At 34.5% G+C, this 51,506-nt stretch overlaps 1 protein-coding gene across 5 annotated transcripts; it reads left to right on the top strand.

The window, feature by feature from the left end:
* Nucleotides 1–22,536: 22,536 nt before the first annotated feature.
* Nucleotides 22,537–50,630, top strand: LOC128243933 (outer dynein arm-docking complex subunit 2-like). 5 transcript variants are annotated; one of them, XM_052961946.1, is made up of 23 exons: nt 22,547–22,595; nt 23,451–23,522; nt 24,955–25,209; nt 25,471–25,646; nt 26,584–26,659; nt 27,414–27,572; nt 28,157–28,263; nt 29,557–29,699; nt 30,156–30,284; nt 30,562–30,773; nt 31,875–32,085; nt 32,496–32,642; nt 34,056–34,265; nt 34,641–34,871; nt 35,122–35,232; nt 35,631–35,846; nt 36,382–36,563; nt 38,086–38,200; nt 38,364–38,552; nt 45,851–45,871; nt 47,246–47,266; nt 48,821–49,042; nt 50,060–50,630. In XM_052961946.1, exons 3-23 carry the CDS (start codon nt 24,983–24,985, stop codon nt 50,171–50,173), a joined length of 3,219 nt encoding a protein of 1,072 aa, XP_052817906.1. In that variant the 5' UTR covers nt 22,547–22,595; nt 23,451–23,522; nt 24,955–24,982; the 3' UTR covers nt 50,174–50,630. The 5 variants fall into 5 exon arrangements, with proteins under 5 accessions (XP_052817907.1, XP_052817906.1, XP_052817910.1 ...); XM_052961947.1 differs by lacking the exon at nt 23,451–23,522 and having other exon boundaries at nt 22,537–22,595; XM_052961950.1 differs by lacking the exon at nt 45,851–45,871.
* The last annotated feature ends 876 nt before the right edge of the window (nt 50,631–51,506 follow it).

Here is a 51,506-nt window from a genome sequence, read left to right as displayed (position 1 = left end):
CCAAACCTTATACCGAATCAACCACTGACAACAATTTGCATGGTTTATGGGCGCTTATATAGCCAAACCTTCTTACACCGAATCACCCACTGTCAACAATTTGAATGGTTTATGGGCGCTTATATGGCCAAACCTTATATCGAATCACCCACTGTCAACAATGTGCATGGTTTATGGGCGCTTATATGGCCAAACCTTATACCGAATCACCCACTGTCAACAATGTGCATGGTTTATGGGCGCTTATATGGCCAAACCTTATACCGAATCACCCACTGTCAACAATGTGCATGGTTTATGGGCGCTTATATGGCCAAACCTTATACCGAATCACCCACTGTCAACAATGTGCATGGTTTATGGGCGCTTACATGGCCAAACCTTATACCGAATCACCCACTGTCAACAATTTGCATGGTTAATGGGCGCTTATATGGCCAAACCTTATACCGAATCACCCACTGTCAACAATGTGCATGGTTTATGGGCGCTTATATGGCCAAACCTTATACCGAATCACGCACTGACAACAATGTGCATGGTTTATGGGCGATTATATGGCCAAACCTTATACCGAATCACCCACTGTCAACAATGTGCATGGTTTATGGGCGCTTATATGGCCAAACATTATACCGAATCACCCACTGTCAACAATGTGCATGGTTTATGGGCGCTTATATGGCCAAACCTTATACCGAATCAACCACTGACAACAATTTGCATGGTTTATGGGCGCTTATATGGCCAAACCTTATACCGAATCACGCACTGACAACAATGTGCATGGTTTATGGGCGATTATATGGCCAAACCTTATACCGAATCACGCACTGTCAACAATGTGCATGGTTTATGGGCGCTTATATGGCCAAACCTTATACCGAATCACCCACTGTCAACAATGTGCATGGTTTATGGGCGCTTATATGGCCAAACCTTATACCGAATCACCCACTGTCAACAATGTGCATGGTTTATGGGCGATTATATGGCAAAACCTTCTTACACCGAATCACGCACTGACAAGTTTGCATGTTTTATGAGCGCTTATATGGCTCAACCTTCTTTTACCGAATCACCCACTGAGAACAATTTGCATCTATTTTGGGCGCTTATATCGCCAAATCAAATACTGAATCACCCACTTAAAACAATTTTCATCTATTTTTGGGCGCTTACATGGCCAAACCTTCTAATACCGAATCACCTACTGACATCAATTTTCATCTTATGGGCGCTTATATTGCCAAACCTTCTAATACCAAATCACCTACGGACAACAATTTGCATGGTTTATGGGCGCTTATATGGCCAAACCTTCCTATGCCGAATCACCTACTGACAACAATATGCTTAATTTATGGGCGCTTATAACCTTTCTTATACCGAATCAACCACTGACAATTTTTATCTTTTATGGGCGCTTATATGGCCAAACCTTCTAATACCGATTGACCTACTGACAACAAATTGCATGTGTTATGGGCGCTTATATGGCTAAACCTTCTAATACCGATTGACATACTGACAACAAATTGCATGTTTTATGGGCGCTTACATGGCCAAACCTTCTAATACCGATTCAACTCCTGACAATTTGCATGTTTTATGGGCGCTTATATGGCCAAATCCTATACAAAATCACCTGTTGACAACAAATTGAATGTTTTATGGGAGCTTATATGGCTACACCCTTCTAATACTGAATCACCTACTATCAACAAATGACATGTTTTATTGGCGCTTATATGGCCAAATTCTCCTATACCGAACCAACTGCAGATACCTATTTAAATGTCTTTTGGGCACTTACATGGCCAAACCTTTTTATACCGAATCACCCACCGACATTTTGCAGGTGTTATGGGCGCTTACATGGCCAAACCTTCCTATACCGAACCATATGCAGACAACAATTTGCATGTTTTACGGGCGCTTATAAACTTGTTCTAACACCTACTGACAACCAATTGCATGTCTTTTGGGTGCTTCTATGGCCAAACCTCCTTAAACCGAATCACCAAAAATTCCCATATTTTATGGTCGCTTATATGTCCACCAGCATTTTGCAGCCTAGAGATGAAATATTGACCCCATCCCCGTTTAAATGTCATTTAGTGCAAAACAAAGTTACCAAAGTGTTCTCACTATAAATCCTCTAAGTGCATGATCCAATAAATCGGTTTTGTTTCAAACATCATGTTTTACCCTTTTCCTAAACCCGAGTCATTTCTAAGAAGTAAAACACTATTATTCCCTTTCCGAACAATTTTCTACATTGTATTGGGTTGACCAACCAGAATTGGTATTTTAAAATACTTGATCATGTTGTTAAATCATTCCTATGTCGAACTACTAACACAAAGTTCGATTTGTTCAGGTTTTATAGTGACGAATATGGTCACCGTGATCTTGTTGTCCGAAGATAGTGTTATTGTATTCCGTTTGAATATCATTTAGGGTCACCGTGATCTTGTCCGAAGATAGTGTTATTGTATTCCGTTTGAATATCATTTAGGGTCACCGTGATCTTGTTGTCCGAAGATAGTGTTATTGTATTCCGTTTGAATATCATTTAGGGTCACCGTGATCTTGTTGTCCGAAGATAGTGTCATTGTATTCCGTTTGAATATCATTTAGGGTCACCGTGATCTTGTTGTCCGAAGATAGTGTTATTGTATTCCGTTTGAATACCATTTAGGGCAAAACAAAACAAATGGTGCAGATGAACCTATTCCAAATTTACAATGTTATACAAATGTTTGCTAACGTTTAAGGTCATTTCGGGAATTTATACAACAAAATGGGACAAAAGATTTCTTTTCAAGACACAGAACTGTAATAACATATGTGTTTGTTCTCGAATGAATACGTTTCACCTTCTTCATATAGTCTTATTAGAAACTAATTAAAAGCATATAGAACTGTACTAACAAATGTGTTTGTTCTTGAATGAATACGGTTCACCTTCTTCATATAGTCAGTCTTATTAGAAACTAATTAAAAGCATACAGAACTGTAGTACTAACATATGTGTTTGTTCTTTAATGAATACGATTCACCTTCTTCATATAGTCTTATTAGAAACTAATTAAAAGAATACCGATCACATTCGATGTGTTTTTCACCATGTTATGCCAATCAAGGCAAAAATGGAATGGAAATATAAACAAATCATCGCGCATTATTTAGAACGGATCCTTCAATGTAATAATAAATATTATTGTCTCATTATCAGACACACACAGACTCATTCTGCATTCAATTGTGTGAAGAAGCCTCCGCTTAATAATACGGTACACTTCTAAGTAGAGATGGAGTGGACATCTCGTGACAGGATGCAGTTCTATGTGCAGATGGGGTGGACATCTGGTTTCAGGGTGAAGTTCTTTGTAAAGATGAAGTGGACATCTAGTGTCAGGGGGTAGTTCTATATAGAGATGGAGTGGATATTTAGTATCAGGGCGCAGTTCTATGTACAGATGGAGTGGACATTTACTGTCAGGGTGTGGTTCTATGTACAGATGGAGTGGACATCTAGTGCCAGGGTGCAGTTCTATGTACAGATGGAGTGGACATCTAGTGTCAGGGTGCAGTGCTATGTATAGATGAAGTGGACATCTAGTGCCAGGGTGCAGTTCTATGTACAGTTGGAGTGGACATCTAGTGTCAGGGTGCAGTTCTATGTACAGGTGATGTGGATATCTACTGTCAGGGTGCAGTTCCTTGTAGATATGTAGTGGACACCTAGTAACAGTGTGCAGTTCTATGTACAAATGGAGTGGACGTCTACTGTCAGGGTGCAGTTCTATGTACAAATGGAGTGGACATCTACTGTCAGGGTGCAGTTCTATGTAGAGATGAAGTGGACATCTACCATCAGGATGCAGTTCTATGTAGAGATAGAGTGGACATCTACTGTCAGGGTGCACTATGTTCAGATGGAGTGAACATCTACTGTCATGTTGCAGTTCTATGTACAAATGGAGTGGACATCTAGTGTCAGGGTGCAGTTCTATGTACAGATGGAGTGGACATCTAGTGTCAGGGTGCAGTTCTATGTACAGATGGAGTGGACATCTAGTGTCAGGGTGCAGTTCTATGTACAGTTGGAGTGGACATCTAGTGACAGGGTACAGTTTTATGTACAGATGGAGTGGACATCTACTCTCAGGGTGCAGTTCTATGTACAGTTGGAGTGGACATCTAGTGTCAGGGTACAGTTTTATGTACAGATGGAGTGGACATCTACTCTCAGGGTGCAGTTCTATGTACAAATGGAGTGGACACAACTGGTGCTGATCTAAGTCGATATTGAGTTGATAACTTGTGAGTGGCTGCATATGAAGAGAAGGAGTGGACAACAATTACTAAGCTGTAGCTGGATCCTGTATTTGGGTCTATGTAGTGATGAACACTCAACTGTGTTCCAGATGTTTGTAATTGAAGACATAAGTTTTGAGACAAATACCGTCTGGTTGTTTGTCTATGTTTAGATGTAGAGGTCCTCAGGAATATGCTCATGAAAGTATAAAACAGTTGTATTAATGTTTACATCAGAGGGAAAGTGAAAACCTTTCCCTGATAGAATATAGAACATGTATTTTATATAAATCTTTCTTTAACAACTTTAAGCTTGGCTTAAAAAGAATTAGACACTAATATAGTCTCATTAGAAACTAATTAAAAGCATATAGAACTGTACTAACAAATGTGTTTGTTCTTGAATGAATACGGTTCACCTTCTTCATATAGTCAGTCTTATTAGAAACTAATTAAAAGCATACAGAACTGTAGTACTAACATATGTGTTTGTTCTTTAATGAATACGATTCACCTTCTTCATATAGTCTTATTAGAAACTAATTAAAAGAATACCGATCACATTCGATGTGTTTTTCACCATGTTATGCCAATCAAGGCAAAAATGGAATGGAAATATAAACAAATCATCGCGCATTATTTAGAACGGATCCTTCAATGTAATAATAAATATTATTGTCTCATTATCAGACACACACAGACTCATTCTGCATTCAATTGTGTGAAGAAGCCTCCGCTTAATAATACGGTACACTTCTAAGTAGAGATGGAGTGGACATCTCGTGACAGGATGCAGTTCTATGTGCAGATGGGGTGGACATCTGGTTTCAGGGTGAAGTTCTTTGTAAAGATGAAGTGGACATCTAGTGTCAGGGGGTAGTTCTATATAGAGATGGAGTGGACATTTAGTATCAGGGCGCAGTTCTATGTACAGATGGAGTGGACATTTACTGTCAGGGTGTGGTTCTATGTACAGATGGAGTGGACATCTAGTGCCAGGGTGCAGTTCTATGTACAGATGGAGTGGACATCTAGTGTCAGGGTGCAGTGCTATGTATAGATGAAGTGGACATCTAGTGCCAGGGTGCAGTTCTATGTACAGTTGGAGTGGACATCTAGTGTCAGGGTGCAGTTCTATGTACAGGTGATGTGGATATCTACTGTCAGGGTGCAGTTCCTTGTAGATATGTAGTGGACACCTAGTAACAGTGTGCAGTTCTATGTACAAATGGAGTGGACGTCTACTGTCAGGGTGCAGTTCTATGTACAAATGGAGTGGACATCTACTGTCAGGGTGCAGTTCTATGTAGAGATGAAGTGGACATCTACCATCAGGATGCAGTTCTATGTAGAGATAGAGTGGACATCTACTGTCAGGGTGCACTATGTTCAGATGGAGTGAACATCTACTGTCATGTTGCAGTTCTATGTACAAATGGAGTGGACATCTAGTGTCAGGGTGCAGTTCTATGTACAGATGGAGTGGACATCTAGTGTCAGGGTGCAGTTCTATGTACAGATGGAGTGGACATCTAGTGTCAGGGTGCAGTTCTATGTACAGTTGGAGTGGACATCTAGTGACAGGGTACAGTTTTATGTACAGATGGAGTGGACATCTACTCTCAGGGTGCAGTTCTATGTACAGTTGGAGTGGACATCTAGTGTCAGGGTACAGTTTTATGTACAGATGGAGTGGACATCTACTCTCAGGGTGCAGTTCTATGTACAAATGGAGTGGACACAACTGGTGCTGATCTAAGTCGATATTGAGTTGATAACTTGTGAGTGGCTGCATATGAAGAGAAGGAGTGGACAACAATTACTAAGCTGTAGCTGGATCCTGTATTTGGGTCTATGTAGTGATGAACACTCAACTGTGTTCCAGATGTTTGTAATTGAAGACATAAGTTTTGAGACAAATACCGTCTGGTTGTTTGTCTATGTTTAGATGTAGAGGTCCTCAGGAATATGCTCATGAAAGTATAAAACAGTTGTATTAATGTTTACATCAGAGGGAAAGTGAAAACCTTTCCCTGATAGAATATAGAACATGTATTTTATATAAATCTTTCTTTAACAACTTTAAGCTTGGCTTAAAAAGAATTAGACACTAATAGCTTTTTCATTAGACACAAATAGCTCTTTTATATAGTCTATTAAAAAACGCACAACATCTAAATGAGGATAATGCAAGTATTTTTGTATTATTTTCTCTTCTGAGCTGAGCTAGCATCCGAGAGTCATACAAATAATCAAGTACATGTAATTATAAAGCAGTATTTTGATGCAATAGAGATTATAATATTACTTCCAAATATTATATGAACAAGACCACAGCCCTGAAAATATATATAGTGTGTGTTTTTTCAGTTGAACAAGGGACATTACTCGACCATTATTAAAGGCAGATTAATATGCAGCGATGTTCATGTATGTATAGATTTTGGCAACATGGGTATCCAGTGCCATTAAGACAACAGCGAAGCTTACAAGATGCCAGAAACATTGCAAAGAGAAAAAGAGTAACACAGTTACAAGCCTTTCATCATCTTGGAATAAATGGTTTTGTTTGGTATCGACTTTCTTTATATCAATTAAGAACGAAATAGAATCTGCCAACAACATTCATGAGTATTTGTTACAAATAGAGAACTTGGGGGGGGGGTTCAAATGTCATTCATGGTGGGGGGTTTTCTGTTTTTTATTTAGGAAGAAATTAGCATCTATTTCTATTTGGGTATTGACATTAGGATATCAGATCTTCAAAAGGCACCATACTTGGACTAAAGAAATGCCCTGTAAATTCATTTTCATTCTCTATCATCTTTGGAACAGCAAAGTATGCCATATATAAGACCGCCTATAATTTAGAAAAAGAACTGTAAAGAACATGAGAATTGTCGAAAAATCGGCTGTGTAAGAAAAGGAAGATGTTTGAAACAAATCCATTTCAATGCTATAAAAAACTAATACTACAACAGGTTTCAAACCTTTAGCATGGCTACCATAAAAAGCCAAACATAAAAGAACAATTCAGAGCACAAAAACAAACTAACAATACATACTACTTGCATACTTCAAACATATAGCAGAGCTACCATAAAAACCAAAGTCAAACTTACAATTCAAAGCAAAAATAATGATAACAATACAACAGCCGTCATACATATAACATGATTGTCTAGAGACAAAACAAACCAACAATACATCAGACTTCAAACATATAGCACAGCTACCATTAAAACCAAACTCAAAATAACAATTCAGAGACAAACACAAACAAACAATAAAACGGACTTCATACATACAGTATAGCTGATCTGACAGAGCCCAAAAAACAAGCAATACACTCACCAGACTTCACACATATAGCATGGCCACCATAAAGAAACAAAACAAACTATCAATACAAAAAACTTTTAGCATGGCTAGTAGGACAGCTAAAAACAAACTAACAACATACCAGACATACAACATAAAGCATGGCTATCATAAAAACTAAACTCAAGCTAACAATTCAGAACCAAAAACAAACTAACAATACAACAGGTGAGAAAGCATGGGTACTATAAAGAGCATAAACTAACTAACAATAACACAGACTTTATACACACAGCATACCAATAAAAAAGGGAAAAAAATAACAAAAACAAACTTCATACATGTAGCATGGCTACCATTACAAGCCAGACACAAACATAGAATACAACATACTTCATACAATCATCATATAACATGGCTACCATATTGAGACCAAAACAACAACATACCTTAAACATTTAGTATGGCTATCATAAAACATCAAGAAAAACACTAAAATATAACATACTTCAAACATATAGCATGGCTACCATAAATAGTCAAAAACAAACTAACAAAATAAACACTTTAAACAGCATGGCATCCATAAAAAGTCAAAAACAAACTAACAATAACAATACGACAAACTTTAAACTAGTAGCATGGCTAAAATACAAATCCAAAAACAAACTAATAATACAAATGACTTTAAACATATAGCATGGCTACCATAAAAAGTCAAAAACAAACTAACAATACAAAAGACTTTAAACATGTACCATGCCTACCATAAAAAGTCAAAAGCAAACTAACAATATAACATACTTTAAACTTGTAGCATTCCTACCATAAAAAGTCCAAAAAAAAACAACTAACAATATAACAGACTTTAAACTTGTAGCATGGCTGCCATAAAAAGCCAAAAACAAACTAACAATACAACATACTTTAAACATATTGCATGGCTACCATAGATAGCCTAAAACAAACTTACAATACAAGACATTAAAATTGTAGTATGGCTTCCATAAAAAGCCAAAAACAAACTAACAATACAAAAGAATTTAAAAATATAGCAAGGCTACCATAAACAGCCAAAAAACAAACTAACAATACAAAATACTTTAAACATAAAGCATGGCTACCATAAACAGCCAAAAACAAACTAACAATACAACGGACTTCATGCATATAGCAAGGCTATAAAAACGCTTAAATCAAATTAGCAATCCAACAGATTTAATACATGTAGCATGGATACTATAAACGAAAAGTGCAAATAACAAACTAACAATACACCAGACATTAAACATACAGTCAGGCTACAATACAGAGACAAATACAAACTAACAATATAACATACTTTATACATGTAGCATGGCTACCATAATGAACCAAACAAAAACTTACTTTACAACATACTTTAAACAGTCATCATATAGCATGACTACCATATAGAGACAAAAACAAAATAGCAATACAACATACTTCAAACAAATAGCATTGCTACTATAAAAAGCCAAATACAAACTAATAATACAGAGCCAAAAACCAAATAACAATTCAAAATGCAACATAAATATAACATGGCTTTCATAAAGAGACAAAACAAACAAACAATTCAACAGACATTATCCATGGCTACAAAAGAACCCAATGCAAACTAACAATACAAAACCCAAACCCAACAAGCATACAACGAAATTCATACATAAACATGTCTTCTAAAAGGAGCAAACAAAAACAAATGCATCATATATCAGACTTCAAACATACATGGCTATAACTAAAAGGAAACTAACAATACAGAGCCAAAAACAAAATAAAATATCAAAAACATATAACATGACTACCATAAAGACACAAAAACAAACTAGCAATACAACATACTTCAAACTAATAGCATGGCTACCATTAAATGCCAAATACAACTAACAATACAGAGCCAAAAACAAACTAACAATACAACAGGGGTCATAAATATAACATGGCTGTCATAAAAATGTAATACAAACTAACAATACAACAGGGATCATAAATATTACATGGCTGTCATAAAAATGCAAAACAAACTAACAATACAACAGGCTAATAAATATCATATGGCTGTCATAAAAAGATAAAACAAAAATACAAAATAACAGATAGTGTCTACTTCGCATGGCTACAAAAGAAAGCCAAAAACCAAACTAACAATACAAAGCCCTCCAAAAAACAACAATACACCCAACTTCATACATAAAACATCCCATTTTAAAGAGCAAAAAACAACAACAACAAATAAATGATCTATCAGACTTCAAACATATAGAATGGCTAAAATAAAAAGCCAAAAAATGATAAAACAACAGTCATCAAAACACATAGCATGGCTACAATATAATGACCGAAACAAACTAGCAATACAACATACATAAAACAAATTGCATGGTTACAATAAAAAAGCCATAAATTATACAAACTAACAATTCAGAGCCAAAAACAAACTAACTTTACAACAGACATCATAAATATAACATGGCTGTCATAAAGACACAAAACAAACTAACAACTAAACAGACATTGTCCACTTAGCAGGGCAACAAAAAGCCCAAAACAAACTAACAATACAAAGCCACCCAATAAACAACCATACAACAACCTTTATACATATAAGATGTAATCTTTAAAGAGCAAATCAACAACAGCAACAACAACAATAACAAATAAATAATATCAGAATTCAAACATACAGGATGACTAAAATAAAAAGCAAAAAAAAAACCTTACAATACAGAGCCAAAAACCAAATAATAAAACAATGGCCTTCATTCATATTGCATGGCTACAATAAAACAAGCTCTTATAACATATAGCATGGCTATCATGAAAAGCTGTAAACAAACTAACAATACAAAAGAATAGAAACATATAGCATGGCTTTCATAAAAATCCCAAAACAAACTTACAATCCAACAGCCTTAATGCATAGCCTTAATAGTAGCATGGCTACTAAAAAGTACCAACAACAAAGTAACAATACACCAGACTTGAAACATAGAGGCAGGTTAAAATAAAGAGACAATATAAACTAACAATACAACAGACTTCAGACAATCATCATACAGCATGGATACCATATAGAGGAATAAAACAAACTAACAACACAACAGACTTCAAACATACAGCATGACTACCATATAAAGCCAATACAAATTAACATTTAAACAGACTTCAAACATACAGCATGGCTACCATATAAAGCCAATACAAATTACACATTAAAACAGACTTCAAACATACAGCATAGCTACCATATAAAGCCAATACAAATTAACATTCAAACAGACTTCAAACATACAGCATGGCTACCATATAAAGCCAAAACCAACCTAGCAATACAGAGCCACAATAATAATCACACAACAAACTTCATACATATAACAGGTCTTCTTAAAAGACCAAAAAACTAAATTAATAATATATCAGACTTTGAATATACAACATGATTAAAATAAAAAGCATACAAAGAATACAGAGCCAATTTCACAGCCAAATACAAAGTAAGAAAACAACAACAAAAATAAAGTAATAAAGCAACCGCCATAATACATATAGCATCCATAAATATACCAGGCAAACTAACAATACATCATACTTTAACAATATTGCGTGGTCTACAGATTCAAAAACAAACTAACAATACGAAAGACTTAAAACATAGATATATACATAGCAGGCCTACTATAAAAAGCAAAAGTAAAAACTTACAATAGCATGGCTATCATAAACTAAAAATAAAATAAAACTGACAATACAAGAGACAGAATGCATGTAGCATGGCTTCTAAAAAGAGCCAAACACAATCAAACAAAACACCAGACTTAAAACACATACTAACAATTCAACAGACTTCAAACATATAGCATGGCTACCATAAAATGCCAAAAAACAATATGAACAATACTGAGCCAAAAACAAACTAACAATTCAACAGGCGTCATACAAATAACATGAATAACATAAATAGACAAAAAAAATGCAACATACGTTGTCCAGTAAGCATAGCTTCGAAAACTAATAATACATAGCCCCCACCCCCACCCCCACCAAAAAATAACAACAAAACACAAAAACAAACAACAACAATCATACATCAAACTTCATACATACAACATGTCTTCATAAAAATCTTTTAAATAGTATATCAGACTCCAAATATACAGCATGGCTTACATAAAAAGTCAAAGGAACAAATTAACAATACAGAGTCAAAATCAAAATAATAAAACAACTGCCATCAAACATATGACATGGCTATCATAAAGACACCAAAACAAACTAACAATACAATATACTTCAAACATAAATCATGGCTACTATAAATAATAAAATTCAAACTAACAATACACAAGACTTAAAACCTATAGCATTGCTACCATAAAAAGCAAATAACAAACTAACAATACACATGACTTCATACATAATGCATGGCTATTATAGAAAGCAAAACAAAATCTTACAATACCACAGACTTCATACATATAGCATGGCTATCATAAAAAAGCTAAAACAATCTAACAATACCACAGACTTTATACATATAGCATGGCTATCATAAAAAGCTAAACACAATCTAACAATACCACAGACTTCAAACACAAAGCATGGCTATCATAAAAAAATAACAATACACCAGACTTCATACATGTATAGCATGACTATTATAAAAAGCTAAAAACAAACTAACAATATCAGTTACTTCATACATATAGCATGGCTGTCATAAAAAGCCTAAAACAGTCTAACAATGCTCCACACCTCATACATATAGAATGGCCATCATAGAAAAATAACAACAAGAGATGTTAGTGAAACATTTATGCCCCCTTGGGAGCCAAATTGTTAGTAGGATTTGGACACTTAAATAAAATATGGACAATCAGAAAACCTTTTTTCAGCTTACAGTCACACTGACCTTGACCTTTGACCCACTGACCTCAAAATCAATAGGGTTCATCTGCTGGTCATGACCAATAAGCCTACCTAGTATGAGGTCCCTGGGTCAAAGCGTTCTCAAGTTATTGATCGGAAACCGTTTTTCATGTTAAGGTCACACTGACCTTGACCTTTGACCCACTGACCTCAAAATCAATAGGGTTCATCTGCTGGTCATGACCAATACACCTACCAAGTATGAGGTTCCTGGGTCAAAGCGTTCTCAAGTTATTGATCGGAAACCGTTTTTCATGTAAAGGTCACACTGACCTTGACCTTTGACCCACTGACCTCAAAATCAATAGGGTTCATCTGCTGGTCATGACCAATACACCTACCAAGTATGAGGTTCCTGGGTCAAAGCGTTCTCAAGTTATTGATCGGAAACCGTTTTTCATGTAAAGGTCACACTGACCTTGACCTTTGACCCACTGACCTCAAAATCAATAGGGTTCATCTGCTGGTGATGACCAATACACATACCAAGTATGAGGTCCCTCGGTCAAAGCGTTCTCAAGTTATTGATCGGAAACCATTTGGTATTCCGACCGACCGACAGACAGACCGACCGACCGACCGACCGACCGACCGACATGTGCAAAACAATATACCCCACTTTTTTCAAAAGGGGGCATAAAAAATACAACATTACTCTTCAAAGTAACTTACATAAAATGTATCATGACTATCACAAGAGAAGTCAAACAAACAAAAAATATAACATTATCCAACAAAGTCACTTATTGGATATACCAAGGCTTATATGAAAAGACTCAAACACAAAACATACTTCAGTACTCATTTAAGTCACTTATAGACTCTACTTCTATCATAGCTATCATACAAAGATACAAACAAACAAATAATACAACATCATTCATCAAAGTCACTTAATTCATATAGTCACTTATCAACTGTACCATGGCTAGCAAAAAGATATACACAAATAAACAAACAAAACAACATCAGTCATCAAAGTCACTTAATGCATAAACATTATAAGGTAAGAAGCCAAACAAACAAACACTCAAAACAACACTTCTCTTCAAATACAATTCACTTAATATAAATATATATAACTATTGCTTCCACAAAGAGACAAAAAAACAATACAACAACAACCATCAAAGTCACTTCATTAATATAATTGGCTACCATAAAAAAACAATATGCATAAACCATGGCTTCCATAAAAGAGCAAGGCAATTTAACATCACTTTTCGAAGTCACTTTTATATGCATAAACCATGGCTACCATAAAAGAGCAAGGCAATTTAACATCACTTTTCGAAGTCACTTTTATATGCATAAACCATGGCTACCATAAAAGAGCAAGGCAATTCAACATCACTTTTCGAAGTCACTTTTATATGCACAAACCATGGCTACCATAAAAGAACAAGGCAATTTAACATCACTATTCGAAGTCACTTTTATATGCACAAACCATGGCTACCATAAAAGAGCAAGGCAATTTAACATCACTATTCGAAGTCACTTTTATATGCATAAACCATGGCTACCATAAAAGAGCAAGGCAATTTAACATCACTATTCGAAGTCACTTTTATATGCATAAACCATGGCTACCATAAAAGAGCAAGGCAATTTAACATCACTTTTCGAAGTCACTTTTATATGCATAAACCATGGCTACCATAAAAGAGCAAGGCAATTTAACATCACTATTCGAAGTCACTTTTATATGCATAAACCATGGCTACCATAAAAGAGCAAGGCAATTTAACATCACTATTCGAAGTCACTTTTATATGCATAAACCATGGCTACCATAAAAGAGCAAGGCAATTTAACATCACTATTCGAAGTCACTTTTATATGCATAAACCATGGCTACCATAAAAGAGTCAAACAAACAAGCAACACACCATAACTTTTCAGTCACTTAATGCAGATACCATGGCTACTAAAAAAGCTTAACAAACAAATGCTTCAACAACATTCATCAAAGTCCTTTAATGCATACAATAGCTAAAATAAGAGCCAAACAAACAAAAAACAAGAGCTGTTGTAAGACAGCGCGCTCGACTTCGCTGCTTTGACTTAGAAGTTAATACAATAACAATGTAATATTATAAGTATGGTCTATTTATGTCAATCCTAACTAAAATTATTCAATACATAACGTGACTTTGATGCTGCCCTCCCACCACCCGAAAAATGACGCAAGTCATTCAAATAACTTGGATTTCCCATTATGAAAATGTGGTAAAGAATATACAAATATGCCTTTCAAAAGAAATTAGAATAAAATTAAAAAAAAAAAATAATAAAAATTCAAGGGCCATATAGTATAGCCCTCCTTGTTTTCCCTTGGTAAAAAAACTGGTTAAGAATGTAACAAGAGCCATCGTAAGACAGCGCATTGACTACGCCGCTTTGACTTAGAATACAATAATGATGTAATAATACCAAGTTTGGTCTCTTTATGTCAAACCTAACTAAAATTATTCGATACATAAGGTGACTTTGATGCTGCCCTCCCACTAGCCCGCCCAAACAATGACGCAATTCATTCAAATAACTTGATTTCCCATTCTGAAAATGTGGTTAAGAATATACAAATATGCCTTTTAAAGGAAATTTAAAAAAATCAAAAAAAAAATCAAAAAAATCAAGGGCCATAAAAATTCAAGGGCCATAATTTGTATTAAGGCTTAAAACGGAGTTATGTTTCTTTTTGTAAGATGGTCGTAAATAATTTTGAATTTTATTAAGTGCATTTAATAAATGGTATAGAAGTTTTTTTATTAAAATCCCAACTTGCCCTTAACTTTTACTAATTTCCTAAAACATTAACCTAAGTCAATCAGGGGTCATAACTTGTATTAAGGATATGGAGTTATGTAACCTCATTGGGTATGTTCCTGAACAATTGTGTGAAGTATTAAGTCAATTGAATGAAGGGTATAGAAGTTATTAAACAATATCCCAACCTGCCTTAAAACTTTAACCTAAGTTCCATTGTCAATCAGGGGCCATAATTTGTATAAAAGATAATATGGAGTTATCTAACCTCTTTATGTGATGGCTCTGAACATCTGTGTGAAGTATTAAGTCTATTGAATGAATGGTATTGGAGTTTTAAGTGAAAGTGAACTTGCCCTAAAATTTTAACCTGCCCTAAAACTTTAACATAAGTCAATCAGGGGCCACAACTTGTATTTAGGATAATATAGAGTTATGTAACCTCATTGTGTGATGGTCCTAAACAACTGTTCTATTCTTCGAATAGTCGAGCTAATAAATCGAAGATGATTTTTATACCCTTTTAGCTACAAATCAACTTTTTAAGTACTTGCATTGAAATATACTTTGCCATTTAAACCTTTCCATGCAATTAAATATGTTTAAACAAACAATTTGTCACTGCTCGTTTAATTCAATCCATGGATATACCATGGCTACCATAAAAAGAGCCAAACAATACAATACTACAAAATCACGAAATGCATATATACATAACCGAATTCATTTGGTCACTATTTACACAATTCTAAGGGCCCTAACCCCTTTAACAAAGAGGTAAAGAAAAACAGTGTTCCTTACAACTTCCAAGTCCCTTCTTGAATATAGTTACTGACCATTGGAGCGTCCTTTCTTGCATGATGTTCTTGACAACTTGTAGGTCCTTTCTTGCATGATGTTCTTGACAACTTGTAGGTCCTTTCTTGCATGATGTTCTTGACAACTTGCAGGTCCTTTCTTGCATGATGTTCCTGACAACTTGTAGGTCCTTTCTTGCATGATGTTCTTGATAACTTGTAGGTCCTTTCTTGCATGATGTTCCTGACAACTTGTAGGTCCTTTCTTGCATGATGTTCTTGACAACTTGTAGGTCCTTTCTTGAATGATGTTCTTGACAACTTGTAGGTCCTTTCTTGCATGATGTTCTTGACAACTTGTAGGTCCTTTCTTGCATGATGTTCTTGACAACTTGTAGGTCCTTTCTAGAATGAAGTTCTGGACAACTTGTAGGTCCTTTCTTGAATGATGTTCTGGACAACTTGTAGGTCCTTTCTTGAATGAAGTCCTTGACAACTTGTAGGTCCTTTCTAGGATGAAGTTCCTTACAGCTTGTAGGTCCATTCTTGAATGATGTTCTTGACAACTTGTAGGTCCTTTCTAGAATGAAGTTCTTGACAACTTGTAGGTCTTTTCTTCAATGAAGTTCTTGGCAACTTGTAGGTTTTTGAATGAAGTTACTGTAGGTGATTTCCTCAATACCTCTTGCATAATGTTAGTCACTACAAATGTGCTCTCTTAATTGTTTGAACTTACATATGCATAAATTGTATAATTATGGTTTCAAAAGAATATTGTTTTTATTTCTAAAAGCCAGAGGGAAGGAAAATATTGAAAACAAGAGATGTTTGTCAAACATTATGCCCCCTGAACCCATGTTGTCAGATCTATTTGGACAATCGAATGAAATATGCATGGACCGAAATGACAGCTGATTTGTCATTGACATTGGAGATGACCATGACCTTTGACTCTATAATCTCAAAATCATCAACTGGTCACCCAAAACCTAAATTTCAGGGTTGAGGGCCATGGGTGCTGGCATTGTCAAGTTATCACACCGACAAACTTTTTGCGTTCAAGGTCACTGTGTCCTTGACCTTTGACCTGATGACCCCTAAAATCAAAAGGGGTCATCTACATCTCAGGCCCAACCCCCAATTCAAGTTTGAGGGCCATGGGTCCAGACATTTTTAGATATAACTGGGAGAAGCTTTGTTAACTTGTTCGCGTTAAAGGTCACTGTGACCCTGACCTTTGGCCCGATGAACCCGAAATTAAATAGGGGTCATCTACTGGTCAGACCCAACCTTCATGCCAAGTTTTTTTGACCAAAGGTCCAGCAATTGTGGAGTTTGCCTTCAAGGTCGATGTGACCGTGACCTTTGACCCGATGACCATAAAGTTTGAGGGCCATGGGTGCAGGCATTGTCGAGTTATCACTCGGACAACCTTTTATCATTCAAGTTCGCTGTGACCTTGACATTTGGCCCGATGACCCCCAAAATCTATAATGGTCATCTACTGGTCAGGCCCAACCTCCAACCAAGTAAAGTTTGAGGGCCATACAGGTATTGTCCGAGTGATAACCTTTTATCATTCAATGTCACTGTAACCTTGACCTTTGACCCAATGACCCCTTTAATCAATATAGGTCATCAACTGGTCAGGACCAGCCTCAGTGTCAGTTTGATGACCATAGTTCTAGGCATTGTTGAGTTATCACTCGGACAAGCTTTAAAATCCTTTTACTATTGAATGTCACTGTGACCTTGACCTTTGACCCGATGACCTTATAATCATTAAGGGTCATCTACTGGTCAGGCCCAACTTTCACGTCAAGTTTGATGACCATACGTCCAAGAATTGTTGAGTTAATACTCGGACAAGCTTTGGTTTACCAACGGACCCACCAACCGACAGACCTACGGACCGACATATATATGCAAAGCAATATACCCCTCTTCTTCGAAGGGGGGCATAATTACAGTCAATTTAAGTAAACCTCGACATGAAATGTTCCCTACCGTCATAAACCTTGGAATATTATTTTTTAAAATTATTTTTAAAATTTTAATATTTAATGTGCCAGAAATAGAATAAATAGAAAATGATGTTTTTGTGATACTGTCAGATTAGAGCCAATTAATCGGGTAATCGATCGATCAGGGTCTATGATTAATCAATTATGAAAATCCAAGCCAATTGCCCATCACTAGTGGTTATATCTTGAGAGATGAAGTCAATTTGTGTTGGCAGACATATCAACTCATAGTCTGGAATGACGGAGACGGTATTTGAGTGTTGGTAGACATACCAATTCAAGGTTATATCTGAATAGACAAGAGTTAATTGTTGATGCTAGACATAGTGTGTCTGTGGTTATGTCTAGAATGACAGAGTAAAATGTTGTTGGCAGACACATCAAGAAAGACAGAGCAAATTGTTTTGTGCAGACGTATAGATCCATGGTTATGTACTATAAGTTAAATTTGGTTTGGATACACATAGGCACATAGTTATATCTGGAGGGACAATGTTAATGGATGTCAGCAGACAGACACATAGCTATACCTGATAAGATTGCTGTTGGCAGACATAATTATGGGTCTATGATTATATCAAGAGGGACCAAGTAAACTGTTGTTGGCAGACATATGGGTCTATGATTATATCAAGAGGGACCAAGTAAACTGTTGTTGGCAGACATATGGGTCTATGATTATATCAAGAGGGACCAAGTAAACTGTTGTTGGCAGATAGATAGGGAATGTTTATAAAAGGGGAAAAAAATGTTGTTGAGGTACACATCTACAGGCCAATGATCATCTGGAGAGACCGAGTAAACTTGTTGTTGGCAGAGTTTTAGGTCATGTTTATACCTAAAAGATGTGTAGTAAATGCTTTTTGCAAAGAGAAGCTTTAAAAGGGAAAAGAAATACATTTTAGTGTAGAAAATTGGGCAGATTTTCAGTTTTAATATCACTAGAACACTGATAGTCCTGCAAAATGTGCCATTTCTCAGATAGAAGTGGAGTTATTGTATTAAGGTTACCTATGCATGTATGTATAGCTATGTGGATGCTGATGAGTGGTGACCCCCCCCCCCTTTCCCCGTCGTTTTTGGTATTTTTGGGTGAAAAATTTAAAGTCTTGCCTTAGCCTGATTGATGGCAAACTTGGACAAATAAGGGCAAATTATTATTATCAGATGCTGCCATCTTTTATAATCAAGTATAGCATATTTCTGTTCCTCATTTTCTTGTTAAGCATTTCTTTTTCATGGAGAAGTTGTCAAGAAGCGAAATAATCACATTTCGGAATTTTGTCAAAATTTTACTAAGTGTTATGTAAATTTATAAACGTTTGATGGCTCATACCTTAGTTCAAATTGACCAAAGTGATGTCTGTTCTCAGGTGCTTCATTTCCATTGCTTATTATATCAGTTTCCATGTTTGCTTTTTCCAGGAAGGCTAAAAATAGAAAAACATGGTTATGTTTTTTTCTCCAAAAACCATGTTATAATGTTATCCTTGATTAACCATGATTTGCGGCTGTAAGGAATTTACCATCAAGTTGAAGAGATAATGAATTTGTTTGCAGACTCAGTGAATGGAATACAAATTAATTTAAGTAATTTCATAAAACATATAGATTCTTTTTAATAAAGTTATATTTTATCAATTGTTTCTTTTATTTTTATGCATGAAAAGCATAGATCTATACTTATTTGTTGTCATTTATTGTTTGCTTCTGATATTTCTTCTATATTATTATAAATGCAAAAGTTTCCCCAATATTTTTTTCTTTGAATGGAATGAACATTTACTACACAAATGTTTCCTAAAAGACCAAAAAGACTTAGTTTTTACCCCAGATGACTCATATTGATACAATGCAAACACATTTTCGGAACAGCTTTTATGAAGATTTGACAAAATTAATCATATGAACTATAACTATAAATTTTCCCAATTAAAACATATCCACTACACAAATTTTCCTAAAATGTCTAGGGTCTTTTTCCCAAAATGGGCAGGAAAAGCCCTGAGACCAAGTTTATTCACTATTCATCAACCTTGACCTTGATCCAAACCTCCTCAAAAGCAAACCCAAGCTAAGTCCTCATATAAGCTACCTTTACACACAAAGTTTCATTACTTTCCCTCAATTCAAATTAACGTTATTGAGTTGAAACCCTTTTTGTGAAACCCGGTGACCTTGACCTTATCCCTGCCCCCTCAAAAGCTATTCCAAGCCACTGCTCTCCAAATACGCTACATCCACACCAAGTTTCATCACTTTATCAATCCTAACTGATGTTACATGGCTAAAACCAATGTTTAACACATGCACGACCACCTGCCCAACGACATCCCCATTCTTATAATTCTCATTTGAATCTTAAGTTTCAGTATATAATATGGTGACATAAACAATGAGAGAGTTAAGAACTCAAAATAGTTCTCATAACGGTAAATCTGTGAGAGTGCAGCTTTAAGGGAACATGACATTATTCATGCTTTATTGTGCGAATATAGGGCACGCCCGGTGCCCCCCCCCCCCTCCTAGATCCTAGAGAACAGGGGGATATGGATATAGATCTGCTCTCACAAGAAAATTTCATTTTGAGTGTGTATTTTTATCTTCTAACATGTTTAAAAATATTAAAAAGGAACTGCCACAGACCGACGAGTTGTAAGTTTACTGTGATTCACATTTTAGATGTTGTTTAACTTTGCACGTGCATATTAAAAATATATATGAATTCATGATCATTCTTCAAAATCATGAAATAAACAAGACATACTATTCAGCCAGATATTTACCCTTTTTCTAGTATTGATATTTAAGTTTAATCTGGAAGTAGGATTAAATTGGTCACATGTTTATTAAGTCATAAACACACCGCCATTTTTTTTTAAATTTCTAAATTAACGAATAAACGGTTCGTCATCATCTCGGCTAATTTCCTAAGCAGTGACCGCAATAACTAGCGATTGATAACGATATTGTGTCTCAGTGCTTGATGATGTACTTGTCCAGTCAGCTCGGAATACGTTTGAGATTCATGTAAACATAAAAACAACTGATTAAAAGTTCCCAATCAAAAATGTTAAATAGCTGAGCATTCAACGCAGGTACATGTACATGTATACTTCATCTAGACAAACGCGCATGTAATTTTGAAATGGTGTTGTATGATATGTATGATCTCTCTGTTTAAAATGTAAGGTTTAAGGCAAGCATAGCACTGTTGATACTTTCATTTCATACATATGTGTATACGGACGGACAGACACAGGCGGACCGAGTTATTTGCGGTACTGACAGGCAAAAAACTTCTCTGTTCACCAACATTAAAATAAGCGTTTTAGGCTGAGTATACCAGCTTACAGAAATTGCATACATATAAGACGGGTGATATAAAAAGGAATATATGTAACTGAACATCAACATGTTAATGAAGTAAAATACACAGTTTTACAGAAAACAAGCAGAAATTCATACACAAAATAATTTGGTCATGAAGCAAATCCCGAACTCGCTTCTTTAACAATGTATTATTTTATTCGATTTTGCTGTATCTATATCTATATAATAAGTAATGATCATACTCGAGCGTTATTTTCGATTCATTATTCGGATTTGAGTAATAAGTGATTATGATAAATTGCTAAATATATTTACAAATACGAGCATCATTTGATCAGGGAGTAGGATTAAATTTGTTATAGGTCCCAGATTTGTTACATCCAATGAATTAACCCACGCTGCTCGGGTATCATTTAATGTTTTGTAACCCTACAACTAACTCTAAAAATACTGAAAACTGTGTTGCTGATAAAAGTAAAGAGTGTTGTCTCAACTTTCTATTCCATTACTCTATGAATTATTTTGATGATGCTCTTAATAGTGCTTGGTGTTTCAAATGTTTGGAGAGTTCTGTGAATATTTATCATTTTAACTTTTCTACACCTTTCAGCTGTAGTGGTCCCGGCATTTAGCACTTTATTGGTAGCCATATAAAATATACTGTATATATATATAAATATTATATATATATATATATATATATATATATATATATATATATATATATATATTGATAGTCATCGACACCGAGGTCCCGGCTGTTTCGATCTCGGCACTATTTGGTCCAATACCGGGATAAACTGTAAAGGTACCGGTTTTTCCGTTAATTAGTTTTGGGGCCCGGGAGATATAAATCCTCATGAGAATGCTCCGGCTTCGAGACAGAAAGCCTGAAAAAAACGGGAAACCACAAACGGAGCAAAATATTCGGGTTATGGAATACTAAATAAATATAATATGGAAATAAAAGCAAAATGGTATTCCGTAACCATTATTTTTGCGCATGCGCACAAGATCATAGCAACCAATGTACACACTTTCTGGAGCCAGATTGAATTTGTTTTGAAAGGTTTGTACAACATTTAAATATTTCGTCTTCTTCGCTAATCTATTCAAATTTTATATTTAGAATTGATTACATTAAAAAGCAATACATTAATGTTATTACGGAAAACAATATGTATAGGTTTTCAAATTTTATATTAAACTTTAAAGAACACAAATCAAGCATTTAATTGAAGGTTCTAAAGTAATCCTGGACAAGAATGAGCAGCCTAGAAGCCAAAGCAGTAAAGAGCCATGTTAGCATTCTAGCATTGTAACTTATAGCACTGTCCTGGGCTGCTCTTTTTCTGACAGGTTTAGTTTAATGTTGTCAGGAATCAACTACATGTAGTCCATATATCCCGGAACAACCTATTTTCGACTGCCCCCTGAAAATAGGTAAAACACTTCTATTTTGCCTCACTTCCGGTAAAAATAAGCTCCAGTTATTAATTATAGCAGTAGAACTGTCAGAAAACTTTAGTTGAAAAAGAATGGGAATGGTAGTGTTAAAAAAACTTCAGTTTTACTTGAAACAACACCAATAAGTCCTTTTAACTAGTGCCAAATTAGACCCTCATTTAGAATTATTTCACATGTAAAATATTTCTTTAAAATCGTGTTGTTTTTGTTTGCCAGATTTAACATATCTACCAAAGCCTAAAACATATATGCCCTATCGTGTTCTAAGTATAGTGCACTACATTAAAAGCGCATCAAAATATGGTCAAGCTTACAATATTAGTTTTACGTACTATCATATTTTACTTTTTAAAAAATGTTCTCACGACTAACATGTTTTAACCATGACTGGATTTTGTTTTTCTATTCCATGTCTCACAATGTTATCTTTTATTTCTTTCTTTCACTTTACTAACAGTCCGACGCGCACCTGCCAGTAATACTCGAAAGAGGGGTTCGGCAGTATTCAAAGATAGATCAAAGATAGATGGTTTGTTGCTTATTCTAAAATTAGTTTAATTTCTGTACAGGTAACTATATTGAATTGCAATTGTACTCTCAGTTATCATAAACTTATACATAATGCAGCCTAGGTAGGTCATATGAGGCTCATTCAGAGTTGGACCAGTGATACCAGGGTTCATGTTGGGTGAATTTATAATTTTGTACCTATGTGAAAGCCATTAGAAGGGATGATGCATTCCTTGCCTCTCTTGTGGTGATAAGTAACTAAAAAGTGACTGTATGGAAAATATGTAATTTATTTAAAATATTTAATTTCTTTTTTTAAAAACAAAATACATTAAACAGTTTAAACAAGTTATACAAATTAAAATAAAAAATATTATGCACAAACTTTTGTTGTGAAGAATAGTTAAAGGTCATAGTCGAAAACATGTTGTATCTAGGTCAAATACAACATGTGACAGCCACCATTTTGGATTTAAAATGTAAACAACAGACGATTGAAACAGATTTTATTTTTTTGTTTTTTGAAAGATAAATGATTGCTTTAAATGGTACACACAAACACTTTTAGATTCACTTATTAATAATTGAAATGTAAATAATCCTTAGGCGGTCGAAAACAGGTTGTTCCGGGATATTATAAACAGCCACTTACGATTTTTGTTTTGGTGACAATACACGTCCATATCCCACTGTTGTTTTCCTAGCCAAGAATGACAGATCCCAGCACTAAGTATATTGAGCAGAAAGATAACAGGCACCTGCTAGATAGTTAAAAAATGGCGATGCTTTGCTGACAGATTGATCTGAATTTGTGTTTCATAAAACTCTTCAGTGTAATAAGAGAAAGGTATTGGCTCAAAATAATTTATGTTTAACTTTTGTGTTTTTATTTAACAATGCAGTATTAAATATTGTGGAGTTTTAGTTGAAGAATGTATTTTACATTGGTATGAATCACTCGACTTGTGGCATTTAGGGAACAAAATGAATATCCAATTGTTAAAAAATGTTCCCTATAGGCGCATTATTGTGGCTAGAATCAAACCACAAGGCAGAAGTGCATTGATGATGTCTAATGTTGTAGTGTTGGAAGAGTGTATTGAGTGTTTGTAAGAAAAGGCAGGCTGTTCCACCTGAGGTTAGCTCACTTTATCAGTAGACCATCATGTTTTGGTGGTTATAGGTTTGAGCCGTACTCAGCACTGTACGTGACAGATGTAATTGGTGTTTGCACTTATTTGTAGGCCAATGAAAGTCGAGAAAAAATTTCTGTAGCTAGATATTGCAGTGGGTAAAAGCCAGGTTAGCTCAGTTGGTTAGAGCGCTGTCGTCCAGGTTTACTTTAATATCATGAAGACCTATTCGAATGGTGTAAACAGCTAATTTTGCTTTGTAGAACTGAGATATAATTTTACAATGATGTTTCAAAATGAGTTTGGTATTTGTTACAGATAACACCTGATAAAAATAAAATAAAACATGGGACAAGCACTGGCCCGTGCGGCCCAATGGACCTCTGCAAAGGGGGGCTCCGGTGGTAAACTGGAGTTTACAAAACTTAATGAAGATCTTCTCAACTCTGTAATGACCTGGTTGGAGGGATTTGGGGCAAAGTATCCTGAGGAACTGAAGCTTGTGTTCAAGTCAGCCCTCACATGGAAGACCAGTTTGAGACCTGATAAGCTTCAGGGAGGCTTCCAGGAAAAGTATGAACAGTTTTTTTTTATATTATGTTGATTTAATGTGCACCTAAGTTAAAGTTGTTTAATATTGACTGTGATTGAAGTTATTGAAATCATATGATTTTTATTTTTTGCTGGTGTCAACATATTTTTGTATTACTTATTTGTTATGTAAAGCAATTGATACAGTTTAACAGAATTACTTTCTTAATTCTTTCAAAAGGGCATGAAGATACATTTCTATCATTGATTAAGAATAATATATATGTATTTTTACAATAACAGAGGAGAAGATGTGGTTTCCTCCCAGACCAGTGAAAAAGATGGCACCCCAATGCTGACACTGCACAAAACTGGAAGTAACGAATACTCTGTGTCCGTCATGTCACTTGAGTTTTGTGAGAATGTGCTGAGAATGGCCGGAGATCAGAAACTCATGGAGGTCCGCAGCTGTCTTGAAGGTGATTACAGTCTTTGTTCGGCTTGATAGGGTGGAATTTTTAAAACTCTCTCCATTTAAAATTATTGCTTATATCTCTGCTTTTTGGTAAAATGCTGTTAACTGCAATGGGATGATGCTATTTTGAAGTGGTTTGTGGCTTGCAAACAGAAAATTGATAGAAAGGAATATTGAATATTAACAGTGAGCTTTATGCTTACATCAACGTTAGATATTAATGATTATGTTGAGATATATTCAAACAACAGCATAGCTTCAACGTTGCAAAATGTCATCAATACAAACATTTTTGCAACGATAGCTAGTTGACATTGATGGTTAATTAGTGACAAGACAGTAAACCTTTAAGTTAAGTTGCACTTTAAGTAAACAAGAGTTTTGAACAATTGGGCTGTAATGTTCGATTATGGATTTGAATGTAAAGCTAAAGATTTGTTAATTATCTGAATTTGTCCATTGTGCTTTTTGTGAGTGGAATTGACATAATAAAAAATTCTATGTAAAGGCTGCTCGTTTCAATAAAGATTGTTTTGCATAAGGTCATAATTTTGTAGGCGTTACTCTTTTTTTGGCCTAATCTGCGTTTTGATAAAAAATATCATAATGACATTTATCGCATAGATTCTGCCTGTAGCTTTAATGTTGAACCCTAGTACTCTTAAGCAGCATGAGGTTTATGACTAAGATATCTTATTGAAATGGGGCCCTGGGGGGGCTCCACTCCATCAAGAATTATTAGGCAAAATTGGGTACCTTATGTATGAGGGACTTTTATCATTAGAACTTTACTATATGATATTGCTCCAAGGACATTTTGATGAAACGGCATCTTAATGTTCAGCATTATAGCATTGATTCATTTACTTGATATTCCTTCAAAACTATCAAATCTTTGATAATCTAGTCTGTTATCTCAACTTCTTCATTTTTTTTTTCAGCCAACCGTGACCCCGGGGCAAAGATGCTGGGTGACAGATTTGCAACAGTTGAGGGAGACGATAATTCCATTTACAGGTATATTAATGAAACTTGCAATTGTTAGTGAAAAACTGGAATTCCTCTAGTAGCATAACCTTTAATATATATAAACTCTGTCTCATGGGTCTTTTCAGTTTTGATTATGATGATTGATTTAAATAACCATTCCAGTTATTTTGATCATTGTTTATGGTTTTGTTCAGATTTCCAATCCCTATTTTTTTTACATTTGTCAACTGGAAAATAATAAAAATAGTACAATGTACACTTTAAAAAAGTCATGTGACTAGAAGTTTCATCGTTTGTATATGACATATATAAAAGTTTGGCTTCAAAATAATGATATGTACTATTTTAATAGGTTTACTTCGTATTGTTCCTTTTTGTATTGATGACATTTTGATGTCAGTCACTAGAGATTCAGAATTACCAAACACACTCAAATATTAGTTTATACTTATTTTTTTATGATTTTATCTTGATTTTGAAGACAGCTTAAGTGGAAAAAAAAAAATCACTCTGGAGTCTGTTTCATGAGTAGAAACAAGTACTGCCATCCTTTTTAAGATGCAATGAGAAAATACCCAAGGGGTTATAAAACCCCTCAAACTGTGTGTGAGAGGCGGAAACCTTAACCACAAGACAACACCTTCCCTGGTTGAGTGAGAACCCGCAACCTCTTGGGTGAGAGGGTAGGCCTTTACCATAAGACTTCTATTACCGTTTGTTTATGTATTTATGCTTACAAGCATACTTTGAAACTAAATATGTGGCTCTGGTATTTCTTCAGATTCATTGAAGAGATCACAAAGGAGATGGAACAGCTGGCTAAAACAGAAGGTGCTGACCACAAGGATATTGAAGAAAAGAAACTTCAGCTCAAACTACAGCTACAGATTAACAGATTGGACCAACAGTTACTGCAAGAGTCCATCCAACAGATTACAAGGTTAGTTGTCCCCCTTTGTTGAACCAGGATTATGTCCCCTGAATTTTTTTAAAACTTAATAGGAAAGTACAGTAGCTTTTAAAGTAGCTGCAGCTTTAGATTAACAGATTGGACTAATAGTTTCTGCTAGTGTCCATCCGACAGATCACAAAGTTAGTTGTCCCCCTTTGTTGAATCAGAATTAAGTCCCCTGTGGATTTCCTTCATCAAAAAGGCGCAAAAACTACAAACTAAAACATTACTACAATATTAACTAGCTGGACAAGCAGTAGTTTCAACAGTCAATCCAATAAATCACAAATTTATATATTTTCAAGATAAAAAAAAATTATAATAAATTTGCGTATGAAAATCCCGTGCAAGTGATAAATACAGTGTAGTATATGCAGGCAATAATTCTAATTATATTCTAAGAACAATAACTACCGATAGGTGTGTGTATATAAATTTTTTAGTTCCAAACAATAAAGCAAAATGACATATTGAGTTTTGTTTGATTGTGTCCAAATGTAAATGAATGAGTTTTAAAACTAATAGATTGAATAAAACAAATAGTGAAATGTTTCAATATTTGTGTGTTTCAGAGATGTCCGACTCACACCAGCCATGGTTGACGGAGAAGTGAACATTCTCAAACAGCTCTCCGGCAGAGATGAGGAAAAACATGTCCTGGAATCCATTGACTTTTGGGGTAAGCAATGAAATTGTTTGGTTCATTAACTCTGATTCAGATTTCAGAAAGGATAAGCAGTCATCGAAATTAGGCTTTTGAATGAACAAGCCCGAATTCTTAAACTATTGTTAAGCATCAAATTTTTTAACAAGCCCTGCTATATAGAATTCAGAATTTGAGCAAGCCCGCAAGGCATTTTACCAGAGCAGGTCTTGCGGGCTTGTGTTAATTTCGACCACTGGATAAGGTAGATCTCATGAAATCCTTAGTCTTTAACATTCTCAAAATCCTGTCCGGCTAAGATGAGGAGAAAAATGTCCTTGAATCATCTGGTTTTCAGCCTAAGGAAATTGTCTGTTCATGTGTGAATCAAACTTCAATAAAGCACAAGGTCCTTGATCCTAAAATCCTTAATCTTAATATTCTTAAATATTTTTTTTCTGTAAAAGCTAAACATAGCTTTATATATTTATGAATGTTATACATATGACATCAGACAATAAACACAAATATTGACTTTGCTGTGATGAGCAGAAACACGTCTTTGAATATTCTGGGGCAAAGAAAAATTATTAAATATAAAAGAAATCATTTTAAATGATTAATAAATGACATTTACAGAAGTATGTATTGGTTCTTTATCATTTAAATACGCATCCGCTTCCCACAGGCATTTAGTCTACAAATGTGTCACATATTGGGCTGATTGTTCAGAACTTTGTTAAAGTTAAAACATTGTTAACTTCATAGTTGTTAACTACACTGTTCTGCTGTATTTAAATTAGATCTGAGACAGCCAGTCATTGAAATTAGACATTTGGATGAACAAGTCCCAATTCTTATACTATTGCTTGGCATTAAAAATTTTAACAAGCCCTGCTATATAAAATTCAGAATTTGAGCAAGCCTGAAAGACATTTTACCAGTGCAGAGCTTGCGGGCTTGTGCTAATTTCGACCACTGGACAGCTGTTTAAGCTGTACTTGTTTATATTAAAGTATGTGAGCACGTCATCAAATTTTCCTTTAGAACAATAGGCCCATTGTCTCGAATTTAACTTAATCTTAAACTTAAGCTTAAATTTAAACTATAATTTAAAAAAGGTGTTGTGAAATGTGTTAAATTTTGACCATTTAATTTTTAAAATTTGCGGTTAAATCATAGTTATTAGTAATACTCCTGATATCCTGAACAAACAATCGGTCATGGAAATATTTTATTAACAGACTATGCCATGGTGTGTATTCTCTCCTAATCATTCATGAAATATTTATTTTGTTGAATAAGCCTTGATTACCATTCTCTTACCAGGGGACAGATATGTATTCAAGAATGGATGTCGAGCACAGCCATGGCGCCAGCTCCACGGAGATATCTGCTACATCGAGGCGAAACCACACGATGGAGACTTGATCTTTGTCACTGCCAACACCAGCGGATACTTCTGCAATAGTGTAAGCATTTCTGTTCTTGTATGACTTTCATAAAAAATATATTTAGTTCATAACATAATGAACAATTTGCCAACATTTGTTTAATGCACTCAAATATCGGTAGCGTTTGATGGCGTATACGGTAGATGCGATTTGGATGTGTCCCAAATTGGTTGTGCCCACGATTTTTCTAGTAAAGATCACCATGAGAAACGGGGGTCATCTACTGACCATGACCAATGCACAAACCAAGTTTGAAGACCCTTCACCAAGTTCATGTTTGGAAACGAAAGTATGACAACAGCAATACGTATGTGGTGAACAACGTGAAACAAATAACCCTGAAATGTCTGCCATGCTTTTAAGATGCCACAAAAAGAGTAGAGCTTATCATTAACTGATAAAACTTTCATTTTTAAAGTGATTCTTAACAGTTACTTTAGCCAGTCATCTCATACCAAATAATCTCCATTCCAGGGCCCTAACAATGCTGGAGAGCTGAACTACACAAAGCAGGGAGATTCGTACCGTGAGCTGGTTACACTGCTGAAGGAGAAGAGTCCAAAGTTTGCTGAGATGATTGAGAACCAGGAATTTGCTCTCAAGGTACAATACTGATAGCACCTTAAAGGGACTAGATACCCAATGATACAATTGCAAAAAAATAAGAAAATTGTCAAACACGTCCATAAAATTGACATTGTTGTGTCAAATGCGAATCTTACTTTCCGGATGTATCACATCAATTACAATGATGATATTTCTGATTGATTCATGAATATTGGTTAGAATCAGATTTCAATTCCCAATTATGAATTTCACTATTTATTTAGGTTCGTTTTAATGCTTGCATGTTTTGATATAAATAAACATTTGCTTCAAGGCCAAGGACAAAGATGACGCAATGGCAGTCCAGAAGATCGAAAAAGTAGACAGAGACGATGATGATTATCGTGAAAAACACATGGAAAAGTCATACGGCAGGGAACAGACAAAAGATTCCAGTAAAGAAAAGAGCAAGACACAAAAAAAGACGAAGAAGTTGGAACCGTCAACGAGATGGAAGGCACTTGGATTGGAGGAATATAAAGAAGAGTGGGTATTAGTAGTAACCTCGGGGTAAATAGAACATCGAATTTGATTGGATGGATAATAATAAAAATTCATGATTAGTAGAGGGGTTAATAAAAGAGGGAATTTAATTGGATGGATATTAATGAATAATCATGATTAGTAGAGGGGTAAATAAAAGATGGAATTTGATTGGATGAATATTCATTCTTAAGTTAGCCAAATTACTTACCATACTTGAACTTGATTTTTACAAAATAAAAATAGTTCATTGTACCGGTAATTATTTTAAAGGTAATTTCTTTCAACAGGCTAAGATTTCTTCAAAATGAGAATGTTACACAAATTACACCATAAAGATAATAGTGTGCTTGATCCTATTAGAAGGGACTAAGTATTGTTCTAGAAAATTGGACCTTGTTTTTTTAGTTATAATACATATATTAACAGCTGATGAAATGACATGATGCTAAATCAGATTAAGACCACCCTCGATAGTTACTTTCTTTGGTAAACAAATAATATATTGAATCCCATTCAACATGCATTTGTGTTTTCTTGGTAATCACGTAACTAGTAAACCTCACCAATGGTTTAACATTTATGAATATTTATATCAGGTGGTTCGGCATCATCAGGGCTTCCATTAAGAATTTGAAACCGGAAGTATTAATTTCCTTTCCATCAATATTGGAAGTTTCTCAAAGAAATTTGGAAGTTTTTAAGTCTTCCGTTTGCAATAAAAAATTTCCACTTTTTTCAACTCGAACCTTAAAAAAAAAAATTGCATCTTAAACTTGCCAAATTCACAGATTTATATTGTAAAAGTTCACTTTACTTCATTGATATTGTGACCACAAAAGTAATGTTGACACCAGGTTTTGATAATTTGAACTTCCAACCTTTCAACTTTGGAAGTTTTCTTCAGAATTATGGAAGTTTTTGTACTTCCAAGTAATCAATTTTGGAAGTTTTAAGCCATTTCTAGGGAGTTATAGACTTCCAAACTTAACTTTCCTCTAACGGAAGCCCGGCATCATGTCACTCTTGATAATCCCTATAATGACAAAACAAAAGAAACATGATATTATTATTAAATCTAATGAAGGTGTGTAACCATTCTAGTGACAAGGATAAAGACAAGAAGCTTGCCACAAAGAAGAAGCAGGCACCGTCACGACTCCGCACAAAAACACCCACAGATGCCGAAGATAGTTTCAGCGAGAGCTCTTCAGAGAGTGAAGAGGAGGAGGAAGCCGTGGAGCGACGTAGCGAGACCAACGCAGACCTGCCCTCAGAGTACTGGCAGATACAGAAACTTGTTAAATATTTGAAGGTTTGTCAGTTTTTTTAAAAGTGGGTACATTTCTGTAAAGTTACATTACATACCGATTTGCAATGTTTTAAGATCATTGCCGTAATATATTTTATTATAGGCATATATGTCAATCAATTTATGTTTAGGGGTTTTGAATTAATCCTAATTGATCCTGACAATAAAAAGATTAAACCTTCACAAAATTTAGGCAATCTACGGTGACCAACAATGTACGGAGTGGCCAAATAAGAAATCTAAGTCAGGTACCTTGAGGTCTATTTAGGTTGTGTGGTTATAGATAACAGACAAAGTCTTAAAGGTATAATACAACATATTTTTGACTATATTTACTTATGATTAATTATATAGGACTAATTCTAAAAAGAAAAGAAAAAAGTTTATCTAAGGGAGATAAATCTGTATTTCAGGGAGGTAACCAGACAGCTACAATTATTGCCCTTTGCTCCATGAGGGATTTTAACCTGGCACAGGAGACATGTCAGCTGGCCATTCGTGACGTTGGAGGTCTGGAGGTCCTTATCAATCTACTAGATACAGAAGAAATCAAGTGCAAGGTAAAGCCTTCTGTGATGATGGAATGAATGATGGGAAGAAAAAAGATGTTCTGCTTAACAGAGATTTCCTCAGCTGAGTGCCCATCTGTCAGTGGGTGTTTCGCCCCTTATCTTAGTACACCCTCTAGATGGTGGGGCAGGAAGTCGTGATCAGTCGCTTCCTCGTCAATGTTGGCTTCTTAGTTGGTTCACTGCATCGTAAATAGAGCCAACTGGAAGCTCTCTATGCAACTCTCCCAAGAGCATGGATGGCGATTCTTTCTGACTCATCCCTTGATGCCCACTGACAGTGATGTAAATTTTCTACATCCAACTTCCACTGCGAAGATCCACATCTTCTTACCCCTCTCTCTACAAGTGTTTACCAAGTCTTGGTATTTCCCCTTCTTCAGCTCGTATGCCTCCTCACTTCTCTCTTCTCATGGAAGATGTATCAACCTTGGTGGTTTTAATGATGAGCGCACCTCAAACTATCAATCAAGATTTTTCATTAAATTTGCATTGAAATCCCAAATGGAATTGAAAGCATTATTTGCGCATTGAAACAAGCTGTGTCTCATGTGACCAATCAAACCATTTATTATGAATTAAATAATAAATTAATACTAGGAATTACCAAAAAAGGGATCGTTGATAAGGGGGTCCATTATTCTGTTGTTAATTTAAGGGAGATAATTCTGTATTCCAAGAAGGTAACCAGACAACCACAGTTACTGCCCTTTGCTCAAACAGAATTTAAAGCATTATTTGCACTTTCAAAGCTGTGTCTGATGTGACCAATCAAACCATTTATTTAAAATGAAATATATATTAATGCTAGGAATTACCAAAAAAGTGATTGTACAATACATGCATTGATAAGAGGGTCCAATGGTTTGTAGTTAATAAAGCTGTGTCCCCTTTTATATACTTGATTCTGCCTTATATCGGGACACCATGAACTATAACTTTTTGCAGTTGAAGCCTTTTGTTTGGTTGTGTCACCTGCCAAACATTGAAGACATATGGGGATTAGTTTTTCATCACACTTTCATTTCTGATCAATAACATTGGAACTTCTTTGTGTAGAGTCATCAAACTTGGTATGCACATTGTTCAAGGTCAGTTATCTGATGACCCGCATTGATATTTGGGTCAATAAGTCACTTTTGAACAACTTTGTATAGAGCCTTCAATTTATGATTGACATTGGTCATGGTCATTAGATGACTTCGAATGATTTTGGAATCAAAAGGTTAAATGTCAGTACCATGGCAATCTTTTCTAGAACAATTATGAGTGCTTCCGATGGGTGACACATCCAATTTTTGGATTTCTTGTAAAATAATTCCCAGTTTATTGAAATTACCATTTAACTGTGCATGTGCTTATAAGAAATAGAAGATGTTTACAAGACATTATTCTATATTCCAGATTGGGTCCCTTAAAATCCTTAAGGAGATATCCCGTAACATCCAGATCCGTCGTGCCATCGCCGATCTCGGGGGCTTGCAGACCATGGTGAAGATCCTGCGTGACATGGACAAGGATCTGAAATGTCTCGCTGCTGAGACCATCGCTAACGTGGCCAAGTTCAGACGTGCCAGACGTACTGTCAGGCAGCATGGAGGTATCAAGAAACTGGTATGTTGATCTTGATCTTAACATATTTAACTTTGCTTATTGTGATGATTTGAGTCAAGTTTTTTTGCATAATTTATGATTATTTATCTTTATAGTTTGTGATTGGCTCCAAGCAAGCAAAATATTTGAAAGAAAACATCAGTTCAAGATGCACAACCCTGAATTTTGAGTACAGTTGTGCTTTCATCAAAATATTTAACAAGCTCTGCTATATAAAATCCTGATTTAAACAAAGAAGAAAGTACTTTGCCAGTAAAGGGCTTGAAGGCTTGTGCTTATTTTAACTACTGATGACCAATTTGCGGTAAGCACTGCATATCTGTTTTTATTCTTATAACAATTTGAAATTCTACAAACCAATTATTGTTATCTCAGGTTGGCCTCCTCGACTGCCCTCCACTGGGTCAAATGACAACAGAGCTGAAGAAGGACGTACAAGTGGCTCGATGTGGCGCCCAAGCCCTCTGGAGCTGTAGTAAGAGCAAGAAAAACAAAGAAGCCATGAGGAAGGCCGGGGCCATTCCGTTACTCGCTCGCTTGTTGAAGTCTACACATGAGGATATGCTGATTCCTGTGGTCGGGACATTGCAGGAATGTGCCTCTGAGGTGAGACCATACTTCAGGCCTAATAAAAAATAATTCTTTAAAGTTTCTTGATTAGTCATCACCACATTATTATTTTTTTTTATTCTCTGCTTCATTAATTGTTATTCTCAATATCACAAGAACCAAGTATCGGGAATGCGGTTATCAATTTTAAAGCCAAATAAAATAAGGTTGACAAAAGCTGATTGGCCAAACAAAGTACTATTACTTATTATTGCTAATTTCAATATATAAATGTTTTTATTTGCAGCCAAGCTACAGGCTGGCCATCAGGACAGAGGGCATGATCGAGGATCTTGTGAAGAATCTGAAGTCTGCTGACCCTGAGTTACAGATGCATTGTGCCTCGGCCATCTTCAAGGTAAGATATTGCGAAATATGATAGCACTGAACCGAGCTTTTCTCAATACTCAACAGTAGTAACTGTCGTTTATTTATGGAATTGTCAGATATTATCTATATATAAAAAGTGGAACCCTGTTGGCTCGAACTCCCAGGGATCAGTGAAAATACCTCGAGCCTCGGAAAAATCTAGCCAAGCGGGAATGCTTTTCAAACAGTCTGCATGATATTTTGGAACTCTTTGTAACTAGATTGAAATTTTAAAGAAAACACAAGTAATGTATCTATAGTTCCTACATTAAGTTTTGTGAATTCTATGAAATTTATACATAGTTATCAATTGAAAAAGAATAAATATGGGGGGTGTTCATCAACATTTCTATTTACGTATACACACACACGCTATTTCCACTTCAGTGTGCAGAAGAGAAGGAGACCCGAGACTTGGTCCGACAGTACGGCGGCCTTGACCCCCTGGTGGCCCTCCTGCAGATGAGCGAAAACAAGGAGCTGCTTGCTGCAGCCACAGGGGCAATCTGGAAGTGCGCCATCAGCACTGAGAACGTGAAGAGGTTCCAGGACCTGAAAGCTATTGACCTTTTGGTGGGGCTGTTGAATAATCAGCCTGAGGAGGTATGTAGAAGGTTAACAGTTGAACCTCCACAAGCAGAAATAGTAAATATTATATATATATATATGTATGTATTTAGAGGATAACTAATTGCACATTTTGTTAGAACGAGAACTTGGAATTAATGTCAACAACAAAAATTTGCCTCCAAAGTAAATTTCGAATAAAGATTATCACATACATTTACAAAATGTACTCTTTTAATAACTCTATATATGAATATCAAAACATTTTAAATAAGTTCTTTAAATGTTTACAAGTAATAGTACTTATATATATAAATATAATGCTCTCTGTCAATGGCTTTATAGGGTTATTCACATCCACTTTGCTAGGATTGTCATCCCTCTTTGTGATTAGCCAAATATTTAATCCAAAATGTCTTTTCTTATCATACCATAATTATGAATCTTGAAATCAATTATCCTTCCATTTTGCGTAAATCAAGATTTACCAAAATGGTATCTCCGAACATTGCCAATAAACAATTACGTTTTTGTCCAATTTCCAAACGCTCATTGTGATTACTATTTGCAGGTCCTTGTGAATGTAGTTGGTGCTTTAGGAGAGTTGGCAAAGGAGACACCGAACCGTCAACAGATCCGTAAGGCCGGAGGAATCTCCCCCCTCGTAAACCTCCTCACTGGAACCAACCAGGCGCTGCTGGTCAATGTCACCAAGGCTGTGGGACAGTGTGCAGAAGAACAGGAAAACATGATGTAAGCCGCCATTTTGCATGAGTTTTATTTTCACTAGTATTTGTGATTTTATCATGTTTCAAATTGAACACTTTGCTGTGTAGGACATTGAGATGGACTGACCCCTGAATGAAGAACCTAGCAAATTTGACTTAAGTAATCTACACGACAATATTAAAAATAGAAACAACAACGTAAACATGTGTATAATCAATGGTCAATCAATTGTAAGTGTCATTATTTAAATTTAAGGCATGTCAGGAAGTTAAACGTATAATCGGAAGAATAATCAAGATAATGTTAATTAGAGCGATCTATAATTCTTTTCAATGTACTTAAAAATACTTCCTATTGTACTAGTTTGAGTTTAGTGTATAGGACAATAACCTCATAATCAAAGTACTGATAGACCTAACTTCCCTTCAACTGTTTAGAAAGGAAGGAGGCTGGTTAACATAAGAGATAGATCTATGTAAGGAAATGATCAAAGCTGTAGTAAATGAAGGGACTATTTCTTTTTACCTTTTTACTACTTCAAAAAGAAGTTCTCTTTGAACCAGTCCTTTCTGGTAAATTAGCTGTTTCAACCTGATGCTTAAGTAGTCCTAGTTATAGAGCTGAAAGTAAATACACATTCATATTTATAAGGTTCTTTATGCAGTTATTTTTTGTCATTTAAGAGACACTTCTAAGCTACGATATGATCGAAGCTAATAATAATTCAGGGACTATTTGTTTTAACTTGCTTTGAAAATAAGTTCCCTATTGATCTTTAAAAAGCAAAAAAAGTTCATTAAATGACCTGATGGCTTCAGAAATATTAAAAATTGCTGTATAAATACAGGTTGCCAGGTCACAGGGTAGAACACGTGTATCTGAAAAAGCCTCCATATATTGCACAGAATGATATAAAATGGCTTGTTCTTGCCATATTGTGAAGATTTCAAATCCTCTAAATACTTGTGCTAAATACACAAGTTTCCCTCTAAGCACAGTTTAAGAATACTACTACTGTTTACAAAACTTAAAACAAACTTGTCAATCAGTTAAACAGCACAAGAGTAATCGTATTGCCATTTGCCCAGACATCAGCGTCAAACAGTCATTTTTGGCACTTCAAAGAGTTTTGTTTGTCAACGCATCATTCTTAATTTGTAATTTAAAGCTACGATATAATTAGTCAGTTTAAGTGAACAAATACAAACTGTAGATGCATGGATGCTTTGTGGGGGTACAAGCCCCCTCTTCAGAAGTTAGCTACTGGTGATACATCAATTAAATGCCAAGTTGTTTAGAGCAGCCGAGTGTGCTTTCTGAAGTGAGAACTTGATGGATTAGGTTAAACTTAAAGCCACTGTCATTCCATGCTTCAAAACCTTGAAATGCTAAGTTCATGAAAAAGTACTAATATTCTCTGAAGTGGGTTAAAGATATCATAAAAAAAAAACACAAAATTAATTTATATTGTAGCTATTTGTTTCTAGGAAATTACATTATATAATGTGATTTTGCACTGTTTTATGCAAGCTTCTTTCTGTTTCAGTATAATAGACAGACTGGACGGAGTACGGCTGCTGTGGTCATTGCTCAAGAACCAGAACCCCGACGTCCAGGCTAGTGCAGCATGGGCCATCTGTCCTTGTATAGAAAATGCTAAGGTGAGTGTACTCATAGGTAGAACATATGTGAGTTTTGAGAGAAAAATTTATCAATATAATTAAAATCTCCCAAAGTCGATTTAACTGAATAAGCTTTCTGTCTGTTGTCAAACAGAACCATAAAATTTGTAACATCATTTGAAGAACAATCTACTATTTGCAGGATGCAGGAGAGATGGTCCGATCATTTGTCGGAGGTCTGGAACTCATCGTCAGCCTGTTAAAGTCTGACCACAAGGAGGTTCTTGCGAGTGTGTGCGCAGCTATCGCCAACATTGCGAAGGATGAGGAGAATCTCGCTGTCATTACAGATCATGGTGTTGTCCCCATGTTGGCAAGATTAACTAATACAGTAAGTTTTGATTGTATTTATGATGTTGGTTAGTTTTTTATTGACCATATCCAGAACAAAATCTTCTCCACTCGACATTAGAAATAGATAGAAGATAGAAATAGTTTGCTTTCTTCAAACAGTATGACCATTAATTAAGTGATTTATTTTGTTCTCTGTTGTATTGTTTGCCAATATTATTTTGCAGTTTTGTTTGTGCACTCTTGCTCACAGTGGTCACAAATTGGCTCAGGGAGAGCAATATTTGATAAGCTCATAGAGAGCTGATATTTTTACCTTCTGTACCCTGTGCGTAGGAGTGTACAGTTGCATAACCAATTCAGATTTCATTATCATGCTTATAAAGTTCCAGCTTTGTTGCTAGATGTTTAAGTAGGTTAATCAATCAGTTTTGTTTGCTTGTTCTTAAGGCAAATTTCCCTGTTGTAAAATTGTGCTGAAGACAAATATCACTGTTGTAACAAGCATAGAGGAAATTCTCATGGAAGGCTGTTATAATTTCACCAATTTGAATTTTATTTTACCCTGGACAAACGAAGTTTGAGTGGGATATTGGAGTCACCCTGTGGTCTGTCTGTCGGATGGTCAGTTGGTCAGTCTGTTGCTATTTTTCTTGTCTGGGGCATAACTTTAAAACTCCTTGATGTAATTTTATTAAACCTTATACTTTGGTAAAGCACAATGAGAGAAAGTGTAGTGATGCAATAGCCATAACTTTATTTTAGCTCACTACAGAGTTATTGCCCTTTGTCACTCATTCTTGTCTGGAGCATAACTTGAAAACTACTGCCGTACAGGATGGATTTAAATTAAACTTCACACAATGGTAAAGCACAATAAGGAAGTGCAGTGTACATGAACCATAACACTATTTCAGCTAACTTCAGAGTTATTTCCCTTTCTTACTTTTTTCAACAGCATAACTTCTAAATTACAATTAAACATTACACATTGGCTAAACATGACAAGTGGAAATGCAGTGTACAATAACCTTGGACTTTATAATGGCCTCTTTTTAAAAAAATATATTGCCATTCCTGTGTCCAGGCAGCATTCAGGGGTATTAATTTTGTTTGTCCTGTCATGGACTCTTTTTAAAGAAATATTTTGCCATTCCTGTGTCCAGGCGGCATTCAGGGGTATTAATTTTGTTTGTCCTGTCATGGCCTCTTTTTAAAGAAATATTTTGCCATTCCTGTGTCCAGGCGGCATTCAGGGGTATTAATTTTGTTTGTCCGGTCATGGCCTCTTTTTAAAGAAATATTTTGCCATTCCTGTGTCCAGGCGGCATTCAGGGGTATTCATCACTCCTGTGACATCTCTAGTTAAGTACATGTACTTCCAGTTTAATTTTTCCATTGTTTAATACTGAAAAATTTCCCTTTTAAATGAAGCACAAATAATAAGAAGTTGTTGCACCAGGAAGTTAAGGATGGTATAAGTAGCAATTTTCAATGAATACTGTAGTGTAATATTATATAAGTACATAAGTACATAACACTTTAATGACATTGACATAATGCTGAAGTGTTAGTGAAGTTGCAAGATTACTATTCTTTTATTACTACAATCATAGTTCAACATTCCGCAAATTGTTCAGAACTTTGTTCAAGTTAACAAATTTGCTACTGTCATCATCGTTAACTATCAAATATTTATTTTCATTAAACTAAAATGTACACATTTGTAATTTGCTATATTTTGAACCAATTTCAGCTTGACATGTTTAACGTAATTATATAAGCATGTCACAAAATAGTTCACCTTTTAAGAATTTACAGTGATGCGGTTAACATCGTTGTTAACTTTAACGATGGTCTGAACAATTGACCCACGTCTATAAATTATATTCGGAGTTGGACAAAAGTGCACTTCATGTGTAAAATATAGTACAGGCAGGAAGTCAATATGTTTTCTGGTATGGTCATTAAGCCTAAAGTGAATTATCCAATCACCCGGTGAATTTACTTTTTGAATTATTGATGTGCTGTTTTATCATTTTACATCACCAACAATAAACATCATATTTCAACGATCAATGAAATGCATTACAATATTTAGTGTGGACCCAAAGGTAATACAAACTGGAATCATTTGAAAAGCCGCCATCAAGACAAAGTGATTGATAACTTCTGCATTCGACAAGCAATGAAAGCATAGCTCCGCAGGAGACTACCGTTAGTTGACATTTTTAGGTCTCGGTGCAACACTGATCTAACTCCATATATTTTTTATGTAGTTACATCGATCTCGCTCCGAGTCCACAAATTCATAAAATGTTAATATTTTGATGCCATAAAAGTTAAGTTTGACAGAGTAGGGGCATGCAAAATTTATAAGCTTGTTTGTGCCATGTATTAACAGTGATATTTTATTTATTGCTTAAGCTTTGCTAAGCAGTTAAGTTCCATCTATGATGACTAAAGTCTTGAAAGAAGCAGCCATTTTATGATTTTTCTAAATGTGTTGAATATCTATGAACTTAATACAAGCTCCAAATGGTCCATTATTCGTTATCGTGATATTGAAATCATGTCTATTAATAGAAATGCTCTTTGATAAAGTTCCTGAAACTGTTACAGCACTTTCTGCTAATTAAGCGTATTTGCTGAGTTGCAAATAAATGGTTCTGATTATATGTTTATATTTCATAACAAATGTCAAGGCTTCGATGACATTATCCTAGTGTATGTTTGATGCCTGAAGCTGGGAAAGTGTGGCATATTGCAGCATAGCTCGGCAAACTGCCGGTGCAGGTTGTTTTTCCATGTTTTGTTAGTAAATAATATTTTCTATGAAACTAGTGTAACAAGTTGTAAATAAAAAATCTTAAACTAGTTGTGTCTAATGGCATCAATTGTACTAGAAATATAATATAATGTAGACGTAAAACAAACAATGCACATTAATTAACAAGAGTTATTGTAGAAAACACACTGGCAGTCAAAAATCATACCTTTGCTTGTCATAAAATTAACGAGACATTCATAATAAATTATGATAATAAAACAATAATATGATGTTGCTTATTTATGTGATTGTACTAGACTATTTACCTTCTGATATTGTAAGATGCTGTAACTGTATTGGTGCGTGTGAAATAAGTTGTTTCATATTTCAACAGAGAATTGCAACTGGACCTTATAAAACGTTTAGTAACATTTCACATAACATGACGATATACATATATTACATAATTGCCTTTCATATATTCACCGTCATGTACTGTATGCAAATGACTAAGTTAGAACACACTGTTAATGTATGAGATACTATGATCATAAATATTCGTGGGACATTAATTTTGGTGGATTTCGTGGGTTGGCTTATTCACACAAACAAGATCCCAACGAAAATTTTACCTTTAATTCTGAAATCATACTGTCTATGTAAAAAGGTACACATGTATTCACATGAATATTTCTGGTTTGGGTATGCAACTTGTAAGAACTTGTACCTAAATCATTGTTTGTTTTATAAATTTCAAGCCCACGGATATAAATGATTTCACTGGACCTTACAATTTAGTAACATTTCAAAAAACATGATGATATACATGTACATAATGGCCTTTCATACATTCACAGTCATGTACTGTATGCAAATGACTAAGTTAGAACATCGTAACTGTTTAAGTATGAGTTAATATTACTGATAAACTTATGACAAACAAGATGAATCATTTGCCATCATGTAAGATATGTTAGCTAAATTTGTTATGATAAACATCTGATAAAGGACAGTGTCCTCAAGTTTGTAAACAAAAGAAACTCTTCAATTGTACTGTGAGGACTGCATGGAATCATCTCATTTTGCTCATTCATTTATGCAATCATAGCTAATAAATTGTTAAAAATGATGATAATTATGCTATAATGTTTACAGCTGACTAGGAACTATAAAGCTTGGCCGATGCTTAATGTATGATAGTAGTAAAAGTTTGCATATTATATTATGCTAAATCATTACTTTGTATAATATACAATTGATTAGAAGTACACATTCTTTTGTTTCAATGTGCTTTATCATTGCGTAATGTTTAATAGAGAATAACACAATCATTATAGTGTTCCATTATGCTCAGCCATTGCCTAATGAATAATAGAAAACTACACAATCATTATAGTGTTCCATTATGCTCAGGCATTGCCTTATGAATAATAGAGAACTACACAATCATTATAGTGTTCCATTATGCTCAGCCATTGCCTAATGTATAATAGAAAACTACACAATCATTATAGTGTTCCATTATGCTCAGGCATTGCCTAATGAATAATAGAAAACTACACAATCATTATAGTGTTCCATTATGCTCAGCCATTGCCTAATGAATAATAGAAAACTACACAATCATTATAGTGTTCCATTATGCTCAGCCATTGCCTAATGTATAATAGAAAACTACACAATCATTATAGTGTTCCATTATGCTCAGGCATTGCCTAATGAATAATAGAAAACTACACAATCATTATAGTGTTCCATTATGCTCAGCCATTGCCTAATGAATAATAGAAAACTACACAATCATTATAGTGTTCCATTATGCTCAGGCATTGTCTTATGAATAATAGAGAACTACACAATCATTATAGTGTTCCATTATGCTCAGCCATTGCCTAATGTATAATAGAGAACTACACAATCATTATAGTGTTCCATTATGCTCAGCCATTGCCTAATGTATAATAGAGAACTACACAGTCATTATAGTGTTCCATTATGCTCAGCCATTGCCTAATGTATAATAGAGAACTACACAATCATTATAGTGTTCCATTATACTCTGTCATTGCCTAATGTATAATAGAGAACTACACAATCATTATAATGTTCCATTATGCTCTGTCATTGATGTATAATAGAGAACTACACAATCATTATAGTGTTCCATTATGCTCTGTCATTGCCTAATGTATAATAGAGAACTACACAATCATTATAGTGTTCCATTATACTCTGTCATTGCCTAATGTATAATAGAGAACTACACAATCATTATAGTGTTCCATTATGCTCAGCCATTGCCTAATGTATAATAGAGAACTACACAATCATTATAGTGTTCCTGGATTGTGCTCTGTCATTGCCTAATGTATAAAAGAGTATTACAGTATCATTATAGTGTTCCATCAGTAATGTATGATAGAGTATTATAATATCATAATAGTGTTCCATTATGCTCTGTCATTGCCTAATGTACAGTATCATTATAATGTTCCATTATGCTCGAGCATTGCTTAATGTATAATAGAGTATTACAGTATCATTATAATGTTCCATTATGCTGTGTCATTGCCTAATGTATAATAGAGTATTACAGTATCATTATAATGTTCCATTATGCTCTTCCATTGCCTAATGTATAATAGAGTATTACAGTATCATTATAATGTTCCATTATGCTTGAGCATTGCTTAATGTATAATAGAGTATTACAGTATCATTATAATGTTCCATTATGCTCTTCCATTGCCTAATGTATAATAGAGTATTACAGTATCATTATAATGTTCCATTATGCTGTGTCATTGCCTAATGTATAATAGAGTATTACAGTATCATTATAATGTTCCATTATGCTGTGTCATTGCCTAATGTATAATAGAGTATTACAGTATCATAATAATGTTCCATAATGCTGTGTCATTGCCTAATGTATAATAGAGTATTACACTATCATTATAATGTTCCATTATGCTCTTCCATTGCCTAATGTATAATAGAGTATTACAGTATCATTATAATGTTCCATTATGCTTTGTCATTGACTAATGTATAATAGAGTATTACACTATCATTATAATGTTCCATTATGCTCTTCCATTGCCTAATGTATAATAGAGTATTACAGTATCATTATAATGTTCCATTATGCTGTGTCATTGCCTAATGTATAATAGAGTATTACAGTATCATTATAATGTTTCATTATGCTCTATCATTGCCTAATGTATAATAGAGTATTACAGTATCATTATAATGTTCCATTATGCTGTGTCATTGCCTAATGTATAATAGAGTATTACAGTATCATTATAATGTTTCATTATGCTCTATCATTGCCTAATGTATTATAGAGTATTACAGTATCATTATAATGTTCCATTATGCTCTGTCATTGCCTAATGTATTATAGAGTATTACAGTATCATTATAATGTTCCATTATGCTCTGTCATTGCCTAATGTATAATAGAGTATTACAGTATCATTATAATGTTCCATTATGCTCAGCCATTGCCTAATGTATTATAGAGTATTACAGTATCATTATAATGTTCCATTATGCTCTGTCATTGCCTAATGTATTATAGAGTATTACAGTATCATTATAATGTTCCATTATGCTCTGTCATTGCCTAATGTATAATAGAGTATTACAGTATCATTATAATGTTCCATTATGCTCTGTCATTGCCTAATGTATAATAGAGTATTACAGTATCATTATGATGTTCCATTATGCTCTGTCATTGCCTAATGTATTATAGAGTATTACAGTATCATTATAATGTTCCATTATGCTCTGTCATTGCCTAATGTATAATAGAGTATTACAGTATCATTATAATGTTCCATTATGCTCTGTCATTGCCTAATGTATTATAGAGTATTACAGTATCATTATAATGTTCCATTATGCTCTGTCATTGCCTAATGTATAATAGAGTATTACAGTATCATTATAATGTTCCATTATGCTCTGTCATTGCCTAATGTATAATAGAGTATTACAGTATCATTATGATGTTCCATTATGCTCTGTCATTGCCTAATGTATTATAGAGTATTACAGTATCATTATAATGTTCCATTATGCTCTGTCATTGCCTAATGTATAATAGAGTATTACAGTATCATTATAATGTTCCATTATGCTCTGTCATTGCCTAATGTATTATAGAGTATTACAGTATCATTATAATGTTCCATTATGCTCTGTCATTGCCTAATGTATAATAGAGTATTACAGTATCATTATAATGTTCCATTATGCTCTGTCATTGCCTAATGTATAATAGAGTATTACAGTATCATTATGATGTTCCATTATGCTCTGTCATTGCCTAATGTATTATAGAGTATTACAGTATCATTATAATGTTCCATTATGCTCTGTCATTGCCTAATGTATTACACATTATGGTGTTACATTCAATGCTTAATCGTTGCTTAAATTAATGTTTTATACATTAGAGTTTCACCTTATAGAACAGTTTGTTGCTTTACATAAGAAGTAGTGTGTGTTTAATGGTACAATTATTATCATAACTTATTTCTTAATTCCTTAAGTATGGAAGAATATCAGATAAGGTAACATTTCAATACATTCTCTTCTGGGCATTTTTGTTCTTTGACCTTTTGCACGTTATAGCCTCACCATCTATTTCACCAAATGGGTTAGTTTTCCTGCATTGATGATTCTCGGCATTTATAATATGCAAGTTTGAAACCAAGTCGTAATTTCCCAATCCATCCCCGAAAAAAGATAACCGTTTAGTCACAAATGTATTAAAAAAATTGTATAAAACAGGCTAAGTTTTAGTTTAGTCAAAGTTATCCAAATTTGAAATAGATTGGTTATATATATATATCCATCAATACCAGGAACTTCTAACCAATCAAATTGTTTTAAAGAGTCAATTAGCCAAAATATATTAACCTTTGGACAACATTAAAGTTTTATAAAAAAATTGCTGCTGATTCCCAATTTCTTCGTCAAGAATAAAAGCGTTATATTCACAAAATGAACGAAAATAACCTTAAAAAAGTATGTTCCTGGAGGACTTGGTTGAAGACAATGGTATGGTGGCACTTTCTTTGCTGTTCTTGACTGCAACATTTTCAGCTATCCGTCCTCTCGACTTTCTGTGTAGTGCAAATTTGAAGCTGAATAAATGTAATTCAAATACAGAATTAATATAAACTTAGTCTAGATGACGACAAGCTGTATAGTAAAGAATAGGTTGCTGACCTTAGGTCTTCAAATTTGTTTGGATGAGGGTGTATATAAAGTATTTCTGTATCTAAAGACATTTCTTTTTGGTGCTAGTCCATTTAGCCATAGTTATTATGTATAAAAATTTACATTAAAAAAATAAAAATATAATTTAGTATTAAACTACTATCGAATCATCAAAATAGTCTTGTGTGTATCTTGTAAATATTATAGAATAACTCTGCTTAATGTGTATTTAAAAATGTTTCTAGCTAATCTCCATATTTAAAATTATACTTGTACTCATCAAGAATCATCCTAAGTCTCATCCTAAATCTCATCCTAAGTCTCATCTGAAGTCTCATCCTTTATCGCATCCTAAGTCTCATCCTTAGTCTAATCCTTAACCGCATCATAAGTCTCATCTTTAGTCTCATTCTTAGTCTCATCCTTGAGTCTCATCCTTTAGTCTCATCCTAAGTCTTGTCCTAAGTCTCATTCTCAATCTCATCCAAAGACTCATTCTTAGTCTTATCCTTAATCTCATCCTAAGTCTTATCCTTAATCTCATTCTTAGTCTCATCTGTAATCTCATCCTTAGTCTCATCCTTAATCTCATTCTAAATCTCATCCTAAGTCTCATCCTTAATTTCATCCTTAGTCTCATCCTTAATCTCATCCTAAGTCTCATCCGTGTGTTGTACATAGTGTGAACCTGTGTTTATGTGTATATTTCCTCAATGTTTTAGTACGGAAAAACAACACAAAAGGTAAATGGTATTCCTAGGACTGGACCCTTTTGCTCTAACTCAATGAATTTATTCATACAATCAATAAACTGTCTTGGTATATTAACACATCAAACATATTAACAGAATGTTTATCTGAAGGTTGCTTTTGTTAACAGGATCACAAGCATGTCAAGCAACATGTTAAACAACAACGGCATAACAAAATAAAAAGATTGTTTCAAGTTTTCTTACCTATCGGTACCCTAGGATCTTTTTCTGCCCGACCCAAACTTATTTATTGCTACCAAATTTGTTCAGACTATTAAATTTTTCTCCTTTTGGGACATCTTTTTGGTAATTTCTTGCTTCGGAAAGAAGTTTTAATGTATTTTTTAAGAGCACTGAGACTAGTTAACAATAATCCAGACTCAATGGTTCTGGTTTTAAGTCTAACAATGATATTCAGACAAAACTTTACTTAAGACTAAAATAATTAAATACTTGATTTCTTTTTGCTCTATGGAATGGTAGGACTTGGTGTTTGGTACTTCTGGTATTCGGCATAAGAACATGGTGAATGTATTGGTAGGGAATTGAAAATGTAAGGTATCCGATTGGAAAATACACATGAATTTGGATGCCTGATGAGCAAATAAGGTTAAAAAAAAAAAATCGTGAAAGTATCGATGTGTTAAATTTATTCCCTTTTGTATTAAGTGAGGAAATTGATCTTAGAAATTTGCAGAATATGTTGTTTTGCATTCAAAATAAGCTGAAAAGATAACATTTTTTTGGAATCACCAGCCATGACATCAATATTAGAAAAAAACAAACATTATGGTCAATAAATCCCGAAAACAAAATATTCATAAACTTTACTATTGTCATGGGGTACCTAATTATAGCATTTTCTGTGTCTTCTCTAAAAGTATTGCCTGCTTCTTTTGTATTTGTGTATACTTTTCAATATAAGGAAAGGGGAAATTATGACATTAATTTTGTGGACACTGGTATTTTCTATTTTAATCATTTGAACTTCCATTTTGTAGTGGTATGACAATGATGGTATCTTACTTAGAGGCCGTGAATTTTTAATTGATAACATAGGATTGGTTGATTAAACAGTGATAACAATAAATGTACTTATATCTAAACTGATATTCAGATATACATTGTCTAAGTTACAACGAAGAAAAACTTTTTTTAAAAACAGTTTTTAATTAATATAGTGAGTTTCACAGCATGAATTTAATAATTAACTTGTGATCTGATATATTCAGCCCTTTATTCAAAAGGTTTCATTCTGTGCTCCTTATAAAAAGGACATGCCTCAAAATGATATGATTAATAAATACAAGTTGTTGTTGTACCATTTCATTTGTTTGTGTATTGAGTATATGGACTGATCAATACAAATTAACATTATATGCAATATGATTTGTTAAAGGTTTCTTTTTTATCATATACCATGTTCATATATGAAGAAATATCAGAATTGGTTTTAGAGCAGATAATATTACATTAAGTATTGCTTTAGATACTTGTTATTGACATAGCAGTTTTTAAACTACCCATTTTTTTCTGTTTTCTCAGACAGATGATAAACTACGGCGACATCTAGCGGAGGCCATAGCACGTTGCTGCAACTGGGGTAACAACCGGGTCGCGTTTGGTCGTGAAGGTGCAGTCGCCCCTCTGGTGCGGTACCTCAAGTCGAGCGATGAGAATGTCCACAGATCCACTGCCAGGGCTTTGTTCCAGTTGTCAAAACACCCGGAAAATTGTATCACAATGCACGAAGCTGGTGTGGTCCAGGTAAGCGGAGGTTTTGTGATACTTGTTAGATATTTTTACATAGGTATATTTTACATACTGACGCAACAATAGGGTAACTTTTATTTACATTACCCATCAATAATTTGTAAATATTATTGATCTGCTTCCTTACTCTCTTGTTGCAAGTCAGGTAAAAAAAAACACAACGCGTTGTCAAGACTTTTTACTCAATTTCGGGATATCATTGACTATTTTTATGTCAAAAATGTAAGATTGGGGATAAATCATGTTTCTTCTATGGTTTGGAAACATATAAAAGCTCCTGGCAAAAACGTGGATTCACGTTAAGTTTTAACTGTATTTATTTTACAACAAACTTTGGATACAAAAATAAATTAGCTTGAACTTAAGTCACTAGCGTTGGCATAATGTTTCTGATGAGTGTGGTCTGATTTTGTGAAGACACTCACCTCCCTGACTTTAGTGACCACCAATTTAACTCCAATTGCCCCAAGGCTGGGTACCAACCCCAGGTCACCTTAGTGAAAATCTAGTGAGCTGAACATTGCGCTACTGGACAACCTGTGGTCACTTTAATGATAAATGGTCAAACATATTACCATTCAACCATAGAATACAACTGAACAAAGCGAAACTGTTGATAATAAAAATGGACAAATGTATTCATTAACACCCACAAACTCACTTAGCTCTGTGAAAGCTCCATTATGATTATGATTTTTCTTTTTGCATAATAAATATTGCAAAATATTGAAAAATAATTATAAATAATATTTCAAAATAACAAATATTCCAACTACTGCATTTCATTAACCTGTTATGACATATTTCAGATTTAATTTATAGAAGTTATTGTGGGTTTTTTTATCAGGAGTTCATTTAACTTATAATATTGTATCTTGCTGTTATATACAATATTTGTAATTTGCCTTAAGCTACTGCTTGTTGCAAAGTTTAATATTGTTTTCAAAAACTAATTAGCAAATACATGTACCTTGCATTTGTTAAATAAATTGTTATCTTGTGTCCTTTCAGCCTCTTATGAAAATGGTCGGTTCGAATGATGAAGAATTACAGGAAGCTGCAGCAGGATGCATAGGAAACATTCGACGACTTGCTCTAGCCAATGAGAAGGCGCGATATTCTTAGTCAACCAATGGGATGACACCATCAATTTGAATACACCAAAGAGACATTATTAAACATTTACAACTGACTTATTCAAGTGTTTCGCTACATACATAAAAAGGAATAAATAGAAAATATTACGGTGTATGTTTCATGTTTATAGCAATTTAATTTAAACAAATGGTGTTGTAAAATAAAGATCTCATTTTTGTGAACCAACAAGCAGTTGTGTAACCAAGTATTCAAAGTGTCCATCAATTTCCATCCAAATATTGCAATATGTTAAATATGCACATTTTATTTAATATCTTCGAATTTATGTAGGAGTGTGTTTCAGAATTTTAGTTACCAGTATTCATTTTAGTATATATTTCATGATTTTACAACTGTGATATTTTTTCCCGATAGAGTTCTTTATACAAGCAATGTGATTGTTCAAATTATACTATACCTAATTTTGTTGAAGAATAAAACAATGAAACAGTAAAAGTTGAACTTTTTTTACCGACTTGATAGTAATCATGTCTTTTATGGACTGATATGTCTTTGACAACCAGACAATATCTGCAGAAGAATTTTGTGAAATGAATGTATTGCCAGATTTGAGCCCCCATTCTGAATGTAAAATGCTAAAAGGGCCAAAAGCATAATTAGTTTTGAGACTGAGGGAGGATTATTAGCTTAAAATCTATAATTCCAAAAAAATGAATATGACGCCTGCTGGGAACACCCACTTTAAAATGGAAAATGATAAAACAATAATCAACTGAGTGGAATTGATATCACTAGAGTGGTATGTTTCACTACTGAACGTCACGAGGAATATTATAATATTTCAAATATAACTCCAAAGAGAATTTCGTTTAATATCACTCAAACTTATTTAAACATCGCTCTTAAGTTTGATGAAGTTTTGGGAATAAAGGATTGAGTCATAAGAGTATATAAGATGAATTCGGTCCAAGTTCGAAAAAAAAAAAAAAATGGGCTGTAATGGGCCATAACTCCAAAGAGTTGATAATGGGATCTGGCTCTTGCTCGAACTAAGTTTAGATTTCATGCAGATACACATTGTACCAAAGTTTTGTAAAGATTAGATGCAAAATGCCCAAGTTTGAGGGCGGAGTCAGTGAATTTTGTTACATTTAAACAATTCAAGGGCAATAACTTTTGGAGTTACTAGTATGATCTGGCTGTTGATCAAACTCAGTGATACAGCCGAACTCTTGTTAGCTGGAACTTCCAGGGATGACAACAATACTTCAAGCCTCGTGAAATTCGAGCCAAGCGGAATGCTTACATTCAGTAGAAAAAAATCTTTCCTATATAATTATTCAGTTTGAGGAAATGAAGA

This window comes from Mya arenaria, chromosome 8 (genome assembly GCF_026914265.1).
Source record: "Mya arenaria isolate MELC-2E11 chromosome 8, ASM2691426v1".
Lineage (NCBI taxonomy): Eukaryota > Metazoa > Mollusca > Bivalvia > Myida > Myidae > Mya > Mya arenaria.
The sequence above is the reverse complement of the archived record's forward strand: the minus strand, read 5'-3'. Positions and strand labels throughout refer to the sequence as shown.

What these genes read in the sequence shown, in the direction of transcription:
- LOC128243933 (XM_052961947.1), top strand. Translation starts at nt 24,983, where the DNA reads ATGGGACAAGCACTGGCCCGTGCGGCCCAATGGACCTCTGCAAAGGGG. An exon ending in CAGGGAGGCTTCCAGGAAAA is followed by an intron (nt 25,210 to 25,470) that starts GTATGAACAGTT and finishes TTACAATAACAG; the next exon opens with AGGAGAAGATGTGGTTTCCT. An exon ending in GGAATCCATTGACTTTTGGG is followed by an intron (nt 28,264 to 29,556) that starts GTAAGCAATGAA and finishes TTCTCTTACCAG; the next exon opens with GGGACAGATATGTATTCAAG.